This window comes from Triticum urartu, chromosome 7 (assembly GCF_003073215.2).
Source record: "Triticum urartu cultivar G1812 chromosome 7, Tu2.1, whole genome shotgun sequence".
Lineage (NCBI taxonomy): Eukaryota > Viridiplantae > Streptophyta > Magnoliopsida > Poales > Poaceae > Triticum > Triticum urartu.
Window position 1 is genome coordinate 27,111,051 of NC_053028.1, and position 72,089 is coordinate 27,183,139.

A 72,089-nucleotide genomic window follows, 5' to 3' on the forward strand; every position below is an offset into this window, starting at 1 on the left:
AGCGATATCCACCGCACGCTTCAATCCTCATTGGATCACACGCATCAGCATGCATGATCTCCAACAAGTCACTTGCCCGTTTCATTGTACCTGAAAACGGGGTCTTAGTCATCCTGCCCATGAGGCATGGCTCGCATGTGTCAAGCGATTCAAAATCAAGTGAAACCAAACATCCATCGACATGGAGTTTCTTCATGCATCTTACGCCAATATGACTTAAGCGGCAGTGCCACGAGAAAGTGGTACTATCATTATTAACTCTACATCTTTTGGCGTGAACATGTGTATTACCACGACCGAGATTCAATGAACCATTCACATAGGGTGCATGACCATGAAAGGTATCATTCATGTAAAACAGAATAACCATTATTCTCTAACTTAAATGAATGACCGTATTGCAATGAACATGATCTAATCATATTCATGCTCAACGTAGACACCTGATAACATGTATCTAGGTTCAATACTCATCCTGAAGGCAGATGGAGCATGCGATGGTGATCTCATCAACTTTGGAAACACTTCCAACACACATCGTCACCTCGCCCTTAGCCAGTCTCCGTTTAGTCCGTAGCTTTTGCTTCAAGTCACCAGTAATAGCAACTGAACCGGTATCCAATTCCCAGGTGCTACCAGGAGTACTAGCGAGGTACACATTAATAACACATATATACTTTGTTGAAGTTGCCAGCCTTCTTATCTATCATGCATTTGGGGTAATTCCGCTACCAGTGACCGTTCCCCTTACAATAGAAGCACTTAGTCTCGGGTTTGGGTTCAACCTTGGGTTCCTTCACTGGAGCGGCAACTGGTTTGCCATCCATGAAGTTTCCCTTCTATCCCTTGCCCTTCTTGAAACCAGTAGTCTTGTTAAACCATCAACACTTGATGCTCCTTCTTGATTTCTACCCTTTATGGCCTTAAGCACCGCGAACAGCTCCGGGATCAACTCCATCCCTTGCATGTCATAGTTCATCACGAAGATCTAGTAGCTTAGTGATAGTGGCTAGAGAACTCTATCAATCACTATCTTATCTGGAAGTTTAACTCCCACTTGATTTAAGTGATTGTAGCACCCAGACATTCTGAGCACATGCTCACTAGCTGAGCTATTCTCCTCCATCTTGTTGGCTAAAGAACTTGTCAGAGGTCTCACACCTCTCAACACGGGCATGAGCCTAAAATCCCAATTTCAGCTCTTGGAACATCTCATATGTTCTATGGCATTTAAAACGTCATTGGAATCCCGATTCTAAGCCATAAAGTATGGTGCACTAAACTATCAAGTAGTCATCACGACATGTCTGTCAGGTGTTCACAACATCCACAGACGACGTTGTAGGGGTTTGCACATCGAGCGGTGCATCAAAGACATAAGCCTTCTGTGTAGCAGTGAGGACACTCCTCGGACTACGGACCCAGTCCGCATCATTGCATACAATATCTTTCAACTTAATCTTTTTCTAGGAACGCATTGAAACAGGGAGCTACAACGTGAGCTATTTATCTACAACATATTTTCAAAGACAATTTAGACTATGTTCATGATAATTGAGTTCATCTAATGAACTCCCACTCAGATAGACATCCCTCTAGTCATCTAAGTGAAACATGATCCGAGTCAACTAGGCCGTGTCCGATCATCACGTGAGACGGACTAGTCAACATCGGTGAACATCTTCATGTTGATCGTATCTTTTATACGACTCATGCTCGACCTTTCGGTCTTCCGTGTTCTGAGGCCATGTCTGTACATGCTAGGCTCGTCAAGTCAACCTAAGTGTTTTTGCTGTGTAAATCTGGCTTACACCCGTTGTATTCGAACGTTAGAATCTATCACACCCGATCATCACGTGGTGCTTTGAAACAATGAACCTTCGCAATGGTGCACAGTTAGGGGGAACACCTTTCTTGAAATTTTAGTGAGGGGTCATCTTATTTAAGCTACCGTCGTTCTAAGCAAATAAGATGTAAAACATGATAAACATCACATGCAATCAAATAGTGACATGATATGGCCAATATCATTTTGCTCCTCTCGATCTCCATCTTCGGGGCTCCATGATCATCGTTGTCACCGGCATGACACCATGATCTCCATCATCATGATCTCCATCATCGTGTCTTCTTGAAGTTGTCTCGTCATCTATTACTTCTACTACTATGGCTAACGCTTTAGCAATAAAGTAAAGTAATTACATGACGTTTATGTTGACACGCAGGTCATAAATAAATAAAGACAACTCTTATGGCTCCTGCCGGTTGTCATACTCATCGACATGCAAGTCGTGATTCCTATTACAAGAACATGATCAATCTCATACATCACATATATCATTCATCACATCCTTTTGGCCATATCACATCACAAGGCATATGCTGCAATAACAAGTTAGACGTCATCTAATTGTTGTTGCAAGTTTTTACATGGCTGCTATAGGTTTCTAGCAAGAAAACGTTTCTTACCTACGCGAAAACCACAATGTGATATGCCAATTTCTATTTACCCTTCATAAGGACCCTTTTCATCGAATCCGATCCGACTAAAGTGGGAGAGACAGACACCCGCTAACCACCTTATGCAACTAGTGCATGTCAGTCGGTGGAACCAGTCTCACGTAAGAGTACGTGTAAGGTCGGTCCGGGCCGCTTCATCCCACGATGTCGCCGAATCAAGATAAGACTAGTAACGGCAAGTAAATTGACAAAATCGACGCCCACAACAACTTGTGTTCTACTCGTGCATAGAAACTATGCATAAACCTGGCTCTGATACCACTATTGGGGAACGTAGCAGAAATTCAAAATTTTCTACGCATCACCAAGATCAATCTATGGAGTAATCTAGCAACGAGGGGAAGGAGAGTGCATCTACATACCCTTGTAGATCGCTAAGCGGAAGCGTTCAAGTGAACGGGGTTGATGGAGTCGTACTCGTCGTGATCCAAATCATCAATGATCCTAGTGCCGAATGGACGGCACCTCCGTGTTCAACACACGTACAGCCCGGTGGCGTCTCCTACGCCTTGATCCAGCAAGGGGAGAAGGAGAGGTTGGGGAAGACTCCATCCAGCAACAGCACGACGGCGTGGTGGTGGTGGAGGAGCGTGGTACTCCAGCAGGGCTTCGCCAAGCACCGCAAGAGACAAGGAGGGAGAGGGGTAGGGCTGCGCCAACAGGGAGAGCAAATCACACATGTTGGGCAGCCCCATACCTCAAGTAAATATAGGGGGAGGGGAGGGGCTGCGCCACCACCTAGGTTTCCACCCCTAGGGGTGGCGGCCAGCCCTAGATCCCATCTAGGGGGGCGGCCAAGGGGGAGAGAGGGGGCGCACCACGAGGTGGGCCTTAGGCCCATCTGAGCCTAGGGTTTCCCCTTTTTCCCTTCTCTCTTTGCCTTGGGCCCTGGTGGGGGGGCGCACCAGCCCACCTGGGGCTGGTCCCCTCTCACACTTGGCCCACGCAGCCCTCTGGGGCAGGTAGCCCCACCTGGTAGACCCCCGGGACCCTCCCGGTGGTCCCGGTATGTTACCGATAGCACCCGAAACCTTTTCGGTGACCAAAACAGGACTTCCCATATATAAATCTTTACCTCCGGACCATTCAGGAACTCCTTGTGACATCCGGGATCTCATCCGGGACTCTGAACAACATTCGGTAACCACGTATATCTATTCCCTATAACCCTAGAGTCATCGAACCTTAAGTGTGTAGACCCTACCACTATAAGAATCCTGTTAATACATGACGGAATCAATCCGTCACAGACCTTCACAAAACTGTCGTGGTAGGGCATGCATGACGGACTTAAAATCTGTCATGTATATCGCGTCATAATTTAATCACTGTACACTCCATGACGGATCTTGTCTGTCATGGATGGAACTTAACGGACATGCTCATAACATCGTTAACTTGTCTGCCACGTCAACATGTGACATGGATCTGACATGGCGGCCCATGTAATGCTCAGCCCATTTAAATTTTGGCCCACTAAATTTCAGCTAGATGTAAGAGTAGTGGCCCATATAGTAATCAAGCCAATTAGAATATAAGTGCATTAATTTCATCTAAGGCCCATTAATTTCAGTCCAGAAAATTAGCTCATCTCTCATTTCTCTGCGTCCATTGAAACTTTAAGCCAATAAGTATTTTACAGAAAATACATGCTCATGTCACTAAAAAAGAAAATTACACAAATACAACCAAAAATACACCACTACAGGACCAAAAAGAAAATACCCCAAAAAAATTAAGTTTACAAGCATGTTTTGGAGAACACTATGCTACTGTACAGCCAACACCGCCCCCATCAATCCACTTTTCTAGCCACAGATCCGGCCGTCCATACCGAAGTCGTCAAAACACGCCTTTGTTGCTGAAAATGCTCCCATAAATCAATAGCTGCGAGATGATGAAAATTTTGTCACTTCATAAAATATTATAGCAAGTAGGTAAACTAGAAGTGGCTTAGTACTCCCTCTGTAAAGAAATATAAGAGTGTTTAGATCACTACTACTTTAGTTATCTAAACGCTCTTATATTTTTTTATGGAGGGAGTACATGTTATTACATTATATTTTTTCACTCCCAGGGTGCATAGTGCAACAAATTTAATTAAACGTGTGAAAAGAAACAACAAGTGGCAACAAGTAGCATGGGACCTAATCATACACATAGTTACAACACTACATATTTGTATATATGAATAGATTGTAGAAATAAGAGACTTAGAACAAACATAAAAAGATTAATTACATGTCAAAAATTCTTAAATCTTGCAATGCCTATAAAAGAGAATACAAAGTATGTACTATAAAACAAGAATAAACATTGGGTTGCTTAAAATTAATCCAAAGGAATGTGTGTGAACTAAAAATGTAATCAAGTTGACCTATAAGTGACAAAGCAACAAAATACACATCACGGAACTCCCAAGTACTGCAGCAGTAGAGGACATAAATCAGCCAAAAAATGGCATGACTATGAAACAATATCTGCCACACAGACACATGAAACTGAGTGTTTATAGTTCATCTCAAAGCTGACAATAGTAAACAACACTTGCTTGCAGATGATACGCTTATTTTGTATTTTAGTGTTTGATACACTTATTTTATATTTTTCTAGTCGATCATACGAAAAAAGAAATCAATGGAATAAAAGTCCTATATGCTTTTTGTTTCCATAAAAAAAGCTTAGAACCACCATGATTTGCTATATTGGGACAGTGGGAGCCAGTCATGTGGCCTTCATAACTCCTCTTTGGCGAATTTTAAGGTACAGATTGTCCTATCATGTGTATTTTATTTTGTTCTCCAGTTCTGACTTCTATTTTTGACATAAATATTGCTGTGTAGACTGTCAAGTACCATATCAAGTTACCCATATCTTTCCTGGTTCTTGTAGCAGACAATAACTACGTTAATTGCAGTAAAACCTTATCATTCAATGTTCTTGACAGGATTTCTGTAGTCCCGAAAATGGTATAATAAAATATTTGTAGAGGAAAAAGTGTTACTCCCACCGATCTAAATTAATTCTTGCACTGGAACTATATAACAGTCCACATTGAAACTAATCCTTAAAGAACTATGTCACCCCAAGCATCTTAATTTACTAACTGAATTTAAAAGAAAATGATCCAAATGCATACAAACAGAACTCAGAAGGAACAAGGTACAGCCGGTGGTGGCGCATTACCTTCCTTTTCTTCATGATGGACTTGCCAGGATGGCCCTCAAGCAAATTTCACAAACTTCACGCTCAGCTGAAATGAAAAAAAATCACATATGCACAACACTCACATTCACTTTAAATTCATGACCCATTGATATATGCATAGCACAAGTACTGTTCAACATATAAATTATAAACACAATATTTTCTTAGTAAGAGAAAGAGAAAATATGTTCCGAGCTTATCATTTTAAGTATGAATTGAATTATAGCCAAAGACAGCACAACAACAAAAAAACAATCATACACAACTGAACATAGAACTCTCAAACGTGTTCGTTGTTTCTAGAGCAAAATGATTTGTTCACTAATGATGTCGATGAACATGTATGGCATATATAATTAACAAAGCCCATGTATGATAGATTGCAAGAACAAAAGTCTGTACGAAAAATCACATATTTGTACAAAATAACAGAGAAGGGGTGGCTTGCATGATGACCAACCACCATCAGTTGACAATAAATCAAAGACACCTCTATCATGTAATTTTTGGCACAATCAAGTAAAATCACCAGTACACCACAGCTAGTTGACATTAACATGCAAACATGAGAAGCTTCTGTATACGCAGATATATCCGGCAACTTAAGTTTGTGGTCTAGATCATTACTCAAACACAGATCTATCACGTACGGACACTCAACCAACCACCAGTACATCAACTCAATGCATGTTACCAGAGAAACATCAGAAAGTGTTGTGTTAAGCTAGCAGTAACCATGCGTGCAAAAAATCAAGGAATATAAAAGTAGCAGGTTCTAAATTTAGAGCCAGCGTCTGCATAGACACATCGGCCATGAAAGAACAAAATCACAAGTTGGTGTGGAAGGGGATAAGCTCACCATGCATATCTGTCGATGTGCACACTCACCGCAGCTGCCCTGGTACTTACCTTGTTGACAGTATTGCTCTGCCTCCAGTCGAACGCGTTGAGCCGGTAACAATTGGCCAGTGGCGACTAGAGTTCACTGCCGCCTCCAGCGAGTCGTCGCGGTAGACCGGCCATCGCACAGCTGCTCTGCTCCGACAAGGCTACTGTCGGTGTTGAGATCGATGCCGGATCCACCGCACCCAAGACGCCGTTGTCATCGCTCCTTGTTGCCGCCATCGAACTCTCTTAATCTACAGCACATGCTACGGATCAGAGGATGGGGCGGAGTGAGGGTCATCGGGAATGGTAGAGCATAGGGTGGAGGACGCAGAGGTGCCACTGGGAATGGGAATGGTGGAGGTACGGGAGAGGCCGGGGAAGAGAAAGGGCTCAGCCGGGAGGTGGGGGAAGGGGTGGTGAAAGGAGCGACCGCCAGTTGGAGAGGGTGCGGAGGAGGGAGAGGAGATTGGGGATGGGGTCGACGGAGGAGGGAGAGGAGATTGGGGATGGGGGCGGCGGCGGAGGGAGAAAGACGGAGCTTAGGGTTAGGTCTTATACTGTGAATGGCTCAGATGGGCTTTAGTGGGCTTGAAATTTTTACCACCGCGCGCGCTAATGGAATTCTAGGCGTGCTCCCTCCTTTCCTCGCGCGCGCCTTCCTCGCGCCACCCAAATTCAAGCGCGCCCTTCCTTTCCTTGCTTTCCTTTTATTTTTATATAAAAATCATCCAACTAACATGTGAGCCAAATAAAGAACATGTACGACACATCAACAAGAGCCACCCGTGACCGTGTGAATTGTGTATAAACAAAGAAAAAACGAGGCCGAGCTAGTCGATCGATGACAGTTTTCGTGACGGCTCCTTGATATCCGTCATGAAGGGGCTACCGCTTTGGCGGCTGTTCGCCTCTTGCTGATCCATGACGGTTTTCGTGACAGTTTTCAGGAACGTCATCAGAAATCCGTCATGGATTAACAGATTTCTTGTAGTGTATGGGTTCGGGAACCATGCAGACATGACCGAGACAACTCTCCGGCCAATAACCAACAGCGGGATCTGGATACCCATGTTGGCTCCCACATGTTCCACGATGATCTCATCGGATGAACCACGATGTCAAGGATTCAATCAATCCCGTATACAATTCCCTTTGTCTAGCGGTACGATACTTGCCCGAGATTCGATCGTCGGTATCCCGATACCTTGTTCAATCCCGTTACCGGCAAGTCTCTTTACTCGTTCCGTAACACATCATCCCGTGATCAACTCCTTGGTCACATTATGCACATTATGATGATGTCCTACCGAGTAGGCCCAGAGATACCTCTCCGTTACACGGAGTGACAAATCCCAGTCTCTATTCGTGCCAACCCAACAGATACTTTCGGAGATACCTGTAGTGTACCTTTATAGCCACCTAGTTACGTTGTGACGTTTGGCACACCCAAAGCACTCCTACGGTATCCGGGAGTTGCACAATCTCATGGTCTAAGGAAATGATACTTGACATTAGAAAAGCTTTAGCATACGAACTACACGATCTTTGTGCTAGGCTTAGGATTGGGTCTTGTCCATCACATCATTCTCCTAATGATGTGATCCCGTTATCAACGACATCCAATGTCCATGGTCAGGAAAGCGTAACCATGTATTGATCAACGAGCTAGTCAACTAGAGGCTTACTAGGGACATGGTGATGTCTATGTATCCACACATGTATCTGAGTTTCCTATCAATACAATTCTAGCATGGATAATAAACGATTATCATGAACAATGAAATATATAATAATAACTAATTTATTATTGCCTCTAGGGCATATTTCCAACAGTCTCCCACTTGCACTAGAGTCAATAATCTAGTTCACATCGCCATGTGATTAACACTCACAGGTCACATCGCCATGTGACCAACATCCAAAGAGTTTACTAGAGTCATAATCTAGTTCACATCACTATGTGATTAACTCAATGAGTTCTGGGTTTGATCATGTTATGCTTGTGAGAGAGGTTGTAGTCAACGGGTCTTGCCATATTCAGATCCCTATGTATTTCGCAAAACTTTATATCGTAGATGCTGCTACCATGTTCCACTTGGAGCTATTCCAAATTGTTGCTCCATATACGTATCCGGTATCTCTACTCAGAGCTATCCGGATAGGTGTTAAGCTTGCATCGACGTAACTCTTTACGTCGAACTCTTTATCACCTCCATAACCGAGAAACATTTCCTTATTTCTAAGGATATTTTGACCGCTGTCTGGTGATCCACTCCTAGATCACCTTTGTACCCTCTTGCCAGACATGTGGCAAGGCACACATCAGGTGCGGTACTCAGCATGGCATACCGTATAGAGCCTATGACAAAGCATAGGGGACGACCTTCGTCCTTCTCTTTCTTCTGTCGTGGTCAATCTTTGAGTCTTACTCAACTTCACACCTTACAACTCAGGTAAGAACCCCTTCTTTGACTGATCTATTTTGAACTCCTTCAAAAACATGTCAAGGTGTGCGTTCTTTGAAAGTATCATCAGGCGTCTTGATCTATTTTCTATAGATCTTGATGCCCAATATGTAAGCAGCTTTATCCAGGTCTTCCTTTGAAAATCACTCTTCAAACAACCGTTTATGCTTTCCAGAAATTCTACATTATTTCAGATCAACAATATGTCATCCACATATACTTATCAGAAATATTGTAGTGCTCCCACTCACTTTCTTGTAAATACAAGTTTCTAACAAACATTGTATAAACCTAAAAGCTTTGATTACTCCATCAAAGCATATATTCTGACTCCGGGATGCTTGCTCTAGTCCATAGAAAGATTGCTGGAGCCAGCATACCTTTTAGCATCCTTAGGATCGTCAAAACCTTTTATTGTATCACATACAACTTTTCTTACAAAAACTTGGTAAGAAAACTTGTTTTGACATCCATTTGTAAGATTTCATAATCGAAAAATACAGCTAATGCTAACATGATTCCGATGGACTTAAGCATCGCTACGGGTGAGAAATTCTCATCGTAGTCAACTCCTTGAACTTGTGAAAAGACTCTTTCCCATAAGTCGAGCTTCATAGACGGTAACATTACCGCCCATGTCCGTCTTCTTCTTAAAGATCCATTTATCTCAATGGCTTGCCGATCATCGGGCAAGTCCACCAAAGTCCATACATGGATCCTATCTCGGATTTCATGGCTTCTAACCATTTGTCGGCATACGGGCCCACCATTGCTTCTCCATAGCTCGTAGGTTCATTGTTGTCTAACAACATGATATCTAAGACAGGATTACCGTACCACTCAGGAGTAGTACATATCTTTGTCGACCTACGATGTTCGATAGCAACTTGATCTGAAGCTTCATGATCACTATCATTAACTTCCTATTCAACAGATGTAGGTGCCACAGAAAACATCTTTCTGTGTTGCATCACTTTCTGGTTGAAATAAAGGTTCAACAACCTCATCAAGTTCTATCTTCCTCCCACTCAATTCTTTCGAAAGAAACTCCTTCTCGAGAAAGGACCCGTTCTTAGCGACAAACAATTTGCCCTCGGATCTGAGATAGAAGGTATACCCTACTGTCACCTTTGGGTATCCTATGAAGATGTGTTTGTCCGCTTTGGGTTCGAGCTTCTCCGGCTGAAGCCTTAAGCATCGCATCCCCAAACGTTAAGAAACGACAACTTTGGTTTCTTGCCAAACCAATGTTCTTGTGACATCGTCTCAACGGACTTAGATGGTGTCCTATCTAAAGTGAATGCAGTTGTCTCTAACGCATAACCTCAAAATGAAAACGGTAGATTGATAAGAGACATCATAGATCGCACCATATCTCATAAGGTTCGATTACGATGTCCGGACACACCATAACCCAGTGGTGTTCTAGGTGGCTTCAACTGTGAAACAATTCCACAATGTCTTAAGTGTTTGCCAAACTCATAACTCAGATATTCTCATTGATCAGATCGTAGGAATTTGATCTTCTTGTTATGATGATTCTTAACTTCACTCTGAAATCGCTTGAACTTTTCAAACGTTTTAGACTTGTGCTTCATTAAGTAAATATACCTATATCTACTCAAATCGTCAGTGAAGATGAGAAAATAGCGATATCCACCGCACGCTTCAATCCTCATTGGATCACACGCATCAGCATGCATGATCTCCAACAAGTCACTTGCCCGTTTCATTGTACCTGAAAACGGGGTCTTAGTCATCCTGCCCATGAGGCATGGCTCGCATGTGTCAAGCGATTCAAAATCAAGTGAAACCAAACATCCATCGACATGGAGTTTCTTCATGCATCTTACGCCAATATGACTTAAGCGGCAGTGCCACGAGAAAGTGGTACTATCATTATTAACTCTACATCTTTTGGCGTGAACATGTGTATTACCACGACCGAGATTCAATGAACCATTCACATAGGGTGCATGACCATGAAAGGTATCATTCATGTAAAACAGAATAACCATTATTCTCTAACTTAAATGAATGACCGTATTGCAATGAACATGATCTAATCATATTCATGCTCAACGTAGACACCTGATAACATGTATCTAGGTTCAATACTCATCCTGAAGGCAGATGGAGCATGCGATGGTGATCTCATCAACTTTGGAAACACTTCCAACACACATCGTCACCTCGCCCTTAGCCAGTCTCCGTTTAGTCCGTAGCTTTTGCTTCAAGTCACCAGTAATAGCAACTGAACCGGTATCCAATTCCCAGGTGCTACCAGGAGTACTAGCGAGGTACACATTAATAACACATATATACTTTGTTGAAGTTGCCAGCCTTCTTATCTATCATGCATTTGGGGTAATTCCGCTACCAGTGACCGTTCCCCTTACAATAGAAGCACTTAGTCTCGGGTTTGGGTTCAACCTTGGGTTCCTTCACTGGAGCGGCAACTGGTTTGCCATCCATGAAGTTTCCCTTCTATCCCTTGCCCTTCTTGAAACCAGTAGTCTTGTTAAACCATCAACACTTGATGCTCCTTCTTGATTTCTACCCTTTATGGCCTTAAGCACCGCGAACAGCTCCGGGATCAACTCCATCCCTTGCATGTCATAGTTCATCACGAAGATCTAGTAGCTTAGTGATAGTGGCTAGAGAACTCTATCAATCACTATCTTATCTGGAAGTTTAACTCCCACTTGATTTAAGTGATTGTAGCACCCAGACATTCTGAGCACATGCTCACTAGCTGAGCTATTCTCCTCCATCTTGTTGGCTAAAGAACTTGTCAGAGGTCTCACACCTCTCAACACGGGCATGAGCCTAAAATCCCAATTTCAGCTCTTGGAGCATCTCATATGTTCTATGGCATTTAAAACGTCATTGGAATCCCGATTCTAAGCCATAAAGTATGGTGCACTAAACTATCAAGTAGTCATCACGACATGTCTGTCAGGTGTTCACAACATCCACAGACGACGTTGTAGGGGTTTGCACATCGAGCGGTGCATCAAAGACATAAGCCTTCTGTGTAGCAGTGAGGACACTCCTCGGACTACGGACCCAGTCCGCATCATTGCATACAATATCTTTCAACTTAATCTTTTTCTAGGAACGCATTGAAACAGGGAGCTACAACGTGAGCTATTTATCTACAACATATTTTCAAAGACAATTTAGACTATGTTCATGATAATTGAGTTCATCTAATGAACTCCCACTCAGATAGACATCCCTCTAGTCATCTAAGTGAAACATGATCCGAGTCAACTAGGCCGTGTCCGATCATCACGTGAGACGGACTAGTCAACATCGGTGAACATCTTCATGTTGATCGTATCTTTTATACGACTCATGCTCGACCTTTCGGTCTTCCGTGTTCTGAGGCCATGTCTGTACATGCTAGGCTCGTCAAGTCAACCTAAGTGTTTTTGCTGTGTAAATCTGGCTTACACCCGTTGTATTCGAACGTTAGAATCTATCACACCCGATCATCACGTGGTGCTTTGAAACAATGAACCTTCGCAATGGTGCACAGTTAGGGGGAACACCTTTCTTGAAATTTTAGTGAGGGGTCATCTTATTTAAGCTACCGTCGTTCTAAGCAAATAAGATGTAAAACATGATAAACATCACATGCAATCAAATAGTGACATGATATGGCCAATATCATTTTGCTCCTCTCGATCTCCATCTTCGGGGCTCCATGATCATCGTTGTCACCGGCATGACACCATGATCTCCATCATCATGATCTCCATCATCGTGTCTTCTTGAAGTTGTCTCGTCATCTATTACTTCTACTACTATGGCTAACGCTTTAGCAATAAAGTAAAGTAATTACATGACGTTTATGTTGACACGCAGGTCATAAATAAATAAAGACAACTCTTATGGCTCCTGCCGGTTGTCATACTCATCGACATGCAAGTCGTGATTCCTATTACAAGAACATGATCAATCTCATACATCACATATATCATTCATCACATCCTTTTGGCCATATCACATCACAAGGCATATGCTGCAATAACAAGTTAGACGTCATCTAATTGTTGTTGCAAGTTTTTACATGGCTGCTATAGGTTTCTAGCAAGAAAACGTTTCTTACCTACGCGAAAACCACAATGTGATATGCCAATTTCTATTTACCCTTCATAAGGACCCTTTTCATCGAATCCGATCCGACTAAAGTGGGAGAGACAGACACCCGCTAACCACCTTATGCAACTAGTGCATGTCAGTCGGTGGAACCAGTCTCACGTAAGAGTACGTGTAAGGTCGGTCCGGGCCGCTTCATCCCACGATGTCGCCGAATCAAGATAAGACTAGTAACGGCAAGTAAATTGACAAAATCGACGCCCACAACAACTTGTGTTCTACTCGTGCATAGAAACTATGTATAAACCTGGCTCTGATACCACTATCCCGTGATCAACTCCTTGGTCACATTATGCACATTATGATGATGTCCTACCGAGTAGGCCCAGAGATACCTCTCCGTTACACGGAGTGACAAATCTCAGTCTCTATTCGTGCCAACCCAACAGATACTTTCGGAGATACCTGTAGTGTACCTTTATAGCCACCCAGTTACGTTGTGACGTTTGGCACACCCAAAGCACTCCTACGGTATCCGGGAGTTGCACAATCTCATGGTCTAAGGAAATGATACTTGACATTAGAAAAGCTTTAGCATACGAACTACACGATCTTTGTGCTAGGCTTAGGATTGGGTCTTGTCCATCACATCATTCTCCTAATGATGTGATCCCGTTATCAACGACATCCAATGTCCATGGTCAGGAAAGCGTGACCATCTATTGATCAACGAGCTAGTCAACTAGAGGCTTACTAGGGACATGGTGATGTCTATGTATCCACACATGTATCTGAGTTTCCTATCAATACAATTCATCATGAACAATGAAATATATAATAATAACTAATTTATTATTGCCTCTAGGGCATATTTCCAACAGTCTCCCACTTGCACTAGAGTCAATAATCTAGTTCACATCGCCATGTGATTAACACTCACAGGTCACATCGCCATGTGACCAACATCCAAAGAGTTTACTAGAGTCACTAATCTAGTTCACATCACTATGTGATTAATACTCAATGAGTTCTGGGTTTGATCATGTTATGCTTGTGAGAGAGGTTGTAGTCAACGGGTCTTGCCATATTCAGATCCCTATGTACTTCGCAAAACTTTATGTCATATCATAGATGCTGCTACCACGTTCCACTTGGAGCTATTCCAAATTGTTGCTCCATTATACGTATCCGGTATCTCTACTCAGAGCTATCCGGATAGGTGTTAAGCTTGCATCGACGTAACTCTTTACGTCGAACTCTTTATCACCTCCATAACCGAGAAACATTTCCTTATTCCTCTATGGATAATTTTGACCGCTATCTGGTGATCTACTCCTAGATCACCTTTGTACCCTCTTGCCAGACATGTGGCAAGGCACACATCAGGTGCGGTACTCAGCATGGCATACCGTATAGAGCCTATGACAAGAGCATAGGGGACGACCTTCGTCCTTCCTCTTTCTTCTGCCGTGGTCAATCTTTGAGTCTTACTCAACTTCAGACCTTACAACTCAGGTAAGAACCCCTTCTTTGACTGATCTATTTTGAACTCTTTCAAAAACATGTCAAGGTGTGCGTTTTTCGAAAGTATCATCAGACGTCTTGATCTATTTCTATAGATCTTGATGCCCAATATGTAAGCAGCTTTATCCAGGTCTTCCTTTGAAAATCACTCTTCAAACAACCGTTTATGCTTTCCAGAAATTCTACATTATTTCAGATCAACAATATGTCATCCACATATACTTATCAAAAATATTGTAGTGCTCCCACTCACTTTCTTGTAAATACAAGTTTCTAACAAACATTGTATAAACCTAAAAGCTTTGATTACTCCATCAAAGCATATATTCTGACTCCGGGATGCTTGCTCTAGTCCATAGAAAGATTGCTGGAGCCAGCATACCTTTTAGCATCCTTAGGATCGTCAAAACCTTTTATTGTATCACATACAACTTTTCTTACAAAAACTTGGTAAGAAAACTTGTTTTGACATCCATTTGTAAGATTTCATAATCGAAAAATACAGCTAATGCTAACATGATTCCGATGGACTTAAGCATCGCTACGGGTGAGAAATTCTCATCGTAGTCAACTCCTTGAACTTGTGAAAAGACTCTTTCCCATAAGTCGAGCTTCATAGACGGTAACATTACCGCCCATGTCCGTCTTCTTCTCAAAGATCCATTTATCTCAATGGCTTGCCGATCATCGGGCAAGTCCACCAAAGTCCATACATGGATCCTATCTCGGATTTCATGGCTTCTAACCATTTGTCGGCATACGGGCCCACCATCGCTTCTCCATAGCTCGTAGGTTCATTGTTGTCTAACAACATGATATCTAAGACAGGATTACCGTACCACTCAGGAGTAGTACATATCCTTGTCGACCTACGATGTTCGATAGCAACTTGATCTGAAGCTTCATGATCACTATCATTAACTTCCTATTCAACAGATATAGGTGCCACAGAAAACATCTTTCTGTGTTGCATCACTTTCTGGTTGAAATAAAGGTTCAACAACCTCATCAAGTTCTATCTTCCTCCCACTCAATTCTTTCGAAAGAAACTCCTTCTCGAGAAAGGACCCGTTCTTAGCGACAAACAATTTGCCCTCGGATCTGAGATAGAAGGTATACCCTACTGTCACCTTTGGGTATCTTAGCGACCCGTACACATCCTTCCTCTCGCCAAACTCCCTCCCGCTCGCCTCCCTCGCAGCCGGCCGCCATGCCACCGAAGAAGTACGTCGCCGCCCACGCGGCGGCAACCGCGACCGCCTCCGTCGCCCAGCCGAAGCAGAGGAAGCCGAGGGCGCCGTCGACCAAGCCACCGGGCATGACAAACGGCGAGTGGAGGGCAGAAGTTCAACGGCGGGAGGCTGTCACCGCCGACCAGTGGAACAGAGCCATCGCCAAGAAGGCCCGCGATAATGCGACGCGCGCGGCTGCGGCTGCCTCGGCGGACTAAATCGAGGCCGAGGGGGCTCGCGCGGGGATGATGAATCCACCCGGAAGCCACGCCCAGTACGCGCCCTGGAGTCAGCAAGGCGTCGGCTCTCCGCAACCATGGGCATCGCCCTCGCCGGGCTACGCCGACGGTGACGCGCATGGTGGGTTCAACCCAAACGTCACCTTCCCCCATGGATACCCGGTCCAGCGCACACCCTCACCCGCCTTCGCCGGCATGCAGTACCCTCCATACAACTACTCGCCGCCCGTCTACGCTTCCTCCCTGATGCCCCCGCTACGCCGTGGCCCGCTGCCCTTCTCGCACCTGGGCGACGCCGACGAGACCGAGGCCGACATGGACGACATCATCGCGACAGGTTCGGCCGCGGCCGCCGCATCTCCCAGGTTCGCCACCCATGACGAGGTGGTGGATCTCAGCGGCGGCATGGATGGCGAGCTCGGCTACGTCTACGGCGAGGACGAGCAGGAGGAGCAGGAGGAGGACGACGACGAGGAGGAAGAGGAGGAGGAGCCGACGCCTGCAACGGCGAAGGGGCGTAAGAAGAAGCGGGCGGCCAAGACAGGCGAGCCGCGCATCAAGTGGGCGTCCAAGGAGGAGGAATCCCTCGCTGAAGCATGGAAAGTCGTCTGCCTCGACCTGACGACCGGCACGAACCAGAGCGTTGACACGTACTGGGACCGCATCAAGGCCGAGTTCGACGAGCGCAAGCACGTCGACCCCTACTTCAAAGGCGTCTACATGCAACGCGGCTCCAAGGCGATGGCGAACCATTGGGGGCGTATCCAGGGGCGTGCAACAAATGGCATGGGGTCGTCGAGGAGGTCGCGGCTCGCCCAGAGAGCGGCGCCAGCGTCGAGGATCAGGTATGCCACGCCGGCCTCCCGCCTCTCTTCGTCGTGTACGCGCGCCAACTATTTGTCCCTCCGCGCAGTTGCTGCGCATGTTCACCCTGTACCAGCAGAGCAACAGCGACGCCGAATTCAAGTACCTCCACATCTACAAGCGCATTGACAAGTGCGAGAAGTGGGCGGAAGTCCGGCGCACCCTCGACAAGGCCAAGGAGACCTACAAGCCGGACGCGCCGACTCCTGGCGCATCGGAAGGGCGGCCGGACGGCAACAAAGTTGCCAAGAAGGGGAAATACGCCGACGCGGCCACCGCTCGAGTGCAGGAGTCCATCGAGCACTGCCTCGCCAACGCGCAGGCCCAGGCCGTCCTTCGTGAAGAGAAGACCGAGGCGCGGTGGTCGGCGTTGATGTCAAGCAGCGCCGTCAAGCTCGACCTGCTCCGGACGAACGTCGCCGCGAAAAAGAGAAACACCGACCTGGCTTTCCAGCTAGGCGGGGCGGACATGCTCCAGAGCACCGACGAGGCGGTCAAGGTGTGGTACTTGGCGGAGCGTGGCCTCATCCTGAACCAGCTTCCCTCGACAAGACCGTCGACGCCGACGCACACGCCGACGCCGACGCCGACGCACACGCCGCCGCCGCCGCCAAGCCCGTGTGACGACGCCTCCACGACGCCCAGCACCACCGAAGACGCGCCGACGCCGCCCAGCGCAGAGGCTACTCCGACACCGCCAAGCCCGCGCACGCCAACTCCGCCGACGCCTGGGGCAGAGCCCGCCGTGTGATGCGCACGCGAACTTCTGCCGCTCTATTTTTTGTACGCCGTACTGTGGCTTGCGATCGCCCGACTTGTAGCGCCTTTTGTGAGCGGAAACGACCAAGTTTGAATTTTTCGCGTCTTGGGGCCGGCGCCTGGGGGTATGACTAGGAGCTAGGTCGTCCCCAGGGGCCGAACTAGCGCCGGTGCGCCCCCAGACCGCCCTTTTTTAGCGCCCTGGGGGGCCGAATGGCTGGAGATGCTCTTACTACACATGCATCCCTACTCTTCACTTCAACTTTTTCAGCTTTATGCAGCAGACCATATTTTTTCTCCCTAAGCACCTGCCTCCTGCAAAGGACCCTGCTGGTCCATCCGAACCTACTTTTCCAAACATCCGATCCTACATGGCATACGGGGCATCACCCAGGGGCTATGCATTGGCCATGCCCTAACACAAACGCATGAACTAGGGTGACGTCGTACCCGATGACGGAGGAACTAGGGTGACGTAGCGCCCCTCCTTGGCCGGACGTTTCAACATCTTTAGTTTTTTTATGGATTGTTGTTTGTTTATTGTTTGTTTGTTTTTTTGCAAGAGAAATTTTTAATCTATTCATCAATCATGGCAGTAATGAGAACACTAGAGGTAATAAAAATTATAATCAGGTCCATGGACCATCTAACGACGACTACAAACACTGGAGCAAGCTGGAGGCGTCGAACCGTCATCGCCTCTCCCTCACCGGAGCCAGACAAACCTTGTTTTAGTAGACAGTCAGGAAGTCATCGTGCTAAGGCCCCAAGGGGCCAGCGAAGCAAAAAAAACCATACCGATGAAGAGAGTTGTAGATCGGAAAGATCAAACTTGTAACCACAGGAATAAAGACGGACAAAAACTAAAACCAAATAGATCCATCGAAGACCAGCACCAACTGAATCATGCCAGGTCTAACAGAGACACACCTCCACACATCCTCCAACGATGCTATTCGTGCCATTGGGGCGGGGATAGGACGTGGGAGACAATATTCCTATTGAGGGACATCGCCACCGCCACACAGCCCCAACCTAGGCATTAAATTTAAACCTAACAAAAACGAGAATGGGGACCTCCCGCCGGCTGGGGGGAGGGGGGAGATCCTCCACACCTCCATGGCCCAAAGGCCAGCGGATGTGTGGCGGGTTGGAGGAAGGAGACTTTTCTTGGGGAGAAGGAAATGCAACCTCTTGAGGAGATGGATTGCTGCTTACAGTATTACTTATGATGCTCTTGTTCAAAGTCCTCCGGAACTTGAGGCCTCATAGCGTATTCAATATCTTGATAGTGTGTAATCATGTGGGCCCTACAATATATTGATAGTCAAAGGGTGTCGTGCAGCTTACTGAGCTTATGATATTATCGCCATAATCCCGGTCATTTCTATCCCCTTTTCAAGGCCATGATATTCCGTTCTTTGCCATTAATGACGGCCTTTTTCTAGGACCATTAATGGTTGTCTTTGAACTAAAGATCTATAATGAAAATTTCCTTTTCATTCTCCTATGTCCTCACATTTAGTTTTTCTCGGCTCCGTAGAGTTCAGCTTGGCAACAACGACATCATGTATTTTGGGTCACTACTACATAATTGCTTTTAAATATGACATTATCAGTGGCAGGAAACCGCATCTGCCAATGGTAAACCAGCCACTTACTAGTGGCGGGCAAGACTCTGCGTTGCCCCCCACTTGTAATACTAGCCTACACTAGACATGGGCCAAACTTATTGGTGGTGGGTATTTTACCATGCGTGTCACTGATACTTCACATACTAGTCATGGGCTTCACTCTGCATCCTGGTAATGTGGACCTAGATAGTTTGAGCCCATGGCTAGTCTGCCATCGCTGTTGGCCACTCAAGCATGAACCGTCAAAAGATTGATATGCCATGCAATTTTGTGCATGATTATGACGGACCAACCACACACATCAAGCAACAATAGCCCATGTATTTCTCAAAAAAGAAAAAGAAAAGAAAAGAAAAGCAGCAGCCCATGGAGCCATTGATGGAGAAACATGCAACTACTCCCGCACACGTCTTATTGATAGTAGTAACTGATCTCAATTGAGGAAACTAACTTTTTTTTTTAGAAAAGGAGGATGGCCCCTGGCCTCTGCATCTGGGAGATGCATACGGCCACTTTATTGATTATTCACGAGGACCTTACAAAGTATTACAACAAAATGCCTGAATCCGCCATCTTGGTAACATATGCCACTACTCCTATCCATATGATGAAGGGGTGCTACCTGGGCCAAATACCCGGTCTACTCACCTAAGCCTATCATCAAAAGCCAGAACCCCCAGCCGAGCCACATACCGGGTCTGGGGCATAAACTGGTCTGACGCACTCACATGTGTCGTCGCCGCCATCTTCCACAGGTCCGTCTTCAGAGCAGATATTGAGACTTCTACCTTGTCAGGCCACGCCGCCATCGACGCCACCTTGACGCCATACAACTACCTCCACCTGCGCGAGTCCATCACCGCGCATCGGGCGCCGAGTCTCCACTGCACCACGCCGCCGAGATCCGCCGTCATCAATGTGAAGGATGAAGTACCGCTCCACCAAAAAAAGGCGCCCGCTGGTCCCTCGAACCCGTGTACGCCTCCAAGAATGACGCCCCAAGTAGGAAACGACACCAACGCGCCGCCGTCATCCGATCAACTGATCTAGGGTTTCCCCTGGAGGTAGCGGATAGGGGTCTAGAGCTTCTCCACGGCGATGCCTTCAAGAAGGTAATGACACCACAGGGTGCCACCAACGTCGGTCTTGGCATCAAGCCGAGCACAAGGTTTTCACCCGGATCCGCTCAAAGAATCTTCATCATGTACTGTGTGTACGGGTCGCCGCCGATCTGAGCCGCCGCACATGGAGCAGGCCGCACCAGCCAGATCAGATCTGTCCGGAGGGCACAACCCGCATGGTGCCGACCCAACCACCAGGCCCTCCATGCCGCCACCGCCGATTCGAGGTCAGATGTTGTGTCGCCGCAGACCCGGCCGCCGCCGCCGAACGCCGCCACGCAGCCCGAGGCAGGGCCGGCTACCGCACCCCACCATCGCCGCCCTTGGCCGAGGCAGCCGTCACGCCGCCGCCGGAAGGCAGGCCCGCCGCGCCGCCAGGCCAGATCGGCCGTGCCACCCACGTCGCGGGGCTCCGCACCGCCCGCATGGCGCAGGCAAGAGGGAAGACCCCCGCCACCGCCATCAGCCCCGGGCTATAGCCGGTGGCGTCCTTCAGCGGCGGCGGAGGGAGGGGAGGACGGATGGGGACCCCCGGCGGCTAGGGTTTTAGATCCCATCCGAGTCGCCCGAGTGGGGGCGACGCGGGGGGCCTCTCTTCCGTGTGTTCACTGAGGAAACTAACTAGGCAACAACCATAGAGATAGAGGGGATCATGCATGGGACATGCACATAGTTATTCAGAGGATGGAGCTTATTGTTCATCGACCACGAGAAATCAATGGCTAGAGGCCTAACCGATGTAGTACATGGGGTCGGGCAACTTGAAGGTGCGAGCGCCCTCAGGCGCGCCAAGGATGTCGCTCCACTGGTCGCCGATGTTTCCCACGATGACATACCCAGCGTCCTGCAGCTGTTGCCTCTCGCCGGATTTGTAGGTCACTGCGGAGCCCTTGAACCCTGGTTGCTTGAGCAGCAGGTTCATCCATGCAGAGATGCCCTGGCGGCGGAGGTTGGCAACTGTGATGGCCCTCTGGTCCTCGGTCCGGCCTGTTAGGAACACCGGCTTGATGCCCACTGCGAGCAGCTAGTAGTACAGCCGCTTTGTCTCCGGTAGCGCAGGCGCGCTCCCCTAGAACACGTACGCGTTGTAGCTCGTCGCGTTGTATGGCCTAGCCCTGCGGATGAGTTGATGTGTATATATTATTACATGCCCATGGGTTAATGAGATGTCAGCTAGTAGATATGCATACTGAAGAAATTCAACCATCTTTATGTTGTTCCTTAGACATCGGTCGTTGTATCACACGCAATGTGAATTTTCACGTCATATGGTACTACTAATCTAGATCAGCGCAGGCCCCTACTGGTGTTTTCTAGTGGGTTAATTTCAACAAGGTACACATAGAATTTTTAACTTCAGCTAAACTGAAAGATCAGCGCAGGCCCCTGCTCAAATACACCTGCAAGAAATAGCATATATAATGTGTGTTGAGTATTATGTTTAGTTAGGAAATATGAGATAGACTAGGATATATTCCGGCTTGTCTTGTACTCCAAGTTGATCATGTACTTCTATATAGTATATATGCCCACAAGGCTCAAGCAATACAACGACAATTTCATCAAATCCCTCTCTCCCTTCTAACATGGTATCAGCCTAACCGATTCAAACCCTAGCCGTCGCTCGCCGCTTCCGCTCTGCGCCGCCCTCGGGGTGGTCGGCCTCCATGACCACCGCCGAGGGCGGTGCCGCAGGTACCTAGGGTTCGTCCGCCGACTGTGTTGGCCGGCTGCCTTAAAGAGTTTTTTTCCCGATCTGTTAATTGGGGATTTTCTCTCTGCCAATCACTTGATCGGTGTTCTTTTTGGTTTTCCAGTCTATAGATCGGTCTGCGTCGCCCGCCCCGTCGACATCTACGCGCGCCTCTATTTCATCCTTTGCTGAGACTACACCGGCCACCACCTCGTCGTCCCGCACGCCTCTGCGATTTGTGCGACCACGAGTCGGTTGGCCGGACTCTTCGTCTCCGTCCGCGTCCAGGCTAGCATCTGTGACATGCTCACGTGCATAGCTAGTTGCATGCATCGATGCAATATCCTGGATGAGGACGTTTTGGACGTCACAAACAGGATTCAATCTATATGTGTTGTGCTCAGGCCCGGCTGCTTAAGCAGGATTCAATCTAAGTATATGTGTTGTGCTCAGGCCCGGCTGCTTGCGCGTGCCGCTTGCATGCCTGCGGCCTGTACGATGCGTCCTTGCCTGTTCGTGCTCCTGCCAGGCTGCCACGTATGAGCCGCGTGACTCACGTCGCGGATACCTCGTCGATGGTTTGCGTCTTCGATCTTTGTCTTCACAGGATGCAGATCGTCATCGAGTGCCCGCACATATTACCGATCGAGCGAACGGTTGCAGCTGCGTCGTCCCATCGGACTGCTACGTCGCCGCCCCATGGTTTTTCCCCGGCTGCATCGATCCGTGCGCTGCCGCTGTGTAGTTCTTTTGGGCCGTACTGCCGCGGCCCGCGGTCAATCGCTGCCCCGAGATCATCCCCGAGGCTGCACCGACTCTCGCGTTGCCGCTGTGTTGTCCCGTCGGATTGTAGCGAGCGTGGCATGCGGTTCCTGTAACCTTCCTGAGATCTTTCCCGTCGTCGCCCTGACTCACGCGCTGCTGCTGCGTCGCCCCTTCGGGCCGTAGCGTCGCGGCGCGCGGTCCACTTCGTCGTCCCTGCGCATCGACTTCTACGTGGTATGCGTCGCGCCGACTTCCTATGCGCGGGAACGCCACCGTCCACGCCGGTTTTCGTCATGGTATCAGGTTCTTCCTCGCCTACTTCGAGCACTGTCGGCGCGCTTCTGACCTAGCTACCGCCTCCTCAGGCCGCCACCGCCGCTCTTCTTCCCGGTCCACGATGACTACCTCGACACCGGCCACCCCGACTCGACATCGACCACGGCGTCCCTCGCACTCGGCTACCTCGACCACAGCTACACCACCCTACACTCTCGGCTACCTCGACAAATGGTACAAAGGGCTACCGCCTTGCTTGAGCAACCTCGTTGGTTTCCACTCCAGCCACGTCTTCCGCGACGCGTCAACCGTTACGACTGTGGGAGGGTGTCCGTCGGCTTGCCCTCAGATTCTTCTCCAGTCTCACCTGTCTGCGTCGCTACTGTCGTGACTGCGGGGGGATGTTGAGTATTATGTTTAGTTAGGAAATATGAGATAGATTAGGATATGTTCCGGCTTGTCTTGTACTCCAAGTTAACCATGTACTCCTATATATATATGCCCACGAGGCTCAAGCAATACAATAACAATTCCACCAAATCCCTCTCTCCCTTCTAACAATGCACACCTCGTTGCCATTGCCGGCGAGCCTGAGGCTGTCAAGGTAGGTGATGGCCTGGTCGATGACGACCTTGGAGTCGCGGCGGTAGTGGCTGCTGAGCATGTAGTGGCCCACGTATCCCTCGCAGTTGGCGGGGACCGTCTTCCAGTCCCGCACGTTATACGCCTCCACGCCCAGCCGCCAGCTGTCGCACGGCCAGTGCACACCTACTCGCCCTCCCCCCCTATCTCAACGTGTATTTTGGAGAAGAAAAAAAAAAGCCCATGTAAAAGCACTACCGTCCGGATCGTTGGCCAGTTAGCCTTCCGCTCTAGTCTCGTGGGAGCCACGTTCTCCTATGATTACTGATTAGCATGTATCTAGGATTAGGTATCCCTAAAAAAACCTGGGATTAGGCGCCGCCGCCGCCGTCCGTCTGCCTCTACTTTCCCTGCTCTACTGCTCATCATCTGATTCATGCGCACAATCGGCGATGCAGCCTACTTCACTGCTCCAGCCTCGAATGAGCCAAGGTTAACACATCACACTATATACTAATCTCTCTTAGTTCTCATCTAGATATTATATCAGATTTTAGTTGTTTTTTTTGGGTGTGATTTGAGATGCTATCAAGTATTCAGATCTTGTGCTTGTCTTAAAAATTATCGTGATGCAAATTATTTTGAACGAGTTTCTATTTGTGAGTTGAAAGAATTCCTATGTCTAACTTATACAATATAAATTCTAAGATCAAAATTCAGCTACTATGATTAGAAAAAACGCCACCAAACAGTTCTAAGATTATGTTATTTCACTAAGCCGTTTGCTTCAAATTTTCAACGTATTGAAATTTTCAATGCAGCCAATGTGAAAGTTCTCAACCTTGTTCTTGATGATTATTTTTTGCACTAGATTTTTTTATCTATTTGGCTTGCCCCCCCCCCCCCCCCCCCTATAGTCAAATCCTGGCTCCGCCCCTGCGCACGGCACTCCGCCGTGGCTGCCGAGCTGCCCGCCGGAGCCCAGCAGCGGCCGCAACGCGTGGATGAGTGGCACCACGGCGTCATCTACAGCAGTCGCCGCAACCTCCGCCATCGGCCTACAGATGTTAGGCTCCCACGCGCTGCAGGAGGCCACTGCGGCCACGAGAGCCACGGCAACGAGGATGGGCATCCTTGCCATCGCCATTGTTAGTGTGTGCTACTGCTAGCTCTGTGGTGCTCTGCTTATTGCAGTGTCGTGCAAAGAGTATGTGGTGGGCCGTTCGTCAAATAGTAGAGTACATGTGTTTTCGTTATTCACGTGTCTCGAGTACATAGTGCAAAATCTGTTTCTGGTCCATCCATTATCTTTTTGTAAAGAAGCAATCACTGTCTGTAATGTGCTTGTTTTTTTCAACAATATTTGGTGCCACATAGTGGGAAGGCTAGCTATAGATGGATGATTTTGTACCACTGGAAATGTCAAGCCAAAATCTGTTTACTTTGGCTTAAAGACAGAACTTGTTCTGTCTAGAGGAACTGAAGCTGAGAGATATAATAAGTCCAGATACACATGACAAGATATGGTTGCCTCCCCTCACACTTCACCAACACCAGGTTCTACCTTTTTCGGACTCAAATTTGTTAAACTAGACTAGATTACCCGTTGCGCCAATGGCGCAAAGGCCGAGAGCGAACCAAGTTTTCAAACCTTGCAAGTTACTCCCTCCGTTCCATAATAAATGACCCAACTTTGTACTAACGTTAGTACAAAGTTAAGTCATCTATTTTGAAACGGAGGGAGTAGAATATTTATTATTTAGAGACCAACGCCTACTTATATTGCCTTGTGAATGTTACTATACTATGGAATTAGGAGTGATAACATGGTGTATTCTTCGATAGCTATTTCCCCCATTCCCTCCTATTTATAAAACTGTAATACTTAAAAAAATACATTGGCTAACAGATCACACTTCTACACAAACAAGTAAATGCATAAGATGTTTATATCAGGGAATAACCTTTGCAAAGTTAAGTAAAAGGTTTCATATGAGATATATTGATAAGCGGTAGCATATGACTAATAAGCATGTGATGTGTTCCACTATTTAGTTTCAAGCACAAGAAGTTCCAGATACCTATCAATTTCATATAAGCACTTTATAATAGAATTTTGGACGGTCTCAAAAAATGTGCACCACTAATTAACACATGCAACCATTGTTACATAGCGAAAGCAAAGCTTCAATTACTTTCAGTAGCTTGAAACTCAGAAAGCATAATTTGTTCTCAGTCCTGTACAAGACTCATTTAAACCCTCCGTGCATTCAATTTTGAAACCTTCTAGTAGAAACTGAAACATCACTGTGCACAGAGGTTATTGTTCTACTAAGTCACCGGACGAATAAACACATATCACCATGATCAAGGCCTCGACCAAGCGACATGTCTTTTAGAAAATATATGTAGAATCTCCCGTCGTCGGACTTAGTCCCCCGAAATGCGGTGACCTAGAGACATAAAAGCAAATTAGTACCACATAGTCAATGACAGAGAACCTCTCAATGAAATTCCATCTAAGCCACCGAAATTTACCGATTGTGCCAATGACTCAAGTACCTAATTTAAAACAATATTTTATTTGATTAGCATTTGGTACCGACATTTTTTTTCCACAGAATAACATCACAAGTTTTAGGACGCCTCTTCTAATTGAAGACGTAAAAGCCCCGCTTACATCATGGACTATAACAGTGTCCCTTTGACTAATATATATGTAATAATATTAATGTATGAACATGTATATCATACCAGTGTGCCTCTGCTAGTTAACTTCCCTTTATTATAAGTGTGCAACATGCATTACCCTTTGCATATATAAATAGTAAGCAGGCGATCTGCTGGATTCTATAACCCATATATTAAAAATAAAATCCTTTATCGTAAGCAGCTAACATTGGTTTGGGCATACATAAACAATAAGCAGGTGGTATACACTGAATTCTGGAACACCCGCATTAATTATCTATACTTAGCCTTCCCTTATCAGCAAGCAGCAAATATTCTCCCAAAGAAGTAATCTCATGTATTGCAAAAAGCTAAGATAACTGGGCATATCCCACACACGTTGATATTAACCAACATGCACATATCTGTCCTAAAGCAGTAAGCATGAAGCAAACCAATCATAAGCACTAACAGGAAAAACCTTCTCATGTCTCCCAACAGTTCAAAAAACCTTCAGGAATGCCTACTAATTAGCAAGGCCATGTTCTAGCGTACAAAGAAATTATTTCCATCCAGTATATAATGCAGAAGCAAGTATTCTCTGGAAGGATATATTCATATATACCAAATAGACATAGTATAAGTTCCAACGACAATGTCATACCTATAGCAGAGACATAGCCTCAAGAAACACTGTCCGTAGTAAAAAAAGACCATTACAGCAGAAACCAGAAGCCAACATCAGTGTGGTTCGCAAGAAGAGGAAGCCATTCTGTTCATGCCTAGCACAACAACAAATTGAAGAGAACCTACATTACATGGCATAAAATCCAGTTAAGAAGAAAATCTAATGTGATATGTAACTATATGGATACACTTGAGTTGTTATAATTATTGAGGAATTTAGAATGGCAAATTTAAGAAAATAATTCAAATTATTGCTTTTTCTATAGAGGCCCTATAACCTGAATATAGCTGCACAGAAGATCATCAGGTAAAAACTTTAGTAGATTCATGAAAAGCAAATGCCAAGATAAAAAGTCTGACATAACTGTCCAGATTTTGTATCAACCAGTCATATATATACAAGCATTTTGCCTCTATAAACAACATTTTAATGGTGGAGTAATCAATCTGAACAATTTTAAATTAAAAACAAAATATCTAAAGACTAAGCTCTAGTTCATGTATTTTAGAGAAGTTCAGTTCGGCGAAACTACGGAAGCAAAGGTCTGAAGATATCGATACACGTCAAACTATGTATTTCCATCAGCCTAAAAATTCCGAGAACTACATGGTACCGATACACGTCGAACTCTGTTAAAGGGGTACAGTTACAAGGCCAGAAAGGTGGTTCAAGTAACGATGCAGGGTGCTGAACAGATCTGCTTCAACTTCCTCAGAGATTCTTCTGCATCTGCTAGCTTCTCTGAAACTGTTTTCTCAAGATCAGAAGAGTAACCTTTTCCTTCTTCCATGTTTCAGAGGTAGTATTTGAGTGTGAACAAAGAGCCTTCCACACAGAAGAACTGTTGAGAGCAACAGCAAAGAACTGTTGAAAAGACAAGTAACAGCAAGATCTTTCCTAAATAGTAAATTCTAATTCTTGGGAACTTAGAAAGATAAAATCAGTGCTGACATGCCAGTGGAGAGCATAGTGAACACAATAGTGCTTAAGAAATTTGTCTGCGGTCTTCTCTAGATATGGTTAATTATAACATCACCTTGCATGAATACATCATGTTATAGTTGAGGGCATTGGACAACCTCTACATGCACTGGGTGGTCTATTTAATGTTCTTAAAAGATCCATGTCAAAAGATAAGAATTTGATGGTATAAGTAGAAGAACACATGTGTAGTTATCGATAGAAACAGAGAAGTAACTATAATCCAAACAATGCTTCAGCAAGAAAACATACTTGCTCTTAACTGGACAGTAGTCATTGCTCGCGAAATGTTGTTGGCCATCTGAAGAGCAGGTGCGGGAGAGAGACGAGTGGCGGCCTAATTTTGGCTGTCATAAGGGTCGGGATCCGCCTCCCTTAGGTTCTTCACATCGAGGACTGGCCTGAATTTATTTGGGTGTCGGTTCCCTGACTCTTGGAATGTAACAAAGGATCAATGGATTAGTAACAAAACTAACTGAGTGTAGCTTGTATACGTTATATGTACTCACTATTTTACTGAGACATATCAACACTATAATGCAGAAAATGCATGCAGATCAACATAACTGCACAAAAACCACCCATGCACGACACTGAAAATTGTACGAGAGGCTAGAGCTATTTCGTGCTGATCAAAACAATATATATTCAAGGAAATCTGTATTTATACATGGATAATATCTAACTTGAAAGGCCAAATTAGATTTAGGACATCAAACTATGGCCTGTTTGAGAACACCAAACTAAACTCCTGCCTGTTCAATTCAGAAGACGAAAAAGCTTCAGATGGTACAACATCAAAGCGATTTTTGCAGAGTTATAGAATTTCATTGCCGTGAATTAGTGGACAGCGAGATTTAGGCATTTTTCCATTGGAATTAAGGGCACTCTTTAATCCTCAAGGTCATCCAGATGTATATAGTACATACTAATCTAGCATACAACCGTATGGCCGAGCTTGAATCACATGGGATGATGAAATACATAGGATATGGATATGACGAACCTGGAAAAGAAGCAAATAACACAAATGATTACCTGCAGGCTGCATCGTCATTCATAATTGACCACTTAAATCTTGGAGGCCTTCATCCATGCCGATGCTTGGCCCTTGCATCCAAGCCGTCTCTATCTTGGATGGCCGACATGGAGAAAGGGGCTGGAGGAGGAAGATGGAGAAGCCATGGATCCGAGGCCTAGATTGGGGACGAATTAGCCTTCCTATATTAGACACCAAGTCATTGACTAAAAAGAAAGTGGCGAGAGAAATCCATACCTGATGGATAGTACAGAATGGGATGAAATCATATGTCCCCAGCAAAGCATCTCCATAGAAGAGGTAAAGAGAGTGGGGCGGGGGGAGATGGCCGTCGCTCCCGCTCCCGTGGTCTCGACCGCCACCTATTTAGGCTATTGCAGCCCGCATCGCTCGATTTCGTTGGGTCCCTTCTTCCTCCTTCAGACCACGGCCAGACAGAGAGAGATCGAGGAGATGGATGACGAGGGTAGCCGAACCCTAGCCACATGAGCTCCTTCCTCCTCCACGGCCAACACAGCATGGCCGGCTGCTGCTCCCCTCCTCCTGCCGAGTCTGGATCGAGGCCGCGCTCGTGGAGGCAGAGCACGGGGCGACCGCATCTGGGCCACCACGCGACACGGACGAGGCGCGGCTGGCTGCTGCCCCCTCGTCCTGCCGAGCCGCTCCTCTGCTCGAGCTCATGGTGGCTATGGCGACGAGGCGGAGAACAAGGGTTGGAGGTCGCCGGTGGCCGGTGAGGGTCGCGAGGGAGTGGAAGGAATCGAGGAGGACGCGAGAGGGGCTGACGAGGGAGATATTTTCATCTTCGTGGCTAATTCAATCGCACCGAAACAAGGAGAAACCCACCTCGTGAGGCCCACCCGCCATCGACTCTTGAACCAGCCCCAAACGTAAAAAAAACCAACGGCTGACCAGACGCCAGCAGCCAAAGAATGCACTGTTACTGCTCGAGTAACTCCATCGTGCGGTCAAAGACGTCGTGCGCGCTCGATGCCTCCAGAACGACGGGTTGTCTAGCGTTATTTATTTATATGTTCGATGATGCTCCACGCGTTGCCGTGGGATATTAGAAAATGTCCACTTTATTCATTTTGATTCATATTTATGGGCTTGATGTTCAGAAAGGCATAAAATAACATCTTGGTGAGTGAAACATCATCAAACAAAACCAACAAATTCTATTTTTGTCATTCAGTCATCAGCACACCACAATGTGATCAATGTCATATGAAAGTTCATGATGAATTGTAGTAGATGCGGAGCAACCACTCGGCACCATATTGAAATGTTGAGATGTGGCTGCAGCAGCACCATCCATTGGTGAGTGGTGGAGGAACTTGTGCTCTGCCAATTGGCCGAAAGACAAAATCAAGGAGGAGCTCACGCTGGCGCCATACATAGTGTAGAACTTGTGGAAGGAATGGAATTGAAGAGTCTTTGAGCAGAAGGAATTGATGGCTCTAATGCTGGCGGGACTGATCAAAGGAAGACGTAAGTGTTTTAACGATGCTATGACGAGGGTGCCCACTGTGGGTTTGTGATGTAATGCTTTGTTTTCGAATTCTGTTGTTGAGTGGGGGACCAGCAAGGAATTCTCCGATGGTCGAATCATTTTTGTATGACTTCTGTTCTCCTAATGCAAAGGCAAACCTCCTTGCCATTGCCATTATTAGTGTGTGTGTGTGCGCGCGCTGCTAGCTACTCTATGGTGCTCTGCTTATTGAGATGTCGCACTACCAGAATAACTGCAGATGTCGACGGCCAAATCTATGCCGACGGGGGCCATCGTCATAGGTCGGCCGTCGGCATCGCGAACTAAATGCCTACGGCGGCCGTCGGCATAGGAGAGGTTGTCGGCATATCTATGGGCCCGGCTACCTAGGCGGCGACATCCGTTTGACGGCGTGAAGCCTACGCCGACGGGCTAACGGTGGCAGTCGGCATAGCTATGCCCACGTTATCGATCCGAATGGCCCGCCACGTCATCGATCTGAGCCACTCGCCGGTCCGTGGAGTGGCATATCATTGCCATCGGCATAGACCTAGCCCATGGTGCCTGCCACATCATCGATCCGCGCCCTACGCCACGTCATCGATCCAGGGATCTACCGATCCGTGGCCGTAGCTATGTCGGCGGCATTGCCGTCAGCATACATTTCTAATAATTTTTTATTATTTTATTTATTTTCTATTTTTTCCTTTTTATTTTTTACAACAAATTTGATTAACTTAAATGTGCCTTATGTGCAGAAAACATATCTCGATTATATATCGATTGCCCCCTTCACGGGCGTCGCTCCCGTCGTGTCACGGGTAGTGGAGACGGCACGGGGTACCTGGGGGTAGCAATGCCACCAGGTGTTGCGGTGGGCCCTCCTATGCTTGTGGAAGCATGGTGGCAGGCGCACATAGCCGACACGCGGCTCCAGGGTGTGCCTCCCTCCCCCCACACGGGCGTCGCTGCCGCCAAGTCACGGAGGGGGAAACGGCCACGTCGGGCCGACACAGAGGGAATCTTGGAGTGGGTTGGGCCAGGACGGTGTTTGGGGATGTAACTATGGGCTGGGCTATGACAACCAGATGAAAAGTTCCACCGGTCAAACACCGTCCGGCGAAAGTCAAAGGGCTAGATCCAGCAGTCGTCTGTGTCTGGGTTATATGGGACGGGGTACCTAGGGGTATCAATGCCGCCAGGTGTTTTGGTGGGCCCTCCTAAGCTTGTGGAAGCATGTTGGCAGGCGCAGGCAGCCGGCATGCGGCTCCGGGGTGTGCCCCCTCTCACGGGCGTCGCTGCCGCCATGTCATGAAGGGGGGAAACGACCACGTCGGGCCGACACAGAGGGAGTCTTGGGGTGGGTTGGGCCGGGACGGTGTTCAGGGATGTAGCTATGGGCTGGGCTATCACTAGTGCAGAACCAGGATTTAGCACCGGTTCGTAAGGGCCTTTAGTGCCGGTTCTGTAACCGGCACTAAAGGGTGGGGACTAAAGGTCCCCCCTTTAGTACCGGTTCGGCACGAACCGCCACTAAAGGGCCACCAAGTGGCACGAGCCAGCGCCGGGGGCGGGGAGAGCATTAACCGGTACTAAAATGTATGGGGGGTTTTGGTTTCATTATTTCTTTTTTCTTTAATTTTGTGTTTGCCATTTAATTCTTTTTCGTTTGCTGGTATTTTACGATACAACTTATTGTACGCGTTACGCATATATATAAATAGAATTTCTCGTAGAACTGATCATATATATCATCGAATGTCTCACAACCACCATTATTCACACATACACATGTTGCCTTGGTGCCTTCGGAGCACGATGACAATTGAGAGTGGTTCATGGGGGGGGTAGCGGGTAATGGTATTCTCCTTTGGGATCTATGACCTGGTCGAGCAAAAATCCCGCTATTTCCTCTTGAATTGCTAGTATGCGCTCCGTTGGTAGGAGCTACTCCCGCATGTATTTGAACTATTAAGAAGGAGATCAATATGCATGTGTATTAGTTGTGTGACTCGATATCGATAATCATGTAAAAATCGTCAATAGTGTTCTGGCAAACGTACCATTGCTGTCTATCAGATTTGCTCCTTTCGGACGTCATCATGCGAATGTTCTCGCAAACGTAGTATGCACACAGATCAGTCCCCGGCGCCTCCTTCAGGGCCTTTACGAGAATGGAATTTAATCAGATAATAATTAATCAAGCATTATAATTAATTAATGGTATTTAAACAAGAATTAAAAAGATGGTAGCTAGCTAGTACTACTTAATTACTTAGCTTGGGTTGAAACCAAAACAGCTTTTCTCGCATTTGCCTGGAGTCACCTTGATGAACTTTACCCAAGCCCTGCCCGCCGGCAAAGAAAATGAATAAAATGGTTATTAAATAGTTGATATCAGGAAATGACGAACTAAAAAGGCCGAGATATAGTTAATAATGATTGAAATTACTTGCCGACTATCCCCTTCAAGAAGGTGAAGTCACTTTCTTTTTTAAGTAGTGAGTCCAGTACTTCAACTGTTCTTCCTTCAACTCTAATGATTAACAGGATCCAGTGGTATCTGCATGCGCACACGTTTGCATGTCTTAATTATGCGGGCATGTGCATAACACTAATCAACTACCCTAAACCCTATACACTTAATTATTAACATCTAGTTAGCTAGTAAGCAAAAACAAAATTTGTAGTACAAGACACTGTGACTCACGGGAAGTTGTAAGGAAGCAGTATATCTTCATTGGTATTGAGGCGCTTGAAGAAATCTAGCATGTTATTCTCTACATCTTTTTGATACCATTTGTATTGCCATGTGTCTTCATTAAGGGAATTTGGGTCAATGAACCCAATGCCATAGCGTCTAGCTTTTTTCATTTCATACATCTTCATCCTGCATAATACCACAGAAAAGAATATAGCGATGATAATTACAGGTAATGATCGATCAATGAGCACTACATCTAGCTTGAGACTTAAATTACAGAAAGAAATCACTTACAAACAATAACAGCTGACAATAGATTTGTCGAGTGCATCTTGATTGAATAACTGAAATAGTTCTGAATACTCAACGGAGATAGCTAGCCCATGGAAGTAATGCTCCTCCATGACATTCACCATGAGGGACTCTCGATTGGAACTCTTGGTAATTGTCATGTATCAATCATGCAATTCATACATTCTCGTTGGGAGTTTCTTGGCCTCCTCAGGCTCTACCAAAGGTTCGCCGCGGACATATTTCCGTTTTATGTCCTCCTCTCTAAGCGGAGACATGAGCTCAATCTCGAGGAGTTGTCCAACAGTGATACCGAGCATTTTAGCATGGCTTCTATGTTCGTCGGTTATAACCAGTTGATTGCCCAACTGGGGAACGGTTTTCCCACATGGGGCGCCGGTACTCTCATGTGTTGGCACAACAAGCGGGGGGATTGATTGCGCCGCCTGTTCTCCCAGATGGGGAACAGTTTTCCCACATTTTTTGCTAGCTGTTTGGCGCTCATAGTCCGAGTCAACAGGCTTGGGAGCTGGTGGTCTAGCCATACGAATAAAGTGGTCAATCTTTTCTCAAGCACTTTCTCCCTTGGTGGCGGTGCCGGTTTCGGTCCAAAATGGGCATCCACTTGGGCCTTCACTATGGTTGCGTTTTGCTCCTCGGTCATATCGTAAGGCCTCAGAGGAAGAGGAGTGAGGCTTGGACCATATTGAAATCTCTTGCCTCCGCCTGTGCCTCCTGTACTACCTCGACTCGTACCGCTACGCACCATAGATGCGGCGGCTCTCTTCCACGATTGCTGAGGTAGAGGAGACGGCTGACGTTGCTGAGTTGGAGGAGGAGGAGTGGCCTGACGCTGTGCCGGACTTGAAGTAGGAGGAGTGGCCTGATGTGGTGTTGGACTTGAAGCAGGAGGAGTGCCCTGACGCTGTGCCGGAATTGAAGCAAGAGGAGTGGCCTGACGATGTGCTGGACTTGGAGGAGGAGGAGTGGCCTGACGCGTTGGTGGGCTTGGAGAAGCGGGAGTGGCCTGACGCGTTGGTGGACTTGGAGGAGCGGGAGTCTGCTGATGCGGTGGCGGACTTCGAGGAGGAGACGGCTGACGCGGTGTCGGTGGCCTTGGAAAGATGATGCAATCCTTTCTCCATAGGATAATACGATGTTTGGCCTCTCCTAGTGTGTGCTCCTCGTCACCTCCAAGAATGTCAAGCTCTAGCCCTGAATATTGGTCCACCACTTCATTACACGAGCATAGCCAGCTGGAATCGGGTTGCAATGGAAGGATGCTTCGGGGGAATTTGTATAAGCAATGGCGTCCGCCACCTTCATGGATATGTTCTTCATTTTTGAAGTGTAGCTCACAGTTAGTGTTCTCCATGATTTCATCCACAGGGTATCTATCCAGAAGTGCGTTGCCCAGGGCGGAACCCACGTTGCTTCTCGGCATGGAAGGGACGATGCTAACCAATGTTGGATCATTCGCTAGCTCCTGCCGCTGCTGAGACCCCCTTTCCTGGCTAAGTGAGTCGATATGCTACTGCTGCTGCCGCTGGAATTTGAGTGCCAAGTCTGCGTGCGCTGATTCTAGGCCTTGAAGGTGTTCTGCTTCCTGCTTCCTCTGCTCCTCCTCCAGCTTCCTCTTCTTCTCCTCCTTCATCTTCCTTCTTGCACGGGTTCTATAGTCGGTGTTCCATTCCGAAAATCCCTCATACCATGGAACAACGTCCTTGCCTCGTGTTCTTCCCAGGTGTTCAGGATTTTCCAGGGCGCACGTAAGCTCGTCATTCTCTCTGTTGGGTGTGAACACCCCCTTTCGAGCATCTTCTATTGCTTGAAGTAACTTATCTTCGGCTCCTTTAAGACTTGCCTTCTTCAAAACCTGGCCTGTCTTCGGGTCCAATGCCCCCCATGCGCATAGAACCAAGTTCTGCACCTGAGGGGCCAGCTCTTAGTAACTGGAGTCACCTCTGCATCCAGCATCTCTTGCTCAGACTTATCCCACTTAGGCATTGCCACCTCGTAGCCACCTGGCCCCAGCCTATGAAACTGCTCCTTTTTTGCGGGATTGGCCTTGTTTTTTCTCGACCGTGCCTTAGATAATTCTGATTCCTTCAATTTGACGAAAGCGAGCCAGTGTACTCTTTGCTTCTCCAGTGTTCCCTTGAATTCTGGAGTCTTCTTTCCTCCTTCGACATACTTGGTCCATATTTTTTTCTTGTGGGTGTTGAATGCAATTGCCATCTTCCTAAGAGAAGCGCCCTTGACTTTCTCCACATCTGCATCAGTGAAATGATCTGGTAGGGTGAAATGTTCCATGAGTTTTTCCCAAAGCGTTGATTTTGCTCTGTCGTCGACCCAAGTAAGATCTGGACGTTTCTTTGTTGGCTCTTTCCATTCTTGAATGGATATCGGGAGTTGGTCCCTCACAAGAACTTCGCACTGACGAATGAACTTGTTCGCAATGTTCTTAGGCCTCGATGGAATCGATGTTGTACTTTACGCCCTCCTTCAACTTTTTTCCCGGGCCTCGCACTGTCCTGCTGCCTGTAGAAGATTTGCTCGATCCGGAGGGCTGAAAGAAGAAAGATTGATTCGTTAATATATCTTCAAATCATTAAAAACATGTGATGATCACCAGATGCTTGCTTATATAAATATACCTCCCCGGTCTCTATTATTTCAAGATCATCATTTTCGGTGTCATCATCATCATAGTTCATGACTTCATCAATTCGGTTGTCACGATCGAATATCATATCATCACCCTCCCCGGTATTGTTCAGATATTGGGAGCCGTCATCATCTTCATTCTGATCATCTGGCCCGCGAGGGAGCGTATGATCTCAAACAGGACCTCATCTCCCTCTCTGCCGGTATTGTCCGTCATAGCTTTTATTTAATTAATCCAGAAGAAATATAAAACAATTTGGTATTCAAATTATAATGCATGCATGCAATCAATAAGTAAAAACTGAATCATAGTACATAATCTCGAATACATCGTCTCGAATAATATATATAATCTCGAATACATCGTCTCGAATATTATATATCGAATACATTACTAGCTAGCTAATAAAGATCAAATACTACAGAAGAATCTAGGCAACTCGCGGTTCCTGAGGCGCGGGCGGTGGACACCCAAAGAGAAGGAACCATCATAGGGTCATAGCTCCGGTCATCTCCCCAAAGAACCTGCCAGGTATTGGAGAACCTGACGTCCATAGCAGCCATGTAGCGACGGACGTGCTCGTCCTCCTCCCTGACACGGTGACGCACCATCTCCGGCAGGGCCGGCTCCCTCTGCACTGATGTGGCCCACGCGAACGCCACCGAAGGGGCTTAGGGTCGACGACGGGACCCGGGGCCGGGTTACTCACCAAGCGGCGAGCCCCTGAATGTAGCACCTCCCAGTGTCAGCCTGGCGGAGCCCAATCCCGGACATGGGTCCTCTGAACCAGGACGTCGTCACGAACGAGTCGACGGCGAGGATGCGAGAAGGGCATCGTTGACGTCAATAACAAATTCTTATGAAAAAAATTCCTATATATGCAATGCCATTTTATTAGGAAATTTTGAGCAATTTTTTCCTATGCAACTTCTCCTAGTCCTTCGTCTGACATATATATATATATATAATCAACTTTTTCCTATGCAATCTCTTTCTATACTAGGATATGCAACAGAAACACTAATTAAGCATCTAACACTAAAAACACAAAAATCAACTTCTATACATCCATTAAAAAATAGAAAAACAACATTATATACAAAAAATCCATACTAATTAAACAGTAATTATATCCACCTAACATGCATTCATACATATATACTAGTGAAAAAATAATAATCTAAAACATCTAAACTAATTAAACATACAAAAATGCCTATATACTAATTAACTTAAGAAAATGTGTGTGTGTGTGTGTGTGTGTTCATCATGCATGTGTGTGTGTGTGGGCTCGGGGAGGGGCGGCCATGGTGGCCGGGGGAGAGGGAGAGGGGGGAGAGGGGGGAGAGCTCACAGCGGGGCGACGACGACGGTGAGGCTAGACGATGGGGGCGAAGACGGGGGGCGGCGACGCGGGGACGGGCCGGGGCGGCGACGGAGACGGGGGTGGCGCGACGGGGACGGGCCGGGGGCGACGAAGAAGACGGGGGCGGCGACGGCAACCGCGCGCGACGGGGGCGGCGACGGCGTCAATCGAGCGGGGCAGGCTCTGCGTTGGAGAAACAGAGCGAGAGTATTTTTTTTCAAGTATTGTTTATATAGGAGGGATCTTTAGTACCAGTTGTAGCCACCAACCGATACTAAAGGTCAAATTGGCCAGGCCAACCGGCGGGAACGACACCCCTTTAGTACCGTGTCGTGGCTCCAACCGGTACTAAAGACCCCCCCTTTAGTACTGGTTGGATCCACGACCCGGTACTAAAGGTGGTGCGCTGCCAGGCGAGGGGCGCAGAAGTTTAGTCCCACCTCTCTAGACGAGGGGCGCCCGCACCTGCTTATAAGCCTCGCCGCCGCTGCTGTCTCGAGATCCTCTCTAAATCAGGCCTTCTGGGCCTACCTCTTCTGTGATGCCCTGTTGGGCCTACTGGGCTAGCGGGCCTGCATCCTGGCCCAACAGAGGTTGGGTTTCTAGTCATATGCAGGCCGCTGTGGCCCAGTAGGCGGGCTTTTTTTATTTAGTTTTTTTTTCTTCTTTTTCTTTTTTGCTTTATTTATTTTCTTTAATTTATTTTTGAGTTGTTTTTTGCTGTATTCAGAGTTTCTTTGTGAATAGTTTTGCTTTAGGTATAAAAAATTACAAATTATCTGTTAGTGTAGGTAGTTTTCAAATTTGAATAGTTTAAATTTGAATTATTTGAAATTTGTGTGGATCACTAGTTTGTGAATAACTTAACCTTAAAAATAGATTTTCCAGTGATTCTTTTTCTTATGTTTAATATTAGTGTGTTTTATCATTATATTCAATTTGGTAATACTTAGGTTATTTAAAAAATGAAATGTCTTTGTAACAGATGAGTTTTCGTCCAGAACCCTGATACTTTGAAAGAGATTGTCCATTTTGTACACGAAGTGCATCCAGTTTTTGCCGTAACCCTCTCTACTTTTTTTGCACATGCTGTGTGGGTTAAATTATGATACCATGCCAACTTTCAACCTTTTCAGAATTCATTTGAAGTGTTTTTCAATTTGAGTGTCATTTAGCTGAAAAAATCAGTAAATGCATGAAAGAATTTGTTTACACATAAAATTTCTTCGCGTTTCAAATGCCAAAACACATAAGTACCCTAACTATTACAAAGATTCCCTCCGGTTTGTTTGAAGCGGGACTTTCCAGATATATAAGTCCGGAAACTCACTTGAGAAGAAAGTGATGACAGTGAGAAGTCGATCACATCCTAGAATGGGATATTTGGGTCGTGTGAAACTTTTTCTTCACGTGTGTCTCTTTGCGCCGTAACCATGGACAATCTTCATCATTTAGCTGGATGCTCGGGTCAATATTCACTGTGAATGGAGCAATTTCATGAAACTTCTCATAAACTTCTGACATGTCTGTCTTGTCAACCACTCCCACGATGTTTCTTTTCCCAGAAAGAACTATATGGCGCTTTGGCTCATCGTATGATGCATTCACTACCTTATCGTTTCTTTTTCTCGGCTTGGTGGACATGTCCTTCACATAGAAAATCTGTGCCACATCATTGGCTAGGATGAATGGTTCGTCTGCATACGCAAGATTGTTAAGATCCAGTGTTATCATTCCGTACTGCGGGTCTTCCGTTACCCCGCCCCGTGTCATATTCACCCATTTGCACCGAAACAAAGGGACCTTCAAACCACATCCATAGTCAAGTTCCCACATGTCCTCTATTTAACCATAATATGTTTCCTTTCTTATCTTTGTTGCTGCATCAAAGCGGACACCACTGTCTTGGTTGGTGCCCTTCTTATCTTGGGCGATCGTGTAAAATATATTCCCATTTATCTTGTACCCTTTGAAAGTCATTACATTCGAAGATGGTAACTGGGACAACAAGTACATGTCATCTTCAATAGCGGCGTCATGCATGGCACGTGTCTGCAACCAACCGGCGAAAGTCCCGTTTGATCATGTGCAATCCACTCGTCAGACTGCTCCGGGTGTTTGGAGCGTAGAAAATTCTTGTGTTCATCCATATACGGAGCTACCAAGGCGGAATTCTGTATAACTGTGCAGTGTGCTTGAGTGAGAGAATGCCCGTCCATACATATTATTTGATCCCCTCCTAGCGTGCCTTTTCCATCCAGTCTGCCCTTATGCCGCCATTCAGGAACACCAATCGGCTTAAGGTCAGGAATAAAGTCAATACAAAACTCAATGACCTCCTCATTTTCATGGCCCTTGGAGATGATTCCTTCTGGCCTAGCACGGTTATGAACATATTTCTTTAAGACTCCCATGAACCTCTCAAAGGGGAACATATTGTGTAGAAATACAGGACCAAGAACGTTATCTCTTCGCATAGGTGAACTAGGACGTGCGTCATGATGTTGAACAAGGATGGTGGGAACATCATCTCGAAACTGACAAGACATTGCACCAAATCATTCTCTAACCTTGGTATGATTTCTGGATCGATTACCGTCTGAGAGATTGCATTGAGGAATGCACATAGCTTCACAATGGCTAATCGAATGTTTTCCGGTAGAAGCCCCCTCAATGCAACCGGAAGCAGTTGCGTCATAATCATGTGGCAGTCTGATACGTCTCCAATGTATCTATAATTTTTGATTGCTCCATGCTATATTATCTACTGTCTTGGACTATATTGGGCTTTATTTTCCACTTTTATATTATTTTTGGGACTAACCTATTAACCAGAGGCCCAGCCCAGAATTGCTGTTTTTTTGCCTATTTCAGTGTTTCGAAGAAACGGAATATCAAACGGAGTCCAAACGGAATAAAATCTTCGGGAACGTGATTTTCTCACCGAACGTGATCCAGGAGACTTGGACCCTGCTCCAAGGAACAAAAGAGGCGGTCACGAGGGTGGGGGGCGTGCCCCCCTAGGGCACGCCCCCTGCCTCGTGGGCCCCTCGTTGCTCCTCCGGCGTACTTCTTCCTCCTATATATACACACGTACCCCCAAACAATCAGAAGAGGAGCCAAAAACCTAATTCCACCGCCGCAACTTTTTGTATCCACGAGATCCCATCTTGGGGCCTGTTCCGGAGCTCCGCCGGAAGAGGGCCGTCATCACGGAGGGCTTCTACATCATCATAGCCTCTCCGATGAAGTGTGAGTAGTTTACCTCAGACCTTCGGGTCCATAGTTAGTAGCTAGATGGCTTCTTCTCTCTCTTTTAATCTCAATACAAAGTTCTCCCCCTCTCTTGTGGAGATCTATTCGATGTAATCTTCCTTTTGCGGTGTGTTTGTTGAGACCGATGAATTGTGGGTTTATGATCAAGTCTATCTATGAATAATATTGGAATCTTCTCTGAATTCTTTTATGTATGATTGGTTATCTTTGCAAGTCGCTTCGAATTATCCGTTTGGTTTGGCCAACTAGATTGGTAGTTCTTGCCATGGGAGAAGTGCTTAGATTTGGGTTCGATCTTGCAGTGTCCTTACCCAGTGACAGAAGGGGCAGCAAGGCACGTATTGTATCGTTGCCATCGAGGATAACAAGATGGGGTTTATTTCATATTGCATGAATTTATCTCTCTACATCATGTCATCTTGCTTAAGGCGTTACTCTGTTTTTAACTTAATACTCTAGATGCATGCTGGATAGCGGTTGATGAGTGGAGTAATAGTAGTAGATGCAGAATCGTTTCGATCTACTTGTCACGGACGTGATGCCTATATACATGATCATGCCTAGATATTCTCATAACTATGCTCAATTCTGTCAATTGATCAACAGTAATTTGTTCACCCACCGTAGAATACTTATGCTCTTGAGAGAAGCCACTAGTGAAACCTATGGCCCCCGGGTCTATTCTCATCATATCAACCTCCATCACTTTAATCTTGCTTTGCTTTTTACTTTGCCTTTACTTTTTACTTTGCATCTTTATACCAAAAATACCAAAAATATTATATCTATCAGATCTCACTCTCGTAAGTGACTGTGAAGGGATTGACAACCCCTAATCGCGTTGGTTGCGAGTAGCTATCATTTTGTGCAGGTACGAGGGACTTGAGCGTGGCCTCCTACTGGATTGATACCTTGGTTCTCAAAAACTGAGGGAAATACTTACGCTACTCTGCTGCATCATCCCTTCCTCTTCGGGGAAACCAACGCAAGCTCAAGACGTAGCACAGTCATGAGAATTTAGGTTCTGGAACTTTTTCTCTGTCAAATTTATTATTCGCTTTATGTTCGACGAGAAGCCAGGCGGTACCTTCATACTAAGCATGCGTTCAAAGAATATTTCCTTCTCTTCTTTGGTAAGAGCATAGCTGGCATGACCGTGATGTATGCCGCCTTTTCCGTGCATACGCTGCTGCTCCTCCCGTGCCTCTAGTGTATCTTTTGTCCTCCCATACACACCCAAGAAGCCAAGCAGGGCCATGCAAAGATTCTTTGTCACGTGCATCACGTCGATTGGGGAGCGGACCTCTAGGTCTTTCCAATACGGCAGGTCCCAAAGCATAGATTTCTTCTTCCACATGGGTGCACGTCCGTCAGCGTCATTCAGAACAGGTTGTCCGCCAGGACCCTTTCCAAAGACTACCTTCAAATCCTTAACCATATCATGTACATCAGCACTTGTACGGTGGTGAGGCTTCGTCCGGTGATCCGCCTCACCTTTGAAATGCTTGTCTTTCTTTCTTATGGGATGCATGCTCGGAAGAAATCGACGATGTCCCAGGTACACATTCTTCCTACAATTACCCAAATATATACCGTCGGTATCATCCAAGCAGTGCGTGCATGCGCGGTATACCTTGTTTGTCTGTCCTGAAAGGTTACTGAGAGCAGGCCAATCATTGATGGTCACGAACAGCAACGCCTTTAGGTCAAATTCTTCCCCCATGTGCTCATCCCACACACGTACACCTGTTCCATTCCACAGCTGTAAGAGTTCTTCAACTAATGGCCTTGGATGAGCACTGGCATCATAATGAACTTTCGCTTCATGCACAACCAAGGAGGAAGGTTATACATACATAGAGTCACAGGCCAGGTGCTATGGTTGCTGCTCTGCTCCCCAAAAGGATTAATGCCATCTGCGATTAGACCAAACCATACGTTCCTTGCGTCACCTGCAAACTCCTCCATGTACTTTCTCTCGATTTTTCTCCACTGTGACCCGTCAGCAGGTACTCTCAACTTTCCTTCTTTCTTACGATATTCTCCGTGCCATCGCATATCCTTGGCACGCTCTTTGTTTAGGAACAAACGTTTCAACCGTGGTATTATAGGAGCATACCACATCACCTTGCCAGGAATCTTCTTCCTGGGGCGTGATACGTCTCCAACATATCTACTTTTCCAAACACTTTTGCCCTTGTTTTGGACTCTAACTTGTATGATTTGAATGGAACTAACCTGGACTGACGCTGTTTTCAGCAGAATTGCCATGATGTTATTCTATGTGCAGAAAACAAAAGTTCTCGGAATGACCTGAAACTGCACGGGATATCTTACAATAAATAATAAAAAAATCCTTGCCAAAGATGAGGACCAGGGGGGCCACACCCTTCTCACGAGGGTGGGCCCCCCTAGGGTGCGCCCCCTACCTCGTGGGCCCCCTGGAGACCCCCCGACTCCAACTCCAACTCTATAGAACTGCTTTCGGGGAGAAAAAAATAGGAGAGAAGAAATCATCGCGTTTTACGATACGGAGCCACCGCGAAGCCCTAAAACCTCTCGGGAGGGCTGATCTGGAGTCCGTTCGGGGCTCCGGAGAGGGGGATTCGTCGCCGTCGTCATCATCAACCATCCTCCATCACCAATTTCATGATGCTCACCGACGTGCGTGAGTAATTCCATCGTAGGCTTGCTGGACGGTGATGGGTTGGATGAGATTCACCATGTAATCGAGTTAGTTTTGTTAGGTTTTAATCCCTAGTATCCACTATGTTCTGAGATTGATGTTGCTATGACTTTGCTATGCTTAATGCTTGTCACTAGGGCCCGAGTGCCATGATTTCAGATCTGAACCTATTATGTTTTCATCAATATATGAGAGTTCTAGATCCTATCTTGCAAGTCTATAGTCACCTATTATGTGTTATGATCCGTTAACCCCGAAGTGACAATAATCGGGATACTTACCGGTGATGACCGTAGTTTGAGGAGTTCATGTATTCGCTATGTGCTAATGCTTTGTTCCGGTTCTCTATTAAAAGGAGGCCTTAATATCCCTTAGTTTCCATTAGGACCCCGCTACCACGGGAGGGTAGGACAAAAGATGTCATGCAAGTTCTTTTCCATAAGCACGTATGACTATATTTGGAATACATGCCTACATTACATTGACGAATTGGAGCTAGTTCTGTGTCACCCTATGTTATGACTGTTACATGATGAACCGCATCCGGCATAATTATCCATCATTGATCCGATGCCTACAAGCTTTCCATATACTGGTTTATGCTTATTTACTTTCCCGTTGCTATTGTTACAATCACTACAAAACACCAAAAACATTACTTTGCTTTCATTACTCTTTTGTTACCGTTACCATCACTATCATATTACTTTGCTACTAAACACTTTGTTGTAGATACTAAGTTTCCAGGTGTGGTTGAATTGACAACTCGGCTGCTAATACTTGAGAATATTCTTTGGCTCCCCTTGTGTCAAATCAATAAATTTGGGTTGAATACTCTACCCTCGAAAGCTGTTGCGATCCCCTATACTTGTGGGTTATCACGACCAATTTCTGGCACCGTTGCCAGGGAGCATAGCTCTATTCTTTGAGTCACTTGGGATTTATATCTGCTGGACACTATGAAGAACTTGAGAGATCCAAAAACCAATATCTATCCCTCAACTACGAGGGGAGGTAAGGAACTGCTATCTAGCTCTGCACTTGATTCACCTTCTGTTATGAGTAAGCTTGCGACACCTACACCTGCTTCTACTATTCGTTCTGATATGTCGCATGTTATTGATGATGCTACTTCTGCTATACATGATACATATGATGAAACTACGTATATGCCTGATACTACTATGTCACTTAGTGATTTTCTCGAGGAACGACTTGCTAGGGCTAGAGAGATTGAGAATATTGAATCTGATTATGAAGATGAAAGTGATGATGAAGAATCACTTGTTATTCCTGAGGGTTATTTATTTGATCAAGATGCTTCTTTAGCCATTTTAGCTTGCAAAGATAGATATGAACTCAAAAGGTTATTAGCTAAATGGAATAGGCAATCTCCAAATGCTAGGATGAGACCTGACCCTGCTTTTGCTACTTCACCTATATGTGTTGCTGATAAGGATTATGAATTCTCTGTTGATCCTGATATAATTACTTTGGTTGAATCTGATCCTTTTCATGGCTATGAATCTGAAACTGTTGTAGCACATCTTACTAAATTAAATGATATAGCCACCCTGTTCACTAATGATGAGAGATCTCGCTACTTTTATATCCTTAAAATATCTCCATTCTCATTAAAGGGTGATGCTAAGATATGATTTAATTCTCTTGATCCTGGTTGTGTGTGTAGTCCCCAGGATATGATTTATTACTTCTCTGCTAAATATTTCCCTGCTCATAAGAAACAAGCTACTTTAAAGGAAATATACAACTTTGTGCAAATTAAAGAAGAGAGTCTCCCACAAGCTTGGGGGAGGCTTCTCAAGTTACTTAATGCTTTGCCTGATTATCCTCTTAAGAACAATGAAATACTTGATATCTTTTATAATAGACTAACCGATGCTTCCAGAGATTACCTGGATAGTTGTGCTGGTTCTCTTTTCAGGGAAAGAACACCGGATGAAGCTGAAATCTTATTGAATAATATGTTGACAAATGAAAATAATTGGGCACCTCCTGAGCCAGCTCCTGAGGCACCTCCTGCTCCAATTAATGATCCTATTCCTAAACCAACTCCGAAGAAGAGAGGTGTTCTATTTCTCGGTCCTAAAGATATGAAAGAGGCAAAGAAATCTATGAAAGAAAAAGGTATTAAAGCTGAAGATGTTAAGAATTTACCTCCTATTGAAGAAATACATGGTCTTAATTTACCGCCCGATGAAGAAATATATGATCTTAATCCTTTATTTATTGAAGAACCTCCAGACCTCGATAACCCGACACAGGTAGTAAAGGTAAATTCTCTCTATAGATATGATAAAGCTGAAATCCCTCCTACTAAAATTGCTAGTCAATGCTTGGATGAGTTTGATAATTTTATGTTTAAGTAAGAAGACTTCAATGCTTATTTTGGTAGACAATTAAAACAAGATGCTGATATGATTAAATACCTAGGTGATTATATGGCTAATATTAGAGGTGAACTTAAACTTGTTAGAAAACATGCTTCTATGGTTACCACTCAAGTAGAACAAGTACTTAAAGCTCAAAAAGAATTGCTCAATGAGATGAATAGTAAGGAAAATGATTATGCTGTTAAAGTGGCTACTAGAACTGGTAGAATGACTCAGGAACCTTTGTATCCTGAAGGCCACCCTAAGAGAATTGAGCAAGATTCTCAGAGAAATAAAATTGATGCACCTAGTTCTTCTAAAAGGAAGAAAAAGAAAAATGATAGAACTGTGCAAACTTCTAGTGAACCTATTGCTGAACCACCTGATAATCCAAATGATATTTCTATTTCTGATGCTGAAACTCAATCTGGTAATGAACATGAACCTAATGAAAATGTTAATGATGATGTTCATAATAATGCTCAACCTAGTAATGATAATGATATAGAAATTGAGCCTGTTGTTGATCTTGATAACCCACAATCAAAGAATCAACATTATGATAAGAAAGACTTTGTTGCTAGGAAGCATGGTAAAGAAAGAGAACCTTGGGTTCAGAAACCCATGCCTTTTCCTCCCAAACCATCCAAGAAAAAGGATGATGAGGATTTTGAGTGCTTTGCTGAAATGATTAGACCTATCTTTTTACGTATGCGATTAACTGATATACTCAAAACAAATCCTTATGCTAAGTACATGAAAGGTATTATTACAAATAAGAGAAAGATACCGGAAGATGAAATTTCCACCATGCTTGCTAATTATACTTTTAAGGGTGGAATACCAAAGAAACTTGGAGATCCAGGAGTACCTACTATACCATGCTCCATTAAAAGAAACTATGTTAAAACTGCTTTATGTGATCTTGGAGCCGGTGTTAGTGTTATGCCTCTCTCTTTGTATCATAGACTTGATTTGAATAAGTTGACACCTACTGAAATATCTTTGCAAATGGCTGATAAATCAACTGCTATACCTATCGGCATTTGTGAGGACGTGCCTGTTGTGGTTGAAAACGTTACTATTTTAACGGACTTTGTTATTCTTGATATTCCCGAGGACGATAGTATGTCTATTATTCTTGGAAGACCTTTTCTTAATACTGCAGGGGCTGTTATTGATTGCAACAAAGGCAATGTCACTTTTCATGTTAATGGTAATGAGCATACGGTACACTTTCCGAGGAAACAACCTCAAGTTCATAGTATTAATTCTATCGGAAAAATTTCATCGATTATATTTGGAGGTTTTGAATTTCCTCTCCCTATTGTCAAGAAGAAATATGATATACTTATTATTGGGGATGTGCATATCCCCGTTGAGGTAACCTAGTGTTATTCGAAATTTCTCCGGTTTCATTTTAATCGGAATGAGTTTGTTAACAAGACTTGATCAACCTTGTTTGTGGATTCCTTTTGACGAGCACGAGATGGATGAAACTAGAAGCACAACCTTCTCTACCCTCTCTATACTTTCTGTTATTTATATTAGATAAAGTAAAAATAAATAATTTTCGTTATGTTATCTGATTATCCATGCAATATAAAAATACCTCGAAAATAAAAGTTCTCCAAATGCCCTGAAAATTAAATATGATTTTTTATAGAATATTTGAGGATTTATGGAACAAAGAACACACCAGGGGGCCAACCACCTTTCCACGAGGGTGGAGGGCGCGCCCACCCCCCTAGGGCGCGCTCCCTGCCTCGTGGGCCCATGGTGGCCCTCCTCCACTTATTCTTTCAGCCACACACTTCATCTTCCTCCCCCAAACACGAAAAACTAGCTCAAACCCGAGTCCAAGCTCGTTTTGCTGCCATTTTCGATCTCTTTGCTCAAAGCACCTCTCACAAAACTGCTTGGGGAGATTGTTCCTTGGTATGTGACTCCTCCATTGGTCCAATTAGTTTTTGTTCTACTGCTTTATTCATTGAAAATTTGTGTTGCTTAGGTGACCATGTTCTTGAGCTTGCATGTCAAATTTATATGGTCAAAAGTAGTTTACATGCATGATATAGGCTCTAGGCACTTGTAGGAGTAGTTGCTATCAATATTATTGAGTTTCGTTTACTTTTATTTTGAAATTACTAAAATTTCAGAATTTTTCAGAAAATGATGAGGATATTATTGAGGGGCTCATCGAGCCAAAGCTCGAAGGAAAATGCACCGAAGCCTAAGTATAATTTGCCGCGCACCGCGGAGGTTCGGGTGTGTGAATGGCCTTTTTAGGATTTCGTGAGAGCAGCCGGGATTTATGAAGATTTTCATGAGTTGGCTCATAATGCAGGCCTCACCGCTTTCCTCCATGACCAATGCGATCCATATCTCTTTCTCACAAATACCTTTGTGCAAAATTTTCATTTTCATTCTAGGAACTCACCACCTACGGTGGAGTTTCATTTATATGATGAGCATAAGGAGATGTCACTTTATGATTTCTGTCGAATTTGTTTAGTCCCTTTTGGGGGCAAGACAGAAGAACCACATGATGATGTGGAGGGATTTATTAATACTATCACTGTAGGGGAAACTAGGAAGGTTTCCGATGCACGAATCACTAGCATACATTTTCCTGTCTTAGGTTACTTTGCATTATTTGCTAGTCGTTGCTTAATTGGTCGCGGAAACTGTGGAAACCTTAGTATCCCTGATATTATTATTTTGCTCCAAGGTTTATACAGTGATAAAACTTTTAGTATGGGCGGCATTATTGCTAGACGGTTAAGTATGAACCGTACTAAGGGTCCCATCTTTGGAGGCATCTATGCTACACGCCTAGCTGCACATTTTAACATTCCTATTAGGCATGCTGACAAGGAAGAAAAAGTGTTGCCTCATGTTTATTTAGATTATAAAAGTATGGTTGCACATGATTTTATTGTTAAGAATAGGGCAGGAGAGGTTAAATATCAATTGTTCTTTAATAAACATCATCCTGAGACCATTACATTGCCTGCTCCTGCTTTGTTTGATTTGACTGTAGGCAAGTACCTTGTTCCATTGACGGCTATCCACGCCTACCGGAACCCTACACCAGCCGAGGAGGCAGAACCGGAACCACAATTTGATCCTTCACGACAATCTAACTATCAGTGGGATCCGGAGATGATTGCCAGCCAGTGGCAATCGGAGCCTTCTTCTTCCTCATCGCAGTACGACCCCAACAACTATTATTATGGATATCAGCCAAGCCAGCCGTGGCCATAGACCAACTTAGGCCAAAAGCCTAAGCTTGGGGGAGTACGTATTTCTCACCGACATTACATTTATGTTCACACACACTCATTGCCAAATGTCGGTGCTCATACTTTTTCATTGTATCATCCATGCTAGTTTATTTTCATACTTTCTTCTTGTGTGTTTAATAAACCTTAAGAAAAACCAAAAAAATTAGTTGTAGCTTTTTACTTTCCATGCTTGTAGTAGTAATTAAAAAGAAAACCCAAAAATATTTCCTGTTCTTCTTTTGCTTGTTGGGAGCTTTCCCGTGTAAGTAGTTTTATTTCTTTTCTTTTCTTTGGGGGTCAGTAGGAGAAGACCATGATTAATTTGTTGAAATGGCACTTATATGCATTATTGTTTATCTAACAAAAGAGCCCATATTGCCTTGTCTTCTCCTGTTTCTTGAATGCTCTCAGATTCCAGCTTAGTCCAATGCACGTGCACTCTTATTATTATTCACATCGTTCGATCGTGCAAGTGAAAGGCAATTATGATGATATATGATGGACTGACTGAGATGAGAAAAGCTGGTATGAACTCAACCTCTTTTGTTTTTGTAAATATGACGAGTTCATCGTTCTTGATTCAGCTTGTTATGAATAAACATGTTTGCAATAACAATTAGATATCATAGTTGCTTGTGCCATGCTTGATTAGCTATGAGTTATAATGGTTTACCTTGCGTGCCAACATGCTATTAAAATGGTTATGATGTGGTATGATAGGGTGGTATCCTCCTCTAAATGATTTAAGTGACTTGACTTGGCACATGTTCACGCATGTAGTTGAAACAAATCAACTTAGCCTTGACGATATTTATGTTCATGGTGGATTATATCCTACTCATGCTTGCATCCAATGTTTATTAATTTTAATGCATGTACATGGCTGTTGTCGCTCTCTAGTTGGTCGCTTCCCAGTCTTTTGCTAGCCTTCACCTGTACTAAGCGGGAATACTGCTTGTGCATCCAAATCCCTTAAACCCCAAAGTTATTCCACATGAGTCCACTATACCTTCCTATATGCGGTATCTACCTATCGTTCCAAGTAAATTTGTATGTGCCAAACTCTAACCCTTCAAATAATCATCCTATTTTGTATGCTCGAATAGCTCACGTATCAACTAGGGCTGTCTGTATCTTCCATGTTAGGCGGGTTATTCTCAAGAGGAGTGGACTCCGCTCCTCACTCACGAGATAAAGGGCTGGTCACCGGGATGCCCAGTCCCATGCTTTATGCAAATTAAATCAAAATAATTGCCAACAAAACTCCCCCTGAGACCTGATGTATGTTGGAGGCACTCGTTGTTTCGAGCAAGCCATGAATTGATGTTTGTTGGTGGAGGGGGAGTATAAACTTTACCATTCTGTTTGGGAACCGCCTATAATGTGTGTAGCGTGGAAGATATCGCCATCTCTTGGTTGTTATGTTGACAATGAAAGTATAGCGCTCAAAATGTTATTCACCTCTATTTCAAAACCGAGCTCTGGCACCTCTACAAATCCCTGCTTCCCTCTGCGAAGGGCCTATCTATTTACTTTTATGTTGAGTCATCACCCTCTTATTAAAAAGCACTAGCTAGAGAGCGCAGCTGTCATTTGCATTCATTACTGTTAATTTATATTGGGTGTGACTACGATTGGATCTCTTTTACCATGAATTACAATGTCTAGTCAGTCCCTGATCTTTAAAGGTGCTCTGCATTTATGTTTTGCGGTCTCAGAATGGGCTAGCGAGATACCATCTTGTTATATCATATTATGATTGTTTTGAGAAAGTGTTGTCATCCGAGATTTATTATTATGGCTTGCTAGTTTATTATGTTATTGATATGAGTAATCATGAGACCTGAGAATTATTGCAAATGTGGTTAGTTATAATCTTTGCTAAAAACTTGAATGCTAGCTTGACATATTTACAACAACAAGAGCAAACAGAGTTTGTAAAAGTTTTTCTTTATTTCTTTCAGTTTGTCAACTGAATTGCTTGAGGACAAGCAAGGGTTTAAGCTTGGGGGATTTGATACGTCTCCAACATATCTACTTTTCCAAACCCTTTTGCCCTTGTTTTGGACTCTAACTTGTATGATTTGAATGGAACTAACCCGGACTGACGCTGTTTTCAGCAGAATTGCCATGATGTTGTTTTATGTGCAGAAAACAAAAGTTCTCAGAATGACTTGAAACTCGACGGGATATCTTACAATAAATAATAAAAAAATCATCGCCAAAGATGATGACCAGGGGGCCCACACCCTTCTCATGAGGGTGGGGGCGCCCCCCCCCCTAGGGTGCGCCCCCCTACCTCGTGGCCCCCTGGAGACCCCCCGACTCCAACTTCAACTCTATATAACTGCTTTCGGGGAGAAAATATAGGAGAGAAGAAATCATCGCGTTTTACGATACGGAGCCGCCGCGAAGCCCTAAAACCTCTCGGGAGGGCTGATCTGGAGTCCGTTCGGGGCTCCGGAGAGGGGGATTCGTCGCCGTCGTCATCATCAACCATCCTCCATCACCAATTTCATGATGCTCACCGCCGTGCGTGAGTAATTCCATCGTAGGCTTGCTGGACGGTGATGGGTTGGATGAGATTCACCATGTAATCGAGTTAGTTTTGTTAGGTTTTGGTCCCTAGTATCCACTATGTTCTGAGATTGATGTTGCTATGACTTTGCTATGCTTAATGCTTGTCACTAGGGCCCGAGTGCCATGATTTCAGATCTGAACCTATTATGTTTTCATCAATATATGAGAGTTCTAGATCCTATCTTGCAAGTCTATAGTCACCTATTATGTTTTATGATCCGTTAGCCCCGAAGTGACAATAATCGGGATACTTACCGGTGATGACCGTAGTTTGACGAGTTCATGTATTCACTATGTGCTAATGCTTTGTTCTGGTTCTCTAATTTATATTGACAGCTTATTTCCAATCAAGCAAACATGTCCGGCGCTTGGTAGACAGGACTGTCCACTGTCCCGGGGCTGAACTAAACTGCGAGGAGACATGTCATTATGTTTCATGGCTTAGGATCTTGATGCTGTCAAGACAATTTTTTTCTGCACTTAGAAATGTTAGTACTCAAAACGTGCGACCAATAGTGTTCGTACTGAACTACGGTCACATATATTTAGGAAAGATGATAAGATTTCTACTATTTCTCCTCAGTGCATCTTTTGCATACATTATTTTTTAAGCTAAACTTCATTGCTAAGTATGTTACTATACGATGTTCTTCAACAGGGACTCCCGATGAATGTTGTGCCTGATTGGATCGAGAATAAAGGTACCATGAATATTGTTAGCTTATGGCCAAGATATGCTACAATGCACTTTAGTGCATTCAGGTTTTCTAATAGCGAGGAATGCTTAATAGTAAAAGACTGGAGCAAAATTGTGAACGATCGCAGAGAAGTACTAGGGGTAGCAATCAGAAGCGCAACCCATGATTAGGAGACAGGTTCATCTGCATGCTCCAATATGATGAATCAGGAAAGCTATACATGTTCTATGCTATTTTACCTGAGAGAGAGCAGCAGGAGTGTTTAGCTAGTTCATGCTCTTAGTACTTGTCCTCTCATGTCCATGTTCTTCGTCCTGAACTTAATCTCAAACAGTGATTTGCTTTTGTGGTGTTATGAACGCTTATAATATCATTACCATGTTGAACTCGATGATATCTTTGCTTCTGGTACAAGTGAATGTTTCTTCTTTAAGCTAGTGTTGGTGGTGATTAGATAGCGGTAATGACTATATGATGATTAAGTAGTGGTAATGAGACGACTATTATATGATGATTTTTAGCTAGCTATGAAAACTGTTGTTGGTGATGATATATATGATGCAAGAGTTTTTATATTAATATGATGATGATGAGTTATTATATCATTTATGAAAGAAACCGCAGATTAGTTTCAACTGGATGGATTATAGCTAAGTGATCAAGTATATGTCATATCCATATTACCTCGATCACTTAATTAGGTGATCAAGTATGTATAATATGGATATGGCATATATATACTTGATGACTTAGCTAGGATCCACATGCATCTAGTCAACTAATCTGCGGTACTTTCACCTAATGATTTAACAACTCATTATAATGTAAAACAATCACTAAATTAAATTGAAAACACAAACTTAAAGTGAAAATAAAAAACAAAACCAAAACACACCCAAACATTTAGTGTCGGTTGGTGTTACCAACCGGTACTAATGTCCTACGCGCCCCAGGAGCTGGCTCGTGCCACGTGGTTGCCCTTTAACGCCGGTTCGTGCGTAACCGGTACTAAAGGGGGGAGGGGACCTTTAGTCCCCACACTTTAGTGCCGGTTACCGAACCGGCACTAAAGGGCCTTACGAACCGGTGCTATAGCCCGGTTCTGCACTAGTGTTCCATCATAACCCCTCTTTCTCCGTGCTTGGTCCAAACAATATAGTGGGGCATGAAACCGGACTCAAACAGGTGGACGTGAAGGGTTCTTGCATTAGAGTAATTGTGATCATTCTTACAGCCAGCACAGGGACAAGGCATAAAACCATCCGCCCGCTTGTTTGCCTGAGCCGCAATCAGAAAAGTATGCACGCCCTCAACGAACTGGGGAGAGCATCGGCCATCGTACATCCATTGCCGGCTCATCTTCATTACACAACACCGAATACACCAAATTAATAAAAGTTCATACATAAAGTTCATACAATACTTATTCTCATAAAGCAAACATATAAATAGCTCTCTAGCTAAAGAATTTAAATGCAACAACAAATGCGATCAAGAACGCAACTAAGGTAACAATTGATCCAACAGCATAATGATACCAAGCCTCACTATGAATGGCATATTTTCTAATCTTTCTAATCTTCAAGCGCATTTTCTCCATCTTGATCTTGTGATCATCGACGACATGGGCTACATGCAACTCCAATTCCATCTTCTCCCCTTCAATTCTTTTCAATTTTTCTTTCAAATAATCATTTCCTCTTTCAAATACATTTAACCTCTCGACAATAGGGTCGGTTGGAATTTCCGGTTCACATACCTCCTAGATAAAAATTTTTGTCAATTTGATGAGCATAATTTGTCATAAACACAAAATGCAACAAAATAGTTATAAAAGAAAATATACCACATCCGAATCATAACCCGGACGAGGGTCGGCGGGGACGGATATCAAAACCATGGCACTATGAATAACAAACAACGTACGGGTAAGATAATTATACAAGTAGCTATATATCTAAATCACACAAACATGATTTTTTATATAAAAAAGATAAGAACAAGAGGGCTCACCCCACAAGGTGGTGTCGGCCACAAGACGGTGCGGACGATCGACGGTGGTTAGGACAGAGACGGGAAGGCACTAAGTAAACCACACCTACATATGCAAACTAAGAGTTATTTTGAGCTCAAATTGCATATAAATCAAATAAACTACCACATATAATTCCTCCCAAATTACTAAAAACCCATAAATTAATGACTATATAAAGCATTGCAAAAGCTAATCTAGCAATGAGAGATGAAAGGACAAAGTTGCTTACCTTTGTGATCACTTGAATGGATGGGGGCCTTCAAATCTTGACAAAATTTGGGAAAAATGTGAGATGAGCTCGAGGTAGAGGGGGAAGAACAGAGAGGAGAGGGGAAAGGGAAAAATAGAGAGAGCTCGCTCGCGGGTGGACGAAGGGTTTATATAGGACGACCTTTAGCACCGGTTCATGCCACGAACCGGTACTAAAGATGCTGGAGGGGCCTCAGACTGACAACATCCTGCCACCACTCTCTTTAATTAGTACCAGTTCGTGGCACGACCCGGTGCTAAAGATTCGCCACGAAACGGTACTAATGGTAGTGGCCCAGCTAGCTGTTGGAACCAGTAGTAATGGTAGCGGCCCAGCTAGCCGTTGGAACCGACACTAATGGTCACATTAGTGCCGGTTCAATTACAAACCGGGACTAATGAGCTGAACATTTGACCCTTTTTCTACTAGTGTATGACAACCCGGTGAAAAGGTCCACCGGTCAAACCCTGTCCGGCGAAAGTCAAAGGGCTAGATCTGGCGGTCGTCTGTGTCAGGGTTAGACGGGACAGGGTACCTGGGGGTAGCAATGCCGCCAGGTGTTGCGGAGGGCCCTCCTACGCACGTGGAAGCGTGGTGGCAGGCGTAGGTAGCCGACACGCGACTCCGAGGTGTGCCGTCGTGTCACGTAGGGGGGAAACGGCCATGTCAGGCCGACACAGAGAGAATCTTAGGGTGGGTTGGGCTGGGACGGTGTTCAGGGGTGTAGCTAGGGGCTGGGCTATGACAACCCGGTGGAAAGGTCCACTAGTCAAACCCCGTCTGGCGAAAATCAAAGGTCTTGATCCGGCGGTCGTGTGTGTTAGGGTTAGACGGGACGGGGTACCTGGGGGGGTAGCAATGCCACCAGGTGTTGCGGTGGGCCCTCCTATGCTTGTGGAAGCGTGTTGGCAGGCATAGGCAGCCGACACGCGGTTCCGGGGTGTGCCCCCCTCACGGGCGTCGCTGTCGTCGTGTCACGGAGGAGGGAAACGGCCATGCCGGGCCGACACGGAGGGAATCTTGGGGTGGGTTGGGCCGGGACGGTGTTCGGGAGTGTAGCTATAGACTGGGCCATGACAACCCGGTGAAAAAGTCCACCGGTCAAACCCCGTCCGGCGAAAGTCAAAGGACTAGATCCGGCGGTCGTTTATGTCAGGGTTATGCGGGACGGGGTACCTGGGGGTAGCAATGCCTCCAAGTGTTGCGGTGGCCCCTCCTACGCTTGTGGAAGCGTGGTGGCAGGCACAAAAACCCGGCACACGGCTCCAGGGTGTGTCCCCCCTCACGGGCGTCACCGCCGCCGTGTCACGGGCATCACACCGAGTCCTCATACACATGGTAAACTAAAAAGGTAAAAAAGTAATAACTGAATTTATGAAAAACACCGGCATCCACCATGGAAAACGGACTATCACCGTGAAACCTTCAGTGCCCGGGCAACGGGCCAGCCACTGAAAGTTTCACCGTAATTGTCCGTTTTCTTAACAGAAGTCTAATGAATACCGGAGCTTATGATGTATGAATTAGTGAACTATTTAAACAGGTCATCTTGATTGTCTTTGGGTGAGGTGGGACTATTTTTTAAAATTGCTAACCTCCTATCTGTGCCGATGGCATAGCCGTCGGCATAGGGTGCCACGTGGCATGGCAATCTATGCTGACGGTTTTACCGTCGGCATAGGTTGGCCTTATCCGTGCCGGTTCAGCTACAAACCGGGACAAATGTGCTTCATATTAGACCATTTTTCTACCAGTGTAGTCGATTTTTGATAGCAATGTTGTTTATAGGACGACAATCACAGTGAAAGGAGCGATATGTCATGCAATTGTCAAGAAAGAAATTATGACAGATAACAACACATCAAGCAACAATAACCCGTGGCCTCCTAAAGAAAAGAAAAAAAAACAGTAGCCCATGGAGCAGTAGCAATTCATATCAACTAGTAAGCAACAAGGGCAGAGTGGATTATTATTATTGAGAGATGCATCGAGCGTGCAGATAATTATTAAGAGCATAGGCTTATTCGTGGACCACGAGCATTCGAGCAATCAATGGTGGCAGCCCTAGCCGATGTAGTAGAGTGGGTCGGGCAGCTTGAAAGTACGAGCTCCCTCGGGCGCGCCGAGGAGGTCGCTCCACTGGTCGCCGATGTTGCCAACGATGACATACCCGGCGTCCTGCAGCTTCTTCCTCTGGGCGGACTTGTAGGATATCGCGGAGCCATGGAACCCGGGCTGCTTGAGCGTCAGGTTCATCCACCCGGAGATGCCCTGGCTGCGGAGGTTGGCGACGGTGATGGCCCTCTTGTCTTCCGTCCGGCCTGTGATGAACACCGGCTTGATGCCCACCTTGAGCAGCTTGTAGTACAGCCGCTTACTCTCCGGCAGCGCCGGCGCGGTCCCCTCCAGCACGTACGCGTCGAAGCTCGTCGCGTTGTATGGCCTAGCCCTGCACACGTTAAAAACCAAGGGGTGAATGGAAGCGCATCTACGCTGCGTAAATTTGTTGATAGGAACGGTAGATATAAAGTAGCCAAGTGGACAATAGATTCGGGCCTACATACTCCGACCATCACATGCACATCACACCACTATATCTAATTGGCATAGCATAGCATGTTTTGCTCATCAATCGGCACATGGCCATGGTCCTGCAGGCTGTGTCTATGATTGGACTGGAGATGACCAACAATGATGCCCAACTCAAACACGTCCAACGCATATATGCCCTTTTATTTCCACTTTTTCATCTATGTTTTCCCCTTTCATTATTATTAGAGAACTTATGGTGCCAACCTTCTACATTACATATAGTGATGCGTTATAGGGGACGGGCTACAGGGAGCCCCATTTTTCAAAAAACAAGATCAAAATATACTTAAAAGTTGCCAAAAATATATTTATAAAATCTATAAATGCATATACACGTTCTTCAACTATTTGTAAAGTTGCATCAATTAATCACATTTTAATCTATCTATTTGTCTTTTTTGGGTACATCGGATATGAACATATACATGTTCATGAAAATTTGTACGTCTATATACAATATATCCTTATGTGTATACTTTTTTCAGATTTTTTAAGGTATACAAATAGTATTTTCACTGAAACAAAATAAAGGGCTCAGTGTCGTATATACTACAGTGCATACATCCACTGTCCATCGTTGCTCAGATATTCGTGCAACATTTTCTACTTTTTCGCTATGTCTTTCTTCTTTCAAAATAAATTGTCATCTTTCGTCGGATTTTTTTGTCGCTTAAAAGTATATTACAATAATTTTACGCAGTTTCAATACATTTGACGGTTGATTAGTACATGGCATATAGTATGCATGCATGGTAGAAAACAAATCCACTCACATATGATGCCATGGTGTTACTGGTGTTTTCTAGTGGGTTGGTTTTTCATACTTTAGCTAAACGAACAGACAAGTCCAAGTCTCTGCTCAAATGCACCTGCAACAAATATCAAGTACAATATGCACGTACGTACGGATAGACAGTCGTGCAGATTATATTTGTCGAGAAATGCAAAATTGCATGGAGATGATCCTCAACGATGCATAATGTGTGTAAGTACGTACCCGAAGCCGTGCGTGGCGTAGTAAGGGAGGTTGGAGAGCGTGGTCTCGTCGATGTCGAAGACCCACACCTCCTTGCCGTTGCCGTCGAGCTTGAGGCTGTCGACGTAGGCAATGGCCTGGTCGATGACGACCTTGGAGTCGCGCCGGAAGTGGCTGCCGAGCATGTAGTGCCCCACGTAGCCCTCGCAGTTGGCGGGGACAGTCTTCCAGTCACGCACGTTGTACGCCTCCACGCCCAGCCTCCAGCTGTCGCACGGCACGCCGCCGCGGCTGCCGAGCTCTCCGCTGGAGCCCAGCAGCGGGCGCAGTGCGTGGATGAGCGGCGCCACCGCGTCGTCGACCGCAGCAGCTGCAGCCTCGGCCGTTGGCATACGGATGGTGGGCTCCCATGCGCTGCAGGAGGCCGCTGCAGCCACGAGAGCTACCGCGATGAGGATGGGCACCCTTGCCATCGCCATAGTTACTGCTAGCTACCCTGTGGTGCTCTACTTATTGAGGTGCACTGCCAAGTGTGTGTGGTGGGTGGCTTCTTAAATAGAACTCCGTTCCGGTGGTGGCAAGATGTACTGCACAATTAGCAACATATATTGACAAAAATTCCATTAGAAAAATAGCTTGTTAAAGACAGTAGGAAAGCTACGTCCTACGTGGTGTGTGAGCTTGATAGAAATTAACTGACGCAGGACAGCAGGGGCGTGGTCTCATTCATGAGCTTTGCTACACACACGGACATATTTCACGCATGTTTACAGGACGTGCTGACGTGGAAAGACGTGATTGAAAAGAAGAGGTGAAGCAGGCCCCACCCCATGAAAATCAGGAGGGGGGGGGGGGGGGGGGGGGGGGGGGTTAACAGTAAGATGGAAGAGGTCCGTTGCAGTCCCGTAAAGATCCGTGCGTGTAGTATTTTCGCTCATTCATAGGGTGTGGAACACGCTGGGCGCGATATTTTGTTGGGGACGATGTGATGCATTATTTTCCTGCTTTACCATATACAGTTTAACCATTCATAGTGTCATATTTTGCACCCAACAGTCAAGGGATTAATCTGTGAATGCTCTCTTTTCTAGCCCATCCATGTTAAGTGTTTTATTGGGGACCGTCTATTCAGGAGGCACATACAAAAACTTGTTGTAAGTTGAATTTTCGGGCCGTCAGATGTCCATCCAACTGCCAGGATTGCGCCATTGTTCATCTTCTTCCTCCTTTTCTTCTTCATCCATGTGTCACCCTTCGACCCAGTCTTAATTGCCGATCTCCACCGCCCGCAGCTGGCATGCGCTACTGCGAGCTGCCCCGCCCTACCAGCAACCACCCCTCCACCACCCCCAACTGATGGCAAGATGTACTGCACAATTAGCAACATATATTGACAGAAATTCCACCCAAAAAATAGATTGTTAAATACAGTAGGAAAGCTACGTCCTACGTGGTGTGTGAGCTTGAGAGAAATTAAGTGATGCAGGACAGCAGGGTGTGGAACACGCTGGGCGCGATATTTTGCTGGCGGCGATGTGATGCATTTTTTTTCCTGCTTTACCATGTATAGTTTTACCATTCATAATTTCATATTTTGCACCCAATAGTCAGTGTTAATCTGTGAATGCTCTTTTTTTCTAGCCTATCCATGTTTAGTGTTTTATTGTGCACCGTCTATTCATAAGGCACATAAAGAAGTTGTTGTAAGTCAAATTTTCGGGCCCTCAGATGTCCAACCAACTGCCAGGATTGCCCTATTGTTCATCTTCTTCCTCCTTTTCTTCTTCATCCATGTGTCACCCTTCGACCCAGCCGTAATCGCCGATCTCCACCGCCATAGCTGGCATGCACTACCATGAGCCGCCCTGCCCTACCAGCAGCCACCCTTCCCCCAACCCCACCATCATGACCATCCCTCTAAGCCCCTCCCCTTCAACCCGCATTGTCAACCTGGTACCTTACCTGCTTCGACTGCCACAACTCACTGCCTGCTCATAGCATTGTGCCCATCTCCCGCAAGGTACTGGATCGGCCTCACCGTGGTCCATTCTCGCCGCTATCGCTCTTCACGTTATCCCCTCCTTCTGCTTTGCGCGAAGTGGCAAAAGTGACTGATGCACAATTTTTTCCATGTTCATGATGTTTAGCAAACCCGATTTTAATTTATTTTTTATATATGGTAGAATGCACATTGCACTTGAACAACAGAAGAAAACACACATTGTCATTGCCATGACGAGGACGAGCATCCTAGCCATGGGCATTTTATTGTGTGTGTGCGCGCACTAGCTTCCCCTGGTGCTTCATAAGGTGCACTGCAAACTTGCAAAGTGTGTTGTGGCTAGTTTGTTGTAGGGAAGCTATATCCTACATGGTGTGCTAGCTTGAGGAAAATCCTTACTGTCATAAAGGTCCATGTTGGTAGCAATCCATTATCGTTCAGAAATTATGTCATAAGTTGTGAAAAATAATAATTATCACATGTAATTCCCTCCATTCTGTGTAGTGGACAGACTTGCCAAGATCTTGTGATGACTTGAATCGTGTGATGTACTCCCTCCATCCTAAAATATAGGACGTTTTTTTGACAATAATAGTGTCAAAAAAGGTCTTATATTCCAGGATAGAGGGATTATGTTTTTTGATATACTTTTTAATTTTTATAAAGTTAAGGACTACAAATGGCACAAGAGGTTAAACGACGAATGTGCTAGTAAGAAAATTTCTGTCGCAAAAAGGACAAGCAGGGGTTTTTTTTAGGGAAAAAAGGACAAGCAGGTTGGTGTCATCCATGGGGTCTGTCTCAGGGCGAGCGTGGAACACGTTGGGGAGATAATTTGTGGGAATGCACAGCTGTGATTGGACAGGACAGGATAAGCTAGCTGTGGACGATGCGATCCAATCGAGAGAAGCGGCAACATCCGTACGATGCAAATCACTGCACAACTTTTCTTCACAGTGTTGCCGTTCATTCATGTTTTTTTCCTGTGTCAATATATGGACAGAAAGTAGTGGAGAGATTGCCTGCCTGCATACATTTCAAAACAGATTTGAATGAATTGGATGATATTCATACAAACCTAAGGTTGTCAGAATTGCGATTCTAACTCGGACCGGAGCTTTGATGGTAGGATCGCATATCATAGAATCTTAACTACCAGGATCATAAAAACGTGGATTCTACGAATCAAAATCGTAGAATCGGTGGGGCTAGCTTGGATCGTAAAGTCGTAGAATCGTACAACAAAATTGTGATTCTGACAACCTTGTGCAAACCGGACGATTTTTTATTTAAACCGAACCAAATTTATTACATTATGGACACATTTTAACTAAATAAAAGCGTCCGTAGGTTAACCTAGTGTAAATATTCGCTGGCAGCCGTGAGGCCCAGCAAGAGTCCTAACTCCAAGTCCTTGTTGTTCCCCGTCTGGTCCATATCCGGCGTCCGTGAGCCCTGAAAAGTGAAGGTGCGGTCATCGACGAGGTAGAGTAGGACATGGGACACATACTGGCCCACATTAGATACGAGGCACCGCCATCTCTCATGCCCTACTCTTCCTTGTCGGCGTCCACGCCTTGCCCGTTGCCGGTGGAGGTGAAGTCGACGATGGACGTGGACTGGACTCGTCGTCGAAGTGGTGCCAATGGTGCGTAGCTGGCACCATTGGCGTTAGCGTCCACCTGCGTCGTCTAGGCATCCGAGGCCGCCATGTGAGCGTTGCGCATAGCCTCATAGGGCGCCCGCTCCTCCTCGACGAAGTTCGAGTTCTCCGCCGCCATGATCGCCATGGCATCCTCGTTCGTGAACTCGCTATATATCTAAAACTCTGCAAGTTGGTGATGTGCAAGGAGGTCGAGGTTATAGCGTTGTTACTTCTGCGCGTGTCGGAACCCTAACAATGGCTCCAGCGTTAGCTAATCATCTTCTATGACAACGTCGTAGTGTGCCTGCGCCTGCTCCATGGTCAAGCCAGCATGGAACGGCACAGGTACGGCCGCCGGCTCACTGTTGAAGGCCTCCTCCAACGTCGGAGACCTTCGACGAGCTGGCTGTCAGGCCTGCCTCTATCCGCCGCGCACGGTGGCACTAGTAGAAAAAGGGTCAAATGTGAGACACATTAGTCCCGGTTTGTAACAGAACCGGCACTAATGTGTCCATTAGTGCCGGTTCCAACGGCTAGGCAGGAGGAGCTCTTTAGTACCGGTTCGTGGCGAACCTTTAGCACTGGTTCGTGCCACGAACCGGTACTAATGAAAGTGGTGGCAGGATGTTGTCAGAGAGGGGCCCCTCCAACACCTTTAGTACTGGTTCGTGGCACGAACCGGTACTAAAGGTCGTCCTATATAAACCCTTCGTCCACCAGCACTCTGTTCTTCCCCCTTTCCCCTCTCCCTCTCCTCTGTTCTTTCCTTCTTCCTCTCGAGTTCATCACAAAATTTGCCCCAAATTTGTCAAGATTTGCAGGCCCCCATCCATTCAAATAATCACAAAGGTTAGCAACTTTGTCCTTTCATCTCTCATTGCTAGATTAGCTCTTGCATTGGTTTATATAGTGATTAATTGTGGGTTTTAGTAATTTGGAAGGAATTATATGTGGTAGTATTTGATTTATATGCAAATTGAGGTCAAAATAACACTTAGTTTGCATATGTAGGTGTGATTTACTTAGCGCCTTCTAAATCTCCGTCGTAACCACCGTCGATCACCCGCACCGTCCCGTCGTCGGCACCACCTTGTGGTGAGCCTCTTGTTCATGAAATTTTATTAAAAAAATTGATGTTTGTGTGATTTGGATATATAGTTACTCGTATAATTATCTTACCCGTACGTTGTTTGTTGTACATACTGCCATGGTTTTGATATCCGTCCCCGTCGGCCCTTGTCCTTGTTATGATTCGGATGTGGTATATTCTCTTTTAAAACTATTTGTTGCATTTCGTGTTTATGACAAATTATGCCCATCAAGTTGACATAGATATTTTTATCTAGGAGGTATGTGAACCGGAAATTCCAACCGACCGTATTGTCGAGAGGTTAAATTTAGTTGAAAGAGAAAACGAGTATTTGAAAGAAAAATTGAAAAGAATTGAGAGGGAGAAGATGGAATTGGAGTTGCATGTTGCCGATGTCGTCGATGATCACAAGATCAAGATGGAGAAAATGCGCTTGAAGATTAGAAAGATTAGAAAATATGCCATTGATAGTGAGGCTTGGTATCATTATGCAGTTGGATCAATTGTTACCTTAGTTGCGATCTGGATCGCATTTATTGTTGCATTTAAATGCTTTAGCTAGAGAGTTATTTGTTTGTTGCATTTAAGTGTTGTATGAACTTTATGTATTGTATTAATTTGGTGTTTTCGGTGATGTGTATTGAAGATGAGCCGGCAATGGATGTACGATGACCGATGCTCTCCCGAGTTCATTAATGGCGTGCATACTTTTCTGCTTGCGGCTGAGGCAAACAAGCGGGCGGATGGTTTTATGCCTTGTCCATGTGCTGGCTGTAAGAATGGTCACAATTACTCTACGTCAAGAACCATTCACGTCCACCTGTTTGAGTCCGGTTTCATGCCCCACTATAATGTTTGGACCAAGCACGGAGAAAGAGGAGTTATGATGTAAGACAATGAAGAAGAAGAGGACGACGACAGCTATCCTGGCCATGGGTTCCCAGAATACGATGATACAACAACGGGGAAAGAAGCTGAGCCGGTAATGCGGGAAGAAGCTGAGCCGGCAATGCGGGAAGAAGCTGAAGAAGAGGCATCAGATGAGCCCGTTGATGATCTAGGTCGAGCCATTGCCGATGCAAAGAGAAACTGCGCAAGTGATTTGGAGAAGAAGAAGTTGCAGCGTATGTTAGAGGATCACAAAAAATTGTTGTACCCGAATTGCGTAGGTGACAAGAAAAAGCTGCGCACCACACTGGAATTGCTGCAATGGAAGGCAGAGAATGGTGTATCTGACAAGGGATTTGGAAACTTGCTGGTAATGATAAAGAATATGCTTCCAAAGGACAACGAATTGCCTGAGAGTACGTACGAAGCAAAGAAGGCTGTCTGCCCTCTAGGGTTAGAGGTGCAGAAGATACATGCATGCCCTAATGATTGCATCCTCTACCGCGGTGAGTACGAGGATTTGAACGCTTGCCCGGTATGCGGTGCATTGCACTATAAGATCAGCCGCGATGACCCTGGTGATGTCGAGGGCGAGCGCCCCAGGAAGAAGATTCCTGCCAAGGTGATGTGGTATGCTCCTATAATACCACGGTTGAAACGTTTGTTCCAAAACAAAGAGCATGCCAAGGCGATGCGATGGCACAGACAAAACCGTAAGAAAGACGGAAAGTTGAGAGTACCCGCTGACGGGTCGCAGTGGAGAAAAATCGAAAGAACGTACGGAAGGAGTTTGCAGATGATGCAAGGAACGTATGGTTTGGTCTAAGCGCAGATGGCATTAATCCTTTTGGGAGAAGAGCAGCAACCATAGCACCTGGCATGTGACTCTATATTTGTATAACCTTCCTCCTTGGTTGTGCATGAAGCGGAAGTTCATTATGATGACAATGCTCATCCAAGGCCCTAAGCAACCCGGCAACGATATTGATGTGTACCTAAGGCCATTAGTTGAAGAACTCTTACAACTGTGGAATGGAACAGGTGTACGTGCATGGGATGAGCACATGGGGGAAGAATTTGACCTAAAGGCGTTGCTGTTCGTGACCATCAATGATTGGCCTGTTCTCAGTAACCTTTCAGGACATACAAACAAGGGATACCGCGCATGCACGCACTGTTTGGACGATACCGACAGTATATATTTGGCTAATTATAAGAAGAATGTGTGTACCTGGGACATCGTCGATTTCTTCCGAGCAGGCATCCCGTAAGAAAGAAAGGCAAGCATTTCAAAGGTGAGGCGGATCACCGGATGAAGCCTCGCCACCGTACCGGTGCTGATGTACATGATATGGTCAAGGATTTGAAGGTGGTCTTTGGAAAGGGTCCTGGTGGACAACCTGTTCCGAATGACGCTGACGGACGCGCACCCATGTGGAAGAAGAAATCTAAATTTTGGGACCTGCCCTATTGGAAAGACCTAGAGGTCCGCTCCACAATCGACGTGATGCACGTGACGAAGAATCTTTGTGTGACCCTGCATGGCTTCTTGGGCGTGTATGGGAAGACAAAAGATACACCTGAGGCACGGGGGGACCAGCAACGTATGCACGGAAAAGACGGCATACATCAGGGTCATGCAAGCTACGCTCTTACCAAAGAAGAGAAGGAAATCTTCTTTGAATGCCTGCTCAGTATTAAGGTACCGTCTGGCTTCTCGTCGAATATAAAGGGAATAATAAACATGGCAGAGAAAAAGTTTCAGAACCTAAAGTCTCATGACTACCACGTGATTATGACGCAACTGCTTCCGGTTGCATTGAGGGGGCTTCTACCGGAAAACGTTCGATTAGCCATTGTGAAGCTATGTACATTTCTCAATGCAATCTCTCAGAAGGTAATCGATCCAGAAATCATACCAAGGTTAGAGAATGATTTGGTGCAATGTCTTGTCAGTTTCGAGTTGGTGTTCCCACCATCCTTCTTCAACATCATGACGCACGTCCTAGTTCACCTATGCGAAGAGATTAACGTTTTGGGTCCTGTATTTCTACATAATATGTTCCCCTTTGAGAGGTTCATGGGAGTCTTAAAGAAATATGTTCATAACCGTGCTAGGCCAGAAGGAAGCATCTCCAAGGGCCATGAAAATGAGGAGGTCATTGAGTTTTGTATTGACTTTATTCCTGACCTTAAGCCGATTGGTGTTTCTGAATCGCGCCATAAGGGCAGACTGGATGGAAAAGGCACGCTAGGAGGGGAACAAATAATATGTATGGACGGACATTCTCTCACTGAAGCACACTACATAGTTCTACATAATTCCGCCTTGGTGGCTCCGTATATGGATGAACACAAGAATTTGCTACGCTCCAAACACCCGAAGCAGTCTGATGACTGGATTACACGTGAACAAATCAGGAGTTTCGCCAGCTGGTTGCAGACACGTACCATGCATGACGCCTCTATTGAAGATGACATGTACTTGTTGTCCCAGTTACCATCTTCGAATATAATGACTTTCAAAGGGTACGAGATAAATGGTAATACATTTTACACGATCGCCCAAGATAAGAATAGCACCAACCAAAACAGTGGTGTCCGCTTTGATGCAGAAATCAAGACAGGAAAGGAAACATATTATGGTTATATACAGGACATATGGGAACTTGACTATCGACGTGGTTTGAAGGTCCCTTTGTTTCGGTGCAAATGGGTCAATATGATACGAGGCGGGGTAACGGAAGACCCGCAGTACGGAATGACAACAGTGGATCTCAACAATATTGCGTATGTAGACGAACCATTCGTCCTAGCCAATGATGTGGCACAGGTTTTCTATGTGAAGGACATGTCTACCAAGCCGAGAAAAAGAAAAGATAAGGAAGCGAATGCATCGTACGATGAGTCAAAGCGGCACAAAGTTCTTTCTGGGAAAAGAAACATCGTGGGAGTGGATGACAAGACAGACATGTCAGGAGATTATGAAAAGTTTGATGAAATTGCTCCATTCACAGTGAATATTGACCCGAGCATCTCGTTAAATGATGAAGATTTTCCATGGTTACGGCGCAAAGGGACACACGCGAAGAAAAAGTTTCACACCCAAAGATCTGGGATGTGATCGGCTTCACTTTCATCACTTTCTTCTGTGTTTCACACCCAGGGGGGAATCTCTGTAATAGTTAGGGTAGTTATGTGTTTTGGCATTTGAAACGCGAAGAAATTTTATGTGCAAACAAATTCTTTCATGCCTTTACTGATTTTTTCAGCTAAATTGAATATAATGATAAAACACATTAATATTAAACATAATAAAAAAGAATCACTGAAAAATGTATTTTTAAAGTTAAGTTATTCACAAACTAGTGATTCACACAAATTTCAAATAATTCAAAATTTAAACTATTCAAATTTGAAAACTACCGGCACTAACCGAAAGTTTCTAATTTTTGTACCTAAAGCAAAAATATTCACAAAGAAACTCCAGATACAGCAAAAAACAACTAAAAGTAAATAAAACAAAATAAATAAAGAAGAAAAGAAAAAACTAAATGAAAAAAGCCCACCTACTAGGCCACAGCGGCCTGCATACGACTAAAAACCCAAATTATAATTGGGCCAGGATGCAGGCCCGCTAGCCCAATAGGCCCATCAGGGCATAGCAGTAGACGTAGGCCCGGAAGGCCTGCTTAAGAGAGGAGCTCGAGAGAGCTACCGCACTGGGGCTTATAAACCAGTGTGGGAGCCCCTCGGCTAGCGAGGTGGGACTAAACTTGCCGCACCGCACCCGCGCCAGCGCACCACCTTTAGTACTGGTTGGTGGCACCAACTGGTACTAAAGACCCCTCTTTAGTACCGGTTGGTGCCACCAACCGGTACTAAAGGGGTGCGCTTCCCGCCACTTGGCCTGGCCAAAACAGACCTTTAGTACCGGTTGGCGGCACCAACCGGTACTAAAGGTGTCCCCTATATATGAAAACACTTCGAAAAATTTCAGTTTCTCATCTCCCACTTTTCTCTTCCGCCGCCCCGTCCTGCGCCGTCGCCGCCCCTGTCGTGCCGTCCCCGTCGACTCCGCGACGCCCCCGTCCTTGTCGCGTCGTCCCCGTCGACTCCGGGGCGCCCCCGTCGCCGGCCTGTCCCGGTCGCCGCACCGGCCCGTCGCCGTCCCCTCGCCTCGCCGCTGTCGCCTTGGATCGACCTCGCCTCGCCGTCGCCGTCGTCTCGACCTCGCCCGCGCGCGCTGTGAGCCCCTCCCCCGGCCCCTCTCCTCCCTCCAATCGAACAAAGCCACCGCGCGCGCCGGCGCCGGCCGTAGCGCACACACGCGCGCGCGCGCACACACACACTATATGCACACACACACACACTACGTGCGCACACACACACATTTTTTCTGTTTTTAGTTTTTAGTTTTTCCTGTTTTTTTGTTTTTCATACAAAGTTTTAGATGAATTAATTAATTAGATTAGATTAATGTCAAATAGTATATAGAAATGTTAGTTATAATATATATAATGTCAAAGGTTTTTTCTGTTTTTATACAAATGTTATAGAAATGTTAGTTATATAGAAATGTTAGAAATTTTGGAAATGTTAGTTTTAGCTAGATGAATTAGATTAATTTCAAATTGTTAGACGATGATCGATGTTTTTTTAGTTTCTTATATTTTTAGTTATAAAATTTAGAATTTGCATATATGAAATCACAATCCATCATTTAAAAAATGTTACTTTACTTTTGTGGCATATAGTATTTGTTGTCGACGATGCCCGGCCCGCATCCTCGCCGTCGCCCCGTTCGCGACGATGTCCTACTTCAGAGGACCCATGTCCGGGGCTGGGCTCCGCCGGGCTGGCACTGGGAGGTGCTACCTTCAGGGGCGCGACGCTTGGTGAGGAACCCGGCCCCGGGTCCCGTCGTCGACCCTCATCTCCTTTGGTGGCATTCGCGTGGGCCACTTTCGGTGCGGAGGGAGCCGGCCCCGCCGGAGGTGGTACGTCGCCGTGTCAGGAAGGAGGACGAGCACGTCCATCGCTACATGGCTGCTATGGACGTCAGGTTCTCCAATACCTGGCAGGTTCTTTGGGGAGATCACCCGAGCTATGATCCAGTGATGGTTCCTTCACTTTGGTTGTCCACCGCCCGCGCCTTAGGAACCGCGAGTGGCCTAGATTACTCTTTAGTATTCGATCTTTATTAGCTGCTAGATAGCTAGCTAGCTAGTGATGTATTCGATATATAATATTCGAGATGATTTATTCGAGATTATATATATTATTCGAGATGATGTATTCGAGATTATATCTATTATTCGAGACGATGTATTCGAGATTATATTCGATGATGATTATTATGTACTATGATTGATTCAGTTTTCCCTTATTAATTGATTGCATCCATGCATTGTAATTTGAATACTAAATTGTTTTATATTTCTTTTGGATTAGTTAAATAAAAGCTATGGTGGACAATACCGGCAGAGAGGGAGAACAGGCCCTGTTCGATATCATACGCCATCCTCGTGGGCCAGATGATGATCAGAATGAAGAAGATTATGACGGCTCCGAATTTCTAGACAACACCGGGGAGGGTGATATGATATTCGATCGCGACGACCGAATTGATGAAGTCATGAACTATGATTATGATGATGACGAAGAAAATGTTGATCTTGAAACAACAAAGACCGGCGAGGTATATATATTTATATAAGCAGGCATCTGGTGATCATCACATGTTTTAAATGACTTGAAGATATATTAACGAATCGATCTTTCTTCTTTCAGCCATCCGGATCGAGCAAATCTTCAGGCAACAGGAAACGAGGCCCGAACAAAAAGTTGAAGGAGGGCGTAAAGTACAATATTGAGGCTATCAAACCTAATGGCGAACCATTAGCGCCTAAGAAGATTGCGGACAAGTTCATTCGTCAGTGCGGAGTTCTTGTGAAGGACCAACTCCCGATCTCCCTTTAAGCATGGAGAGAGCCAGCAAAGCCACGTCCAGATGTTACTTTTGTCGACGACAGACAAAAAGGTCTGCTTTGGGAAACTCTCATGGAACATTTCACCCTACCAGATCATTTCACAGATGCAGATGTGGAAAAAGTCAAGGACGCTGCTCTTAGGAAGATGGCGGTTGCATTCAACAACCACAAGAATCGTGTATGGGACAAGTACGTCAAGGGAGGAAGGAAGACTCCAGTATTCGAGGGAACACTAGAGAAGCAAAGTGCTCATTGGGACGATTTCGTGAAATTCAAGGATTCGGAATTAGCTAAGGAACGGTCGAGAATAAACAAGAAGAATGCCGAAAAAAAGGATAAGTTCCATAAGCTGGGGCCAGGTGGCTACGCGGTGGCAATGCCTAAGTGGGATAAGTCTGAGAAAGAGATGGAGGATGCAGGTGTCACTCCGGTTACTAGGAGCTGGCCCCCCAGGTGCAGGACTTGGTTCTATGCGCATGGGGGGGAGTTGGACCCGAAGACAGGCAAAGTTTCGACGAAGGCATGTCTGAACGGAGCCGGCGATAATCTACTTGTTGCAATAGAAGAGGCTCGATCGGGGGTGTTCCAGCCCAACAGAGAGAACGACGAGCTTACGTGTGCCCTGGGAAATCCTGAACACCCGGGAAGAACACAAGGCAAGGGCGTTATTCCGTGGTATGAGGGGTTTTCGGACTGGAACGCCGACTACAGAACCCGTGCGAGAAAGAAGATTGCGGAGGAGAAGAAGAGGAAGATGGAGGAGGAGCAGAGGAAGCTGGACTATGAACGCCTTCAAGGCCTAGAAGCAAGGCACGCGGACTTGGCACTCAAATTCCAGTAGCAGCAGCAGATCGACTCACTTAGCCAGCAAAGGGGGTCTCAGCAGCTGCAGCAGCAAGCGGATGATCCAGCATTGGATAGCACCGCCCCATCCATGCCAAGAAGCAGCGTGGGTTCCGCCCCGGGCGATGCAATGCTGGATAGATACCCCGTGGATGACATCATGGAGAACACTAACTGCGAGCTACACTTCAAAATGAAGAACATATCCATGAAGGTGGCGGACGCCGTTCCTTTTACAAATCCCCCCGAGGCAACCTTCCATTGCAACTCGATTCCAGCGGCCTATGCTCGTGTCTTGGTTGATGGGGTGGTGGACCCATATTTGGGGCTACAGCTTGACATTTCTGGAGGTGACGACGAGCACACATTGGGAGAGGCTATACATCGTATCATCCTATGGAGAAAGGACTGCATCGTCTTTCGAAGGCCACGTCACCGCGTCACCCGACTCCTCGTCGAAGTCCGCCACCGAGTCAGCAGACTCCCGCTCCTCCAAGTCCACCAACGCGTGAGGCCACTCCTCCTCCTCCAAGTCCGGCAAAGTGTCAGGCCACTCCTCCTCCAAGTCCGACACAGCGTCAGACGTCCACTCCTCCTCCAAGTCCGGCACAACTTCAGGCCACTCCTCCTCCAAGTCCGGCACAGCTTCAGGCCACTCCTCCTCGTCCAACTCAACCACGTCAGCCGTCTCCGCCGCCTCAGCAATCACGGAAGAGAGCCGCCGCAGCTATGGTGCGTAGCAGTACAAGTCAAGGTAGTACGGGAGGTACAGGCGGAGGCAAGCGATTTCAATATGGTCCAAGCAGCCTCGCGCCTCTTCCGCAGAGGCCTTACGACAAGTCTGAGGAGGAAAACGCAGCCATATCGAAGGCCGAGGTGGAAGCCCATTTTGCACCGAAACCGCCACCGCCGCCAAGGGAGAAAGTGCCTGAGGAAAAGATTGACCACTTCATTCATATGGCTAGACCACCAGCTCCCAAGCCTGTTGACACAGACTATGAGCGCCACCTCAGGAAGTTAAATCGAGCACGTCTACAGAAAGAGGCGAGCTCGAGCTCGAGCAAATCAATTGGCAAAAAA

General features: G+C 45.6%; 2 protein-coding genes and 1 long non-coding RNA gene across 3 annotated transcripts; all 3 read right to left on the reverse strand.

Annotated features, from left to right (window-relative positions):
* Nucleotides 1–21,290: 21,290 nt before the first annotated feature.
* LOC125518218 (stem 31 kDa glycoprotein-like) lies at nucleotides 21,291–25,023 on the reverse strand. The gene is made up of 4 exons (XM_048683134.1): nucleotides 24,824–25,023; nucleotides 23,863–24,052; nucleotides 22,350–22,598; nucleotides 21,291–21,584 (listed from the first exon to the last, which is right to left on the reverse strand). Exons 1-4 carry the CDS (start codon nucleotides 25,021–25,023, stop codon nucleotides 21,291–21,293), a joined length of 933 nt encoding a protein of 310 aa, XP_048539091.1.
* A 941-nt stretch (nucleotides 25,024–25,964) lies between these two features.
* On the reverse strand, nucleotides 25,965–30,048 carry LOC125523832. Its single transcript, XR_007290449.1, has 5 exons — nucleotides 29,492–30,048; nucleotides 29,254–29,411; nucleotides 28,468–28,647; nucleotides 27,211–28,075; nucleotides 25,965–26,329 (listed from the first exon to the last, which is right to left on the reverse strand). It is a non-coding gene; the product is annotated as an uncharacterized LOC125523832 (long non-coding RNA).
* A 26,734-nt stretch (nucleotides 30,049–56,782) lies between these two features.
* On the reverse strand, nucleotides 56,783–59,085 carry LOC125520256 (acid phosphatase 1-like). The gene is made up of 2 exons (XM_048685123.1): nucleotides 58,570–59,085; nucleotides 56,783–57,429 (listed from the first exon to the last, which is right to left on the reverse strand). The coding sequence occupies exons 1-2, from the start codon at nucleotides 59,025–59,027 to the stop codon at nucleotides 57,045–57,047; spliced, it is 843 nt and encodes a 280-aa protein (XP_048541080.1). The 5' UTR covers nucleotides 59,028–59,085; the 3' UTR covers nucleotides 56,783–57,044.
* Nucleotides 59,086–72,089: the final 13,004 nt, after the last annotated feature.

Bases quoted from the DNA above. Each gene is read 5' to 3' on its own strand.
- LOC125518218 (XM_048683134.1), bottom strand. From the start codon at position 25,023: ATGGCGATGGCAAGGATGCCCATCCTCGTTGCCGTGGCTCTCGTGGCC. The intron at 24,053-24,823 runs GCCGTGCGCAGG...AGGTGTGCACTG, and splicing joins CTCGGCAGCCACGGCGGAGT to GCCGTGCGACAGCTGGCGGC. The intron at 22,599-23,862 runs GTGTGCATTGTT...GTCCTCATCCAG, and splicing joins TCGCCGGCAATGGCAACGAG to GATATTGCATCGATGCATGC.
- LOC125520256 (XM_048685123.1), bottom strand. From the start codon at position 59,027: ATGGCGATGGCAAGGGTGCCCATCCTCATCGCGGTAGCTCTCGTGGCT. The intron at 57,430-58,569 runs GTACGTACTTAC...TAACGTGTGCAG, and splicing joins TACGCCACGCACGGCTTCGG to GGCTAGGCCATACAACGCGA.